Here is a 72089-nt window from a genome sequence, read left to right as displayed (position 1 = left end):
GCCACTAAGAGTCCCTGGGTTTTAGTAGCAGATGTAATATAACAAAACAACATCTCCCTATAGAACAGTGAAAATCCTTTTTATCATAGATGCTTCAGAATGAGCACAGGGCAAATAAAATAGGATGTCAAAACATTAATTCTCAAAATTACATTAATGGATTAAACTTTTAGTTAATCTACTTCTTAAGCTGGAAGTAAAGACAGTGACGTGTTTTACAGCAGAAGGTGATATATCCATAAGCGGCTTCCAAACTACAATTCTTCAATATGCAATTTTTGTTGATGCAATACACACATGCAGACAATCATTCTACCAGTAATAGGGTCCAATAGACTTACTTACAGTGGTTCTGAGCTACTGATTCACAGCTTCAGTGTGTCAGCATTGGGAAAATTAGACAAATATTAGAAAAAATATTTTTACCAAAAAGTAATTGGTGAACAAAATATAGATGAAGGAAAACTCGAAACATCATTCTCAAGTACTACAGTGTCAAATATCTGGATCTAATTTGCAAACAAAAAAGTTTCAAATATTTGATCAGTCTTCAATTTTGCTACTACAAATATGAATAATATGTTGAGTTTATTTACAATGGGGGAAGATCAGGTAGAGCGGGAGACCAGATGGAGTCAGTTCAACTTTATTAACCCCAAAATTTATGTTTGAATCTAAATGACTCAATATTTGGCAGGAACTTAATATTTTATCAAAGAGAAGTCAAAGATGGTTCAAATAATAAATTTAGGCTTCCATCCTATTCACTCCCATGTAAAAAGTGCACATGGTATTTACAGAATGAGTAAATGTGCACACACACAACTACTGCCTCAGAAATAATTTTAACAATAGACTTGGTTACCTACAAATTATCTATATGTTTTATTATCCTTATCCATTTTCATAATGTTTTAGAAAAATGGCTACCCTGTCACTGTTGTGATGCCAATGGTGTGATAGTAAAAATATTAATAATAACGGCTTACCATGAGCCGGGAACTGTATTATGGTATTTTTTCTTCTAATATCTCATTTTATTCAGAAAATAACCCTGTTATGTGGTTACAATTTTGCTCCAATTTTACAGATAATGAAAGCAAAATTTGAAAAGTTTACAGAATGGAGAGCCAGTATATAAAACCTGGTCTTCCAGTTTCTAGATGCAGGAATCTTAAATATTAAATCATGTGTTATCAATTTCTTTAGTTCGATTTTATTTTCTTCAACTTTTATTTTACATTCAGGGGTATATGTGCAGGATGTGCAGGTTTGTTACATAGGCAAACATGTGCCATGATAGTTTGCTGCACAGATCATCCCATCACCAAGTATTAAGCCAGCATTCGTTAGCTATTCTTCCTGATACCCTCACTACCCCAACCCCTCTGACAGGTAACAGTGTATGTTGTTTCCCCCCATGTATCCATGTGTTCTCATCATTCAGTTCCAACTTATAAGTTAGGCAGTGTTTCATTTTCTGTTCCTGCATTAATTTGCTAAGGATAATGGCGTATAACTCCATCCTTGTCTCTGCAAAAGAAATGACCTCGTTCTTTTTTTTTTTTTTGGCTACATAGTATTCCACTGTATACATGTGCCACGTTTCCTTTATCCAGTCTAATATTGATGGGCATTAAGGTTGATCCCATGTCTTTGCTATTTTGAACAGTGCTGCAATGAACATATGTGTGCATGTATCTTTATAATAGAATGATTTATATTCCTTTGGAGCATATGCCGAATAATTGGATTGCTGAGTCAAGTGGTATTTTTGCGTCTAGGTATTTGAGGAATTTCCACACTGTCTTCTGCAATGGTTGAACTAATTTACACTCCCACCAACAGTGTAAAAGCATTCCTTTTTCTGTGCAGCCTTGCCAACATCTGTTATTTTTTTGACTTTTAATAATCATCATTTTGATTATTAGGTGTGAGATGCTGTCTCATTGTGGTTTTGATTTTCATTTCTCTAACGATCAATGATATTGAGCTTTTCTTCATATGTTTGTTGGAAGCATGTATGTCTTCTTTTGAGAAGTGTCTGCTAATGTACTTTGCACAGTTGTTAATGAGGTTTTGTCTTTTCCTTGTGAATTTGCTTAAGTTCATTGTAGGCTCTAGATATAAGGCTTTGATCAGATGAATAGATTGAAAAAATTTTCCTCCATTCTGTAGGTTGTCTCTTCACTCTGATGATAGTGTCTTTTGCTGTGCAGAAGCTCTTTAGTTTAATTAGATCCAATTTGTCAATTTTTCTTTTGTTGCAATTGCTTTTGGAATTTCTTATATGAAACCTTTGCTCATGCCAATGCCATGAATTATATTACTTAAATTTTCTTCTAGAGTTTTTTTTAGTTATGAGTTGTACATTGAAATCTTTAATCCATCTTGAATTGATTTTTGTATATCCTGTAAGGAAGGGGTCCACTTTCAATCTTCTTCATATGGCAAGCCAGTTCTCTCATCGCCATTTACTAAGGAATCCTTTCCCTATTGCTTTTTTTTGTCAGGTTTGTCAAAGATCAGATAGTTGTAGGTGTGTGGTCTTATTTCTCAGTTCCCTATTCTGTTCCTTTGGTCTATGTGCCTGTTCTTGCTCCAGTACCATGCTGATTTGGTTTCTGTAGTCTTGTAGCATAGTTTGAACTTGGATACCGTCATGCTTCCAGCTTTGTTCTTTTTGGCTAGGATTGTCCTGTCTATTGGGGCTCTTTTTTGGTACTATATAAATTTAAAAATAGTTTTTTTCTAATTCTGTGAAGAATGTCAATGGTAGTTTAGTGGGAATAATATTGAATTTATAAATTACTTTGGGCAGTATGGCCATTTTCGTGATATTGATACCTTTTATCCATAAGCATGAATTGTTTCTCCATTTGTTTGTATCCTCTGTGGTTTATTTGAGCAGTGGTTTCTTTGACCTTGAAGTAAGAGGCCCTTCACTTTCCTTGCTAGCTGTATTCCTAGGTATTTTACTCTTTCTGAAGCAATTGTGAATGGAAGTTTATTCATGATTTGGCCTCTGCATGGGTTTTGTTGGTGTTTAGGAATGCTAGTGATTTTTGCACATTAATTTTGTATATTGAGACTTTGCTGGAGTTACTTATCAGCTTAAGAAGCTTTTGGGCTAGACAATGGGGTTTTCTAGATATAGGATCTTGTCATCTGCAAACAAAGATAATTTGACTTCCTCTCTTCCTGTTTTGATAACCCTTATTTCTTTCTCTTGCCTGATTGTTCTGGCCAGAGATTCTAATACTATGTTGAATCGGAGTCATGAGAGAGGATATCCTTGTCTTTTGCCAGTTTTCAAGGCGAATGCTTCCTGCTTTTGCCCATTCAGTATGATATTGGCTGTGAGTTTGTCATATATGGCTTTTATTATTTTGATGTATGTTGATCAATTTTAACCTTTTGGTCTGTTACCTTAAACGATCAGTTATGTGTTTTCCCCACCACTGTCACTATCTGTAATGTCACCTTCCTTTATACCTTCTCTACAATTATGTTTAAATTTTCCCTTTAAATAAAAACAAAAAGAAAATGAATGAGCAGGTCCAAGATGAGAGAAGCAGAAAAAGGAAGAGAATGTATTTCTTTTATATGTGTTTCTCTTTAACTTACTGATATATTTATTTTCTTACAGAAACATTTTAAGGAAGTAGACTTTTCTCATTGTCTCCACTTCTTTACCTATTATTTACTCTACAATCAATTGCAAATGTGTTTTAGTTCTAAGGTTTTTAAACTGCTCAGCAGAAAGACAGTTAATGACTTCCTACTTGTGAAATCCAGCAAGCATTTATCAAACTTCATTTTACTTATCAGTTAGATTTGACATTGTTGACATTTTCTTGACAATATCTCCCATTTTGGCTTCCAACACAACCATTTCATTCTCTCTCTAACCCTGCCTCTGTGGGCACTATGGCTTGGTATTTTTTGCCTCCGTGGATCATTTTCCCTCACTCTCCCTCCTTCTTACATATTGGTACATTATTCAAAGTCCTCTGTTCGTCTTCTCTGTTTGATTCTAGAGAGGTTCTCATTAATTCAACTATTTCAATTTTCATTACTTAATTTTTCACCTATATGTTACTTAGATCTCATTTTTATTTTAAAATCTAATACCACGTATCTTCCTAAACCACTATTTAATCTGTTTCCTTTACCACTATCTTAATTTTGTCTCATGATGTTTTACCTAGACTACTATAAACATTTCTTAACCAGGGTCTCTACCTACAATCTCATCTTCATCAATCTACTTTTGCACCGCAGTCTGCGATAACCTTCTAAAATACAAGTAAATTAATATCGCTCACATGCAAAAAATTATCCAGTGTATTCTGCCGCATATATGCCAAAATCTACACCCTCTGTTATGGCACTTTACAGTAATGGCAGCTTGGCCTCATTTATCTTTCTGGCCTAATTTATCAGAACTACCATACATATAAGCCATACTGCTGACACACTTCACCATTTACCAATGTTGAAATGCACTGCATTCTTGCATAGTTTTTAAACATTTCCCATTTTGAATTACTGTAATGTTATCCTCAATCATTCCATATGCATGTTACACACTTCTCATGCTTCGAGAACCACCTCAAATGTCACTTCTGTAAACCTTAACTAATTTTCTCCAGGTAAATATAAAATTGCACCTTTCTCTGAGTGTCCATATTATACTCACCCCTATTGTCATGTACACCATTTGTATTGTACTTTTTTGACATGCCAATCCCGTTCATTATTTTTGAGACCATTGAAGAAAAGGATTGTGTCATATTCATCACTACAATCCTAAACCTCTATAAATATTATGCATTTACTATGAACTGAATGTGTTTTCTCATATGCTGAAATCTTAATCCCCAATGTGATGGTATTAGGAAATGGGACCTTTGTGAGGCAATTAGAACATGAAGGTGAAACATTCATGATGAGATTAATGCCCTTATAAAAAGAGACTAAGTATTTGCTTCTTCTCTCTCTCCACCATGTGAGGATACAGCAAAAGTTTATCTATCTGCAAATCAGGGAGAGAGCCTTCACCAGGAACCATATTGCTGCCACGTTGATTTTAGACATCTCAGCATCCAGAACTATGAGAAATAAATTTCTGTTTTTTGAGCCGCACAATCTATGGCATTTTTGTGGTAGCAGCCCAACTGCTAACTAAGACAGCATTCAAGAAGAATATTCTGAATTAAGTAAAGAATGAATGGACACCAATTGTTTAGTTGGTACCTACAAAGCAATGAGAAAGATGCTACTATGATGTCTTCAGACAAATAGATCTCTACAATATTTACTTTCTTTGTTATGATCCAATCTGAATTACTTGTGGTTGTGAAGGAACTCATAATAAGCAAGAAATAGGTAACAAACACCTTCCCTATATTATAGTATTTGTTTAAATTATTTTGAAAGGATTTAAGGGAGAGTTTATAAAGGTCTCACCAAGAATATTATTACTGCTATCCATTAATCATTTTCTCATTGCTTGAAACACCCAGGAGATTTGTTTATTTACAGCCCATGGAGTGAAAAACTACTGGACTATAGAGATGAATAAACATGATTCTTGCTTTTAAATAGCTAAATATAATAGCAAGAAGATTTGAAATTATGTCTTTAGAAATAAAACAATATAAAATAGGCATTTGTATTATCTGTATTTTGATTAAATAATCTTTGCCATGTTAAAACCATTCATTCCTCCTTTTTTAAGCTTTTGTTTTAGATTCAGGGATACGTGTACAAGTTTGAGGGTAAACATGTGTCAGAACATGAACAGACACTTTTCAAAAGAAGGGATACATGCAGCCAACAAGCATGCGAAAAAAATGCTCAATACCATGAATTGTTCCTTCCCTACTACTCTGTTTAAGAAAATTATTATCTTGCCAATAGTGGAAATGAAATATTTACCAACAGTCTCTTAGCTTTCCTGTATAGTAATAACAGATGGGAGACCAGAGTGCCTGGAATATATGCAATAACAAAATATGTTCTGGGGTTAAGTATTATACCCCAAGTGTTATTAAAATTTTACTCTAATTCTAAGGTAAGTATTTTGAATTGATATGTTGATAAAAACAAAATTTTGAATTATCTGCACACAATTTACATTTTGATTTGGATGGTGTTCACACCTGATCAATAATTTTTTTTCTTACAGAATGTTCAGATATTTAAAGAAATACTAAAATGTTTTAGCATATTTTTCTATGTAGTCCTTTAAAAAGAAAAGCAAATCAATTTTACATCATATCTGTGAAATAATGAATTATGTTTTAAAATACAGATTAACCTAACTTTAAAAGTTTACCCTTGTGTCAGGCAAAATGTTTCCTTTATAGAATCCCATTTGCTTTTAGGACTCTTGCTTTGTATTTATGTACACTTGGAGCGTAGACAACTGCAATCACCTACTAAGTCATTTCTCTCTCTAGGCACTGACACACTTGTTTTCTTTCACACTACAGCCTGAACAGCACCTCCCTAAATAAAACCCTCCCTTGGCGCACCTGTGGCTCTAGGATGAATTCTTTAACCCTTTTCTGGTCATAATTATTCCCAGTCTAAATCTCCAGAACTGAATTGTAATTTCTTCCTCCATAGGTGCCCCTGCTACATAAAACTACTTACATTTCCTGACATTCAGCATGTTGTTTCACACTACTCAGCCTTTGCACATGTTGAATTCTGTGAATGGAATTCTTTAGTTTCTAGTATTATCCTTAACTCAGCAATATCCCCAGCTAAAATTTGGTTTGTATTTGATGCCTTTCTCAATTATCTCAGGCAAAATTAAATAATCCTCTAAGCTTCCAAAGCCAGTGTGACCTTTCAGTTACAACAGTTATCACAAATTAGTGAATTATTTACTAGTTAATAACATTCCAAGAATGTAAGTTTCTTGTGAGTCAAAACCATGACATCTGTTAACTTTCTGTTATCATATTCCCAATGCAATATTTGGCACATAGTAAATGCTCAATACATTTATATAGGTTGGGTGAATAAATTGTGCTATATTCTATTATAGATTCATTTATTCCACATATATTTATTAAATCCTTATTATATGTCCAGTATCCTGTAGATAATGGTATAAGATGATAAGCAAGATAGACACACTCTTGTCTTTATGAAAATGGAGACAAATAAGTAATAACAATATAATGCTATTCTCAGAGTAAAGATGTATGTTATATTTCTCTACTTCTCTCTTTTCCCTTGTCAGATGTTTTAGATTTTTATTATATGCATGGTCATCCAGTTAGTTTCACAACTAGGGAGTAAAGAGCAACCAAACATATGGAATAATTTTATCAAATAAAATATTACAGCCTATAATAAAATTATATCATTTTGTAATTCAAATGCTGTAAAGAATAAAACCATGTGTTTCTTTGTCTGTTTAAAAGGTTGTTTTAAAATCTTCAGTAAAATAAAATTCTTTACCCACAACTAAAAATAGAAGACATTTTGCCGGGCATGGTGGCTCATGCCCATAATCCCAGCACTTTGGGAGGCTGAAGCAGGCGGATCACAAGGTCAAGAGATCGAGACCATCCTGGCCAACATAGTGAAACCCCATCTCCACTAAAATATAAAAAAAAAAAAATTAGCTGGGCGTGGTAGTGCACATCTGTAGTCCCAGCTACTCGGGAGGCTGAGACAGAAGAATTGCTTGAAACTGGGAGGTTGAGGCTGCATTGAGCCGAGATCGCGCCACTGCACTCCAGCCTGGCGCCTGGTGACAAAACAAGACTCTGTCTCAAAAAAAAAAAAGAAAAAAGGGAAGAAGACATTTTAAATAAAAAAGTGTAACAGTAACTACAATCTCTGCAGGTGGTCTTTATAGATATATTTTCTTGTAATTTAAAAATATATATATGTATATATATATATATATACAGTCTGTATTCTGTATTTTTTTGTTTTAATTTTCATTCAAGCAATATATAAGCATGGTTTAAATATCAAATGATATATAAGAATGTTTAATACATTGCAACTATTCCATTTCCCACTACTTCGTATTCCCAGTTCCACTTCCTAGAGGTGACCATTTTTACTTATTTTGTAATCAGCTTAATCACGGTATAAAATATATTCACTAAATTCCTTTTCATTTGTACAATTTGATGAATTTTGACAAATGGATACAGCTGTATAACCAGCAGCTCATTTGAGATATGAAGTACATCCATCAGACACGTTAAGTTTCTTTCTTTCCCTTTGCAGTCAGTTTTCTTCCCTTAAAGCATAGCACTTGAAAATCAACAATTTATCTCTTTTTTTTAATCACTATAGATTTGTCTTTTCTGGAAATAAATTTAATTGGAAACATACAGCATGCAGTACATACTTTTTGGTGTTCAACGTTTTTACTTAATGTAATGTATGCTTTGTGATTCACCAATGCTATTGTATATATGAGTAGATCATTCATTCCTTTTTATTACCAAGCGATATTCTCAGGTAAACATTTGTAACTATGTCCTGTTTTTAGTTTACTTTTTTTTGTTTTACAGATTAAATTTTAAAATGCTTATATTGCTTATATTGATTTCTTGATTTAGCACATTGACCATTAATTTTCTACTTTGAGAGGCAAGGTTTGAAGTCACTGCCATTATCACAAACACTCTGTTACTCTTATACCTTTAAATGCTACTTAAGCTTTCTTTGTTTAAATAACTCTGCTTAGTCTATTGACTTCCCCACTACCTGCCTACCTGCCACTCCCCGTCTCTCCTTCTCTCTCTCCTAAAATGCTTCTTCAACTTTATCTTTCAAACTTCTATATAATTCTTAATTTAGGAATTTATACTTTATGATAATTTCTGTTTTTTACTGTGATGATTTTATTTTTCAATGAGTGAAATTCCTTTACAAATCCCTCTGCAAATGCAAATTAGAAGCCTCTAGAGTTCATTTTTTCTTTGCTGTTTTGTTTTCTGAAATATCTTTTAAGAATTGATCCCTGGAGTTGATACTTGTGCTTGTTCTCTTTGTTTTTTGTCTTTCATGCTGTTAATTTTTCTTCATTCTTTGATTTTTGTTTACATTTGAGAATAGACAGTTTAATTTTTCTAGGTAACTTGGTTTCTTCGTGGACCCTTTTCTGACTTGGGATTCTATGCATGTGGGTTGGTGTTATCCACTGATAGGTTCAATTTTAAAATAACCAGGCAGCCTACCAGCCTTTAGACAAGGATGCTCACAAATGGCAGAATGGTAAGAACTGTGCCTATGAACATGCAAGTTCACCCTGAGTACTAATTCTCCTCAAGTTGTTTGCTTGCATTTTTTTAGGAAACAGCCTTTTTGCATTCATGTTGGGCTGAAATACTTAGCTGTCTGAGTTCCGAGCACATAGGAAGAAGACAGAAATGTGGGAATTTATTTTAAGTGGACTAGGAATTAAGTTCTTCTAATTGGGAGTTCTTTTTATTTCTACCAATTTGGAACCTAGAATTTATCTTCTTCTGCTGTCCCTTGTGTGTATTTAGACTGCTTGTCCTTTCTTTTTTTATTTTTTGTCAAATGGCTTTTACCTTCTTTAATTTTCTCAGAATCACAGACTGTCTCCTTTTCCATTCTCTTCACTGCTGCAAGAATTTCTCTTTACCGTCATTGTTTACCAGTTTTCAGATAAATAGGTATAAAAGTGTAGCTTTAGCTTGCTCATCTAGAATGCAAACCTCTCTCCCTTTTAGATACTCCTGTAATTAGAGTTCAGATAAGATAACAAAAATTTACTGTCCTGATTAATTTGACATTATACATAGGATAAAAATATTAACACAAGGATTTAAAAAATGCCATTTGAAGATAACATTTTTTCAGTTAGAAGGACCATCTATGACCTATCTTCTACAGATGATACCCTGAAATTAATGTCACACATAAGGCTCCTCATTTGCAACTAGCAATTTGATGACATATTCCTAGTTAAAAGAGCCAATAGTACTAAAATATATTACTGTCTTCCATCTGCTTGCATCCTTATGGAGAGTTGTTTGTGCATATAACGTCAAGTTGTTAAAGGAGTAGGTCAAATGATATACAGACAGATAATGATAAGAGTTTTTTTAGGTAAGGAGAACAACTCTATTACACATTGTCTACTAGAATTTGCCCATGTTGTTCCTACTGATAAGAGGATGCAATATTTTTAACATCATTCTCTTATAAGAACTTTTAGTTTCACTTTCAAAACCATTTTAGTTCATAACATAGATACTTCCATTTTAGATCTATATTGGTGTACTGACAAACAAAATATATCTCTTCTTTCCCAGAAAATATGGGAAGTATAGCCTCTTATCATGATGGCAAATCACAGTGACCCAGCTTTATGTTTGCCCACCTCTTGAGAATATTGATTATAAAAGGGCTAAACAGGCTACTGTAGAAGGAAAACTAGCCATATTTTCTCAAGCTTTCAAAGAGTGTACTTGCTTACCTGTCAATCTGTGAGGATATATCTTTCTAAGTTGCTAAATATCCACGACACTAAAAGTATGTTTACTTGTGTTGAATCACAAATAAATAAAATAGATGACAATATCAAGCCCTAATTTCAAATTAATGACATTTCATTCTTCCTCTCTCTCCTACTCTCCCTCCCTGCCTTCCCTCTTTAAAAAGTACTGAGACTAGTTAAATTTAGCAAAATTTATTTGAGCATTAAAAAGATTCTAGAATCTGGCAGCATTCCACACCTAAGATACTTCAAAATGCCCCCACCTCCAGTGTCATAAACTCTATTTATAACTAGAAAACAGGAAATGACATACAGGGATTACGTGATTGGTGCAGTTCTGAGTTTGTCTGATTTGGGCATAATTTGGCAGCTTTCAGCCTGGGATTGGCTGAGAATTCAGCTGCTAAGATTGCCTGAGAGTCAATTACTTGGTTACAAGAGTATACATCTAGGTTCAGTTACACTTGCTTACACATCAAGTTGGGTTACAGTTTACCACGTACAGAGTCTATTTTCAACCAAACTTTTTCATCCAAGTATAGAGACAGATTTAGGTCTGACTTAATTCAATTCCCCCCTCCCTCCATTTTTCCTTCCTGCCATTCTTCCTTACTTTTCTCTCCACTGTGACTGTTTTATCTAGATAGCAAGTAGTCTACAGTGGGGAGAGAGTACAAGTCTACATTAATTTAATCCCTAAAGTAACACTAACAAATCATTTGACTGATTTTCCCAACTGAAAGAACAAATTGTTATTATGTATATATCATCATTTTTATTTATTTTTTTTAGGGTTTTATATCCAAAAGAAAAAACCCTATATTTTTTAGGGTTTTATTTTTATGAGCATTATATTGTGAAGATATTTCAATAAAATTAAATACTCCATATAATTTTTAATGACTGTATAATGCTCCATCATACTGTTGAATTGTAATTTATTCAAAGATTCCTCTGTTATTGGCAAGATAGGTGGTTCTAATTTTCTTTATTTTTATATGAAACACTGCAATTAACAACATAACACATAAACCTTTGCACTTGTATTTGCTTATGATAAAAGCAAACATTTATGCATCTGTATTTGCTTATGATAAATGAAATGATAGGGTCAAACTAAAGTTTCTCTCTGTGTACATACACACATTTTTATTCATTTTTTCTGCCTTGGATAATGATTGAAGAATTGTAAGATGAGATATCACATAGCTTTGTTATTAAAATTACTTGAAAGTCAATTAGATATAGGTTTAGTGAGCACCTATAAGACATTCTGAAAAGAGCTGACAAGGATACCAAGATGAAAACACATGCTCTCTCTTCACCATAAAAATCCCGAAACTTATAGGAATTTTTCCAACGCACACACATTGTTACAGTACAAACTCAACTGCTGCAAGTGTTACAGGATGTTTATCAAGAAGCACTCCAAAATTATTTTGGCCTGTCTCACCTACAGGACCTCATCTAATTAGGGTAAATTACTTTCTAATGAGTGACATTAATAGTTCTTCTAATTTTTTAATTGGTTGCCTTCCTCTGCTTAGTATATATATTCCAAAGTTCTGCCTTGGACCTTCTGTCTCACCCTATAAAAAGTATCTGATCTCAACAATTAATATTGTGTTCATTATGATTAGAGTGCCAATACATTTTAAAATGGTATCTTAATCTCGATTTCTGTCTTAAGTGCAGATTAAGTTATTTAGCCTTTTGCAGACATCTCCAGGTACATATTTTATAGATACCTCAATATCCGCATGTCTCAAAACTCAATTCATAGAATTCTAAAAATGAAAATTCATGTTCTCCTATTTTTCCTGTTCTTGTGATAACAGGGGCTTCACAACAGATTCCCCCAGTCTGTATATTTATTCTCTTCCCAAATGAGAATGCTTTTATTTCATATGACCCAACCATGTATCCTGGATATGTTTTCAAATGTGAATACTTCAGTTTTGACTATTGTTTTTCGTTAACACTGATACCACTCTACCTCAAGATATCAGCATCTACTCTGCATCACTGTGATACATTAATGACAAATATTCAGACTTCCATCTTTACCCTACTACACTTCATTCTCTGAAATGTAGCCAGGGTGTTATTTTTAAATGTAAATATGATTGAAGCATTCATCATATTCTATTACTCAAGTGAAAACTTAAAAACAATAAAAATACCCATGATCAGTAAGCCCATATGTGACCTGGCTTCTGTTTGACTTTTCAATTTTATCTGTTTCATTCTCTCCTTATGTCTCTGAAATCAAGTTACTGGTCCTCTTTTAATTTCTGGAATATGCCAAGCTTTCTCACATCAGGATCTTTTCAATGTTGCTCCATCTAGCTGGAATAGTTTTCCTTATTCTTTTCACTTTATTTCTATTCATGTTTTAAAGTTTCTCTTTAAATATCTCCTTTTTTTAAAAAAAAGACTTCCTTGACTCCTTCCCTGATCCAAAGTAGGTAAACGGAGGGTATTCATGGACATAAAAATGGCAAATATAGACACTGGAAACTACTAGAGGTGGGAGGTAGGGCAGGGGTTGAAGGGTTGAATAACTAACCATTGGGTACTATGCTTACTTTATGGGTAATGGGTTCAATCTGGGCTCTATCATATTCCAATCTTCAGCATCACGTAATATACCCATGTAACAAACCTGCACATATACCCCTTGGATTTAAAATAAATGCAGAAATTATTTAAAAAAATAAAAATAAATAAATAAGATCATTGTTAAACTCTCTAGTAACTACAGACACTAATATCTTCCCACATTCCCAGTGCTTTGCTAAGTGTTTGTCCTGAAAATATAGTTTTGACTTGATGATTTATGTATTTTAAATTTTTAGTTTGAATAGTTTGAGATTTAAATAGAAGTTGCAAAAATACCACAGTTATTTCTCTTGTACTCTTTACCAAACTTCCTACAGTGAAAAATTCTTACAAAATCATAATACAATTATCAAAACCTGGAGGAAATTTACATTGGTGAAAGACTGTTAAATAAATTATATACCTAATAAACATCTTGTAAGTTTTTGCATGCACACATTCTGCTGTTGCTGCTGTTATAGTTCTGTACAATTTGTAGCCTGTATAGTTTTATGTAATCATTACAACAATCATGATACTGAACTGTTCCATCAACCCAAATAAATAACCTCCTGCTACTATTTATATTAACATTTTCCCCAAAACCCTAACCCATGGAAAATATTAATCTTTTTCCCATAACCAAAATGTTGTTATTTAGAGAAGGTTTTAGAAATTTTATCACATAATAGGTAAGAAATATCAAATAGTAATTTGATTTTTTTAAAGTTAAGACTACTTTTGGGTAGATCACTAATATGATTTTAACAATATTGTGTTATAACAATTACAACAGTACAAGTAAAATAAATTGAATTACAAAGACAAAATCTTCCTTTAAGAGAAATTTAACACCTGTCTCTTTGGAGCAGAAGCCTGATGGATCACATAGTGAAGCTTACACCCTCCCATATGTTGCAAAAAGAAATGGTTATTTTTTTTAAGTAAAGCCTTTCAATTCCAACTGGCATTTCAGAGTATCTCATGGTGTCATGTTTCACATGAATACTTGTGTAAAAGTATTTTTTAAATTTTGAATATGTATTAATGTGGGACTTCACTCAGGATGGTGGCAAAATATTGAAGGAAAAATATTAAAGAAAGTTATAAAATATAGTCTCAAGCCCTTTTGGAAGGTCTAAGGTTTTTTCATAGTTTCAGAAGAAGTTTCAGCTGAAGGCAGAACATTTAGTTAATAAGTAAAGCAATAGCTGGGGTATGTGGGGGAGTTTCCCTAACTAACTTATTTGCTCGTGTGGTCTTTAAACTTTGGGCCAGATGGTTCTCTTGTGGGGAGATTGACCAGGAATATTATCCACTAATGTTTTCACTTTGGGTATTGGAACCTGTGCTTTAATCTTCAACCTCTAGTGGTGTTGACTCAAGCCTTTGTCAATTAAACTTTACTAAATAAATATGAGTTTCACTGGCTGGGGAGGGCAGGTGGTTGCAACTCCAGCGTGCCTGTAAGCCACGCGGTCACCCTCGGCGGAACTGGCAAAGCATAATATCTGTGTGTCAGTGTATGTTATTCATCCATTGCTGAGTCAGGGTCTGTAGGACAGACCCCCACAGGTGGTGATCCCGACAGTGGCACTCCCAATGTGGGGCAACCCCAAAAGAGTGGCAAAATTATTAAAGGAAAAATAGTAAAGAATGTTACAGAATATAGTCTCAACCCCTTTGAGAAGGCCTACGAGTTTTTTCACAGTTTCAGTAGAAGTTTCAGCTAATAGTAGCCTAAATCCCTCTTCATTTAGTTAATAAGTAAAGCAAATAGCTAAGGTATGTAGAGGAGTTTACCTAACTAACTTGTTTACTCATGTGGTCTTAAAACTAAACTTTGAGCCAGATAATGTCTCACATGAATACTTGTATAAAAGTGTTTTTTAAATTTTGAATATGTATCAATATTCTCTATAATATTGAATATAAATTGATAAAAAATTAAAATGTCCCTGCTAATGACTTACTTTTTGTCTTAATGTTTTTTCATCTACATCATTTCTTCTCTTCAATAACGCATTGTGTTGTTCTTATTTTATGTGACAGTTCATCTTTTCTCATTTTTACTTTCTACATTTTCAACTGATTTTGAATTTAACAACTGGGTCTCCATATATTGGTCTGGCTCCTTATTCCATGCTGTGCACTAAACTGTAAAGAGTTATTTGTTCTCTGTTAATCAATTAATGTTTTTCTAGATAGTTACCTCCAATTTACCAGTTTATCTGATGGATGCTACAGTGAGAATAAGGATTGGTTTACTATGCTTATCAGCTTCAAAATCTTTTAATATTGAGCTTATTCTATCAGTGTTTAAAAATACATACATTTTTCCTGCTTCTTCACACTCAAAACTGTAAAATCTTTACAAAAGCTGTAAAAACTGATTTTTAAGTATTTTTTTTTACTTTTTATTTGCTCTCACTTTGTTTTTCTTTATTGCTTTTCTTTATTTTTCTTTCTTTGTTACTCTGTGTGATAGACAGAATTCTAAGATAGTTTTCATGACTTTAGTACCCAAGTTGTTACTCTTATGATTATGTCATACTATGTGACAAAAGAGATTTTGCAGATGCAGTTAAGTGTACTTAGACCTAACTATAGGGAGATTATTTGGTTAGGCCTAACCTTTCACATTGCCCTTTAAAAACAGAGTAGGGGCCGGGCGTGGTGGCTCACGCCTATACTCCCAGCATTTTGGGAGGCCGAGGCGGGTGGATCATGAGGTCAAGAGATCGAGACCATCCTGGTCAACATCATGAAACCCCGTCTCTACTAAAAATACAAAAATTAGCTGGCATTGTGGTGCACGCCTGGAGTCCCAGCTACTCGGGAGGCTGAGGCGGGAGAATTGCTTGAACTCAGGAGACAGAGGTTGCAGTGAGCCGAGATTGTGCCATTGCACTCCAGCCTGGGTAACAAGAGCGAAACTCTGTCTCAAAGAAAAAATAAAAAATAAAATAAAAAAAATAAACTAAATAAAAAAATAAAAACAGAGTGTTATTTACACAATAGTAGAATACTAATTCAGAGTGATTGGAAACATAAGAGGGATTCAATATGAAGTTCTCTATTTAGTAGAAAGGGATCATGAGGCAAAGACCTGAGATTGCCCTCTGCTGGAGGAGAGTGGTCCCAGGCTGCCAGCTAGCAAGAGAATAGAGATTACATTAACTACAACTGCAAAGGCCTGAATTCACTCAACAATTTGTGTGATATTGTAGGTGGATTCTTCCACAGAACTTACAGGTAATAGCTCATCCAGCTAACAATTTGACTTTGGTCTTGTGAGACCCTAAGTAGAGAAACCAGGTGAGTGCACCTGAATTTATGACTCACAAAACTATGAGTGAATAAATGGGAATTATTTTAAACTACTCTGTGATTTTTTTTGCACAGTAATAGTAAACTAATACATTCCATAATCCTTTTGAGAGTCACACTAACCTTAGCTAACCTTAGTTATCAATTGGAACTTAGTTGTTATTTGGTCTCAGGAAAAAAAAAGTGATAGAATACTAGACCTAAATATTAAGTGAGAACATGGAATTTTTTTTTAAATCTTCTCATTGGATATCAACACTAGTCTTGGAAAAGCTACTTTTTTCTTTAACCTCTGTCTCCATGGAACTCTACATGTATGAGTTACATAACCAATATTTTCTTCTTTTTTGGTGAGTAAAAGGAGGCAATAGGCAGCTAGTCAATTGCTCAGTGAATCTACAATTTGAATCTTGTATCCATTGAATGTGGTTTATCTTTTAAAATAATGAAAAATTCTGATAGCAGGTGTTTCAACCTCTAGAGATTGACTTGTCCATAATGCATTAAAATCCATATCTAAAACACCAGAGAGAAATATGTGCTATAATTGTGATGGTGGTATTATAAAAAATGAAAGAAACATACTTTAGACTGAAAATAGAAAAAAAATATTTTTTCCTTTTTGTGGGCAGCAAGTTACAAAGCATCTAAGCTAACTACTCTATAATAGCTGCCTTTATAAACTCTCCCACGGCTTCCTTATGAATCCTGCTGACTTTATTGCAGATCACACTATGCCTTCCAATACTAATTTCTATTACTGGTTTTTCCAAGAGAGAAATACATGCCCTCTCAATGCAACACCATCAAAAGCTCAAATTGCTAGTATTACTACTTTCTGTCTTCTCTGATTTAGTTTTTATTGTTCACTTTTTGAATGAACACAATTACTTTTTAATTATACAAAGGAATATAGCCAACACAAATATGTACTAGATAAAAGGAAAATTGTGTGAACAATGACAGAGGGAATTTCCTCATTTATTTCTCCAGTTATATAAGAAGTTTTGGAAGACAGACATAAAATAAAACAGCGGGAGAGACTATGGTGATAAGCAAAGCAAAATTTAAGAAAGAAAAGAGAAGACATGGTGTAGTAGTCTCCTTAAGCTACCAACATTGTACCATAGACTGCATGGCTTCAGTAAAAGAAATTTATTTTCTCCCAGTTCTGGAGATTGGAAGTCCCAGATAAAGTTTAAGAAGAGTTCAATTTCTGGTGAGGGCTTTCTTCATGGCTAGCAGATGGGCACCTTCTCACTGTGTCTTCACAAGATCTTTTCCATGTGTATAGAAAGAGAAGGAAAACTCTCTGTTGTCTCTCCCTGCTCTTATAAGGACACACATACCATTTAATTAGGGCCCACATTTATGACCTCGTTGAACTGTAATCATCTCCTAAAGCCCTATCTTCAAAAAAGTCACATTAGGGGTAATGCCTTCAACATATGAATTATTTTTATAGCAGGGAAGGGGACTCAGTGCAGTCTAGAACACATGGAAAACTTCATATATCCAATAGAACATTTCAATAAAATTAAATCAAGAGTATACTTAAATTTTCTCTTTTCCTAAATATTATAATAAAGCAATATATCAGAAACTTTTAAGGAGAATTGTATACAAAGGCGGGGTTTGGAAATAAATTTAGAACAAATGATATAAAATTAATAACAGCAGAGTAGAATTACATCAGACTTAAAACTTCTATCTTTAAATTAGGATTATATAGTAATTTAAAGAAACGTACTTAACATACATTTTAATAACTTTTTAAAGGTTTGTTTTTAATTGATATGGAATAATTGTACCTGTTTATGGGGTACAGTGTGATGTATCAGCACACATATATATTGCATAATTATTAAGTCATGGTAATTCACTTACGCATAACCTCAAACACTTGACATTTCTTTGTAATATAAACATTCAAAATTCTCTTGTCTTGCTATTTTGAAATAGATGATATGTTATTATTAACTGTAGTCACCCTATTATGTAGGAGAATGCCAGAACATATCTATCCCATCTAGGTGTAACTTGGTGCTCATTGATCAAGCTCTATTCTATCTTCAATTCTATAGATCAACTTTATTTAGATTCTACATGTGGGTGAAATCATGCAGTGTTTGCACTTTGGTGCTTGGGTTAACCTAGAACAAAGTACTCTAGGTTCATCCATGTTGTCACAAATGACAGGATTCATTCTTTTTTACAGCTCAGTAGTATTCCATTGTGTATGTATATCGCATTTTAAAGAATTCTTTGTCTGTTGATGGGCACTTAGGTTGATTCCATATCTTGGTTATCGTGAAAAGTGCTTCAATAAATATGAGGATCCAGGTATATCTTTGACATATTGATTTTCTTTCATTTGGATACTGGGTCCCAATCCAGTATTGGGATTGTTGAATCATATTTTAGATATATTTTTAATATTTTGCTTATAATTATTTTATTAATCTGAATTCCCATCAATAGTGTATAAGAGTTCCCTTTTTTCTAAATTCTCTCCATCATTTCTTATTTTTTTGTCTTTTTGATAACACATTTATCCAAAATGGAGTTAAGTATATTAATGGAGTAATATCAGCTTTTTCTTTCATGATATGTTATTGATTTTATACTTAGAAGTTATTCTCTACTTCGTGATCAGATAGATGCTAATCCAGAGTTTTTCATGGTCCTTTTATGGTTTCCATTTTCTATATTTAATTATATACTCTATATAGACTATATTTTAGTATGTTGTATGGGGCAGATATCTGACTTTATTTTGTCCAAAGTTTTCATTAATACAGAAGCATTTTTCAAAAATGTCTTTTGTTTTCTGATTTGATATACTATTTTTATCATATTTCCAATTTTCATATTATTAACTAGACTCTATCTTTGGGATGGCTGTTTTGTTGCTTCTATAGATCTATGTATTTTTGAACAGCCCAATTCTACTTTAATTAATGTATTTTTGTCACTAAAATATATAAACATTAATGAGTTTATATCACTAAAGCAGAGTGACATAAAGAAAATCTATGTCTTCACTCTGGCTTTCAAATTTTATTTTTAACATTCTCATAATTTTCTTTGCACCATTCTGGGCTATTCTGTCAAGTGAATTTAGAATTATACTGATAAGTTCAAGAACCTTAAACCTGAACATTCATTTGAGTAAAATTGACATATTTATACAGGCAAATCTTCCTATCCAGGAGCATTGTATGGCTCTTACTTCAGATTTTTATGTCCCTAGTAAAGTTTTGTTGTTTCCTTTATTGTTTTTTAAGTTTTACACATTTCTTTGTAAGTCTTTTTTTTGCAATTATGAATTAGATAATTATCTCTTGTATTTTCTCACTTGTTATTGCTGGTATATAAGAGAACTAGTAATACATACGTATTGATTTTCTCTGTGGCCATGTTATTGATTTCTTTTTTCATTCTTAGTCGTTTTTCAGTTGATGGTATTCTTAGGTTATATAAACTTATAATGATAATTTCAGTAACAAATGATGTTTTACTACTTTTTTTCTGATATTAATTTGAATTTTACCTATGCCTCTTATTACTTTTTCAGTCTAGCAGCTTGCTTATTGTACTGGGTTTCAACTAATAGGTCATGTTCAAAATCACCTGCCCAGAGGAATCTGCTCAGATTTAAGTTTGGGAAAACTGTTTAATAATAGTGTTGAAAATGTATATTGTTGTTCCTGACATGCCTTTAATATAAATTTAGCTTTATGATTTCACCTGTTGGGTTTCTCATTTTTCTATCAGTATATTAATTTCTTTTTGATTTTACTTTCTTCATAAGTTAATCTTTAATTCCTTTATCCATAACTGAGACATCTCTTTCAAATGGGTCATCAATTTTCCCTTTCCTATAATACCTCAACACAGAATCAAGAATATATAATGATATTTTAAAATAGTTTAAGAAACATTTTCACACAGGTGTTCATATTAGGTATCACTATCTTTTCTTTAGAAACATATGTTAATAAGCTACTAATAAGCCTTGTGTAGGTAAGATAAGATCCCAAGTTCAATAGGGATGAGTGGCTGAGGCATCAATGAGAGTATGAAAGAAGTTTTCAGAATAAAAAAGAGGGAAAGGAGAAAGAAGTTCCTAGTGACAACACAGATGTGACTAAATACTAGAGAGAATAGTGACCAGTGAAATACCTGGCTGCAAAGTGGCCTAAGGCTTTTAAAAACAGATATACTATCCCAAATTTCCTGTGAATTTTACCTCACAAAAAGCCTTGCATGAGAGATTTAAAGGAGCTCAATGGAAAATAACATTTTTTGTGATGAGTAAGATTGTAGAAAACGTAAGATCATGAAAATGGTCATATATATTGGAATTTAGAAACTACAGATAAATAGAGAGTTGAGTCAAAGAAAATAAGACCTTGGGCTTTCTGTGTGCTATGGGGAAAAACATTTGACTTCCCCTAAGATGTACCTGAGCCCTGTAACCATTGCTTCGTTCGCGTGATCTTTCGCCTCAATGTGGTTTCCAATACCTTTAAAAATATTTATTTGTTGTCTACAACTTTTAGCTCAGTGCCTTGCAGTGAATAGGTTTAGGTTGTGTATTATTTCAGTTCTCTATAGAATCTAGTAAGAGTACTAGTAGAAAAATTCTTGTAATACTAAACTAAAGGTTAAACAATACACCAGGCAAAGTTCCTTGGATATTGAAAGAAGAGGGATATTTCATCTTACTTAGAAGCACTGAAAGGTTTCACAAATGACATTGAATGTAATGAGAATTTGAAATAAAGTTACATAGGTTTTGATAACCGTCAGTTGGATGGCAGTAAGTTTCTGGTGAAAAAAAACAATAGAAAGGAAAATATTTTAACAGAGGTAATTAAAGAGGCAGATGTTAAAGAAATAAACACCAATCTTACTTAGTGGAAATATAAGGTATGTTTAATGTTTTCTTCTGAAGGCAGACAGGTAGTGTAAATGTGAGAAAATGTGGTATATGTATACAATGGATTATCCAAGTTTTAAAAAGTAGAAAATTCTACCATTTGTGATAACACAGATAAAACTAAAGACATTATGCTAAGTGAAATAAGCCAAACACAGAAAGGCAAATACTGAATGATCTCAGTTATATATGGAATATATATTTTTTAAAGTTAAGTTCATAGCAACAGGGAATAAAATAATGGTTACTAGGTCCTGGAATAAGTGGCGAATAAATGGAAGTATTGGTCAAAAGGTAAAAAGCAACTTCATTCCTAAAAGAAATAGATACTGAGGATCTAATGTATAGCATGAAATAAAGTTACATAGGTTTTGATAACCGTCAGTTGGATGGCAGTAAGTTTCTGGTGGAACTTAGCCTGGTGACTCTAGTTGATAATCATATACTGTATACTTGAAATTTACTGAGTGTAGATCTTTTTTTTTTTTTTTTTTTCTTTTGAGTCGGAGTTTCGCTCTTGTTACCCAGGCTGGAGTGCAATAGCGCGATCTCAGCTCACGGCAACCTCCGCCTCCTGGGTTCAGGCAATTCTCCTGCCTCAGCCTCCTGAGTAGCTGGGATTACAGGCACATATTACTGTCTCTATAACATCTTAAATATATGTAGGTGTTTTCTATAACAGAGCATCTTATTGCCTTAAGCATATGATGTCTGTCTTCTCCACTACCTTTTATATTTTTTAAATGTTCTTGAGATGGAAAACAATAGAATTTTCAAATTGCTAATAGCTATAATATTTTTACTCTCATCCTGTGATTTTCTTATCTTATAAAGAGCTCTCAGATGCACACACATATTGTCTCCACTTCTGTAACATTTGTTAAATTAGTTAGAAGGTATACATACATGTTGTCTATGACCACTAATTAAGAGGAAATGTACACTCTTATGATTGTTCACATCTTTCATTTTCAACATTAAATGTAATTGAAGTACAATAAACTGCACATATTGAAGTAAGCAATTACATAAATGTGTGAAGTATATACACCTGTGAATCAGTCTCCCAAATCAAGATAACAAACTATCTCAAATCTTCTGTTTTCTCTTTGCAATTCATTCCTACATCCATCACTGTCTCCAGGCAACCACTATTCTCCCTTCATTCACCATTGACTAATTTTAATTTCCTAGAATTCTATATAAATTGAATCATATTGAATGCACAATTTTGATCTGGTATTTATTTCTCTCAATATGATAATTTTGTCATTCCTTCACATTGTTGTGTGTTTGAATAGTTCATTCATTTCATTGATGAGTAATATCCCATTGCTTTTGTATATAACAAAATTTGTTCATCTATTCATATGATGATGGACATCTGAGGTGTATTCAGGTTGTTAAAAAAGTTGCTAGTAACAATTGTGTATAAGTCTTTATGTGCACATATGTTTTTGTTTCTCCATTCCTAGGAATGGAATAATTGAGCCACATGAGACGTTTGCTTCAAACTTATTATGAAAGTGCCAAGTTGTTTTCCAAAATAGTTGTAAAATTTAAATATCTTCACTAGCATTGTGAGAAATGGACCACAGCCTTGCCAACTCTTGATATAGTTTTTATAAATTTTTCATTCTAATAAGTATGTAGTGGTATCTCATTGTGGTTTTAAATTTGCATTTCTTGAGAGAGTCATGTGTTTATTATCATTTCATGTGCTTATGGGAAATCCATATATGTTCTTTATTAAAGCATGTTTTAAATCTTTGGCCATTTTCTTATTACTGATATGTGAGAAAATATATACACATATATATTAGAGATGATATATAATATATATATGACATATGTACAATTTACTTATTGTGCCATTTATAATAAATTATATAAAATATATAAACATATAAACAATTAAAAATTATACACATGTATATTCTAAATACAAGACATTCGATTATTATTATTGCCTCACAGTCTTCACCTTATTTTTTTGTTTTGTTTTGTTTTATGATTCTACTTTGAAACTGAAAACCTCTGATTTATATGATTGCAAAATTTTTAATTTTTTTCCCCTTTATAGTTTGTATTTTATCAAAGGAAACATTTTCAATGTCTGTAAACATCTTTGACTATTTTGAGTGGAAGGGTGCTACTACCTTGTAGTAGTTGTAGTTGCTAATAGTTACTAGAGACCAGCGATAATTCTAAAAATCTTTCAATATACTGGACTGCCACCCTGTTTTAATCGCTTCCTATAGATGTGTGGTAGTATCTCGCTGTTGTTTTAATTTGCATTTCCCTAGTGACTCGTAATGTTGAGCATCTTTTCATGTGCTTATGGGCAATTCATATTTTTTAAATCATCTTTAGAATCTTTTTCCTATTTCCTTATTACTAGGCTGTGAGGACATATGGAGAGCCTCACCTCCTGTTTTAATCACCTGCTATATGCCCCGCTAAAGAAGGAGGAATTCCTGCTGTAGGATTATAGTAATGACAGAGCACATGGCACCCTACATTGCACAGATGAGACAGACAGCAGCTTATTAGTCACATATACTCAAAACTGAAGGGATAAATATATAACATCCCATCCAGGGCCACACAGGTTTTATACTCAAGAACAGAATGAACAACCAGGAACTGTGGGAATCAGGCTTTGCAAGATCAAGGGGACCAAATGTCTTCTTGTTCCCTTGGGAGGATGTGATTGGCTGTCTGGCAGATAACTGAAAACACTATTCATGAATAAGCAGAAACTGTGTATGTTCTTTGTTGTTGTTTTTTTGATAAGGAGGGTTGTTTCACTAGAGGACCCTATTTTCTAGAAGAGAGTGGGGAAGGGAATTTGTGGTTAGGCCTTTTAAGGCTCTCCTGATTTTACTAGATATCAAAGCAAATAACAAATATTGGGCCTTAATTTTAGGCCTTATACCTCAAAACAAATAATTATCCCTTTCAAAATATCTATTAATAGTGTTGCACTTGGAAAACACTAATCTAGAAATTTGTCAATTTTGGGGGGTCTTTTTATAGCTTTAGATTTTGTCATTATAAAATTTCTCTTTTCAAAGTATTTTTCATGCCACTGATAACTGCTCTAATCTTTACTATGTTCTTCCTTCTAATTTGGTGTATTTTGCTCTTATATTTAACTCCTGATTTGAGCCATAGATTATTGGCATCAGATTATTCTTCCTTACCAATAAAACAATTTAAAACTCAAATATTCTTTATTTATCTTTGTCAATTTTTCTCACGTTTTAAAATATTTATCTATTATATGAAATATTTAAAATATTTAAGAAAAATATCTTACAATATGTGAAACAAAATCCTTGTTTATTTAATATTGTTTTTCTGATCAATTTCTCCTTTTAGCATTATGCTGCAACAAACCTTTTTAAAACTCTAATAATATTATCTATCTTGATGTCTATTTTATCAAATATTAAACTAGCAACCCCGCCTTTGTTATTCTTACTATGTGATATAATTTTCAACCCATTTACTTTCAGTCTATGTTTTCTATACAAAAGAGGTAACTTGTAGACAGAATATAATAAAGTTTTGCTTTCCTATCTAATCTGTCCATCTCAACCTCTTATGATATTTGTATATCATGAATATTTAATGCAATAATTGATGTTTAGATTTCACTTTGTCATTTTATGATTTGTCATTTGTATGACATTTTATTTTAAACAATCACATTTGGCTTATCCTTTCTTATATTCCTTTAGATTATTAAACTATTTTCTCCACATGCCCCATTTAATCTAACAAGAAGGCAACATGCTGTTCTACTTAATCCTTAAATACTGTTAGAGAGCCTATTTTAAAACCACGAATATAGGTCAATCTCATTTTAACAATAATGTATATGTTTTTTTTCTACTACAAAAAGTTAGGTAACTTTAATTTCCCTTCTGGTAATGAGAAATGAGCTTATATAAACAAGATTTCTCCTGAAAAAAAGTAGAAAATGAGAAGAAAATAAAATACGGTAAGCTCTTTGTATCTGTGGGTTCAATAACCATGGGTCCCACATCCGTGGATTCAGTGCTACATGTTGAAAATATTCAAAAAAGATAATGCAATGAAAAATTATATAAATTTTCAAAATACTATAACATTTTATGAATTCAAAATAAAACATTTGAAATATTTCAAAATATAACGTTATATTTTGAAAATACTAATTTTCAAAATACTAATGTTCAAAATAGTATAACAACGATTAACATAGCATTTTCACTGTATGGTGAATTATAAGTAATCTAGAGATATGTAAAGTATACTGGGGGTGCACAGAAGTTATATGCAAATATGATATAATTTTACATAAGGGACTTGAGCATCTGTGGATTTTGATATCCACAAGGGTGCTGGAACTAAACCCTTATGGATAACATGTATGACTGCATATGTGTTTGAAGGCATAGAAAAGCTAACAACAACGAAAAATCAGTAAGTCAAGAACTAAGAAACAAATAAAATTCATGGAGGTCATCTTGAAATTTGGGAATTCTTTTTTTTTCCCCATGACCATTTTTTGATTCCAGAAATTCAGCTGGTATGCTCAGAGGAAAATATATTTTTTGGTAACCTGATCTGATTGATGCATCAAAAATCAAAGTCTTGTGTCAACTAAGAGCTGACCAGGTAAACCAACTGTTCTATTCCATGCATGTAAGATTGAAGAGCCCAGACACAAATTTTCTTAATCTTTACAATTAAATTAAGGAGATTGCTAGTGCCACAGGCTTCCTGCCAGAATTGAATGTTTATCATCTCTGGAGAAAAATAATATCATTCAAGCCTTCAAAATATTTTGACATTTATACATATAAAATAAATTCACTAAATCAAATTAACCAGACATATAAGCAGATAAGGAACTATGGACAATAATAAGAATAACATCAAAATGACACAAATGAAGCAGACCTACTGGGGCTATAGATAATGCAGGTATCACATTTTTAAATAATTTGTTCAAAGATAGAAAACTTTTGAACAAGCCTTGAAAGCTAAAAAAAAATGAAATGTAAAGCTGAGAGTATAGTAAATGATATTTAGAAATTAGTGGACTTCTAGCAGTAACTGCTTGAGCGGTCAAGGCAAAATGAATAAAAGTCAGAGTGGTGGTCAGGGTCCTGGAGGTAGCAAGAAGGATGACAAGGACAATAAAAAGAAATATGGTACCTCCTGTACCAACTTGAATGGGGAAAACAACAAGAAATCAAAGGGACCAGATCCTGCCAGCAAACTGCCACTGGTGATATCTCACACTCAGTGCCACCTAAAATTATTGAAGTTAGAGAGAATTAAAGAATATGTTCTCATAGAGGAAGAATTCATTAGAAATTAGGAACAAATGAAACCATTAGAAGAAAAGCAAGAGGAGAAAATATCTAAAGTGGATGATCTGAGGGCACCCTGATGTCAATAGGAATCTTGGAAGAGATCATTGATAACAATCACACTATTGTGTCTACACCTGTGGGTTCAGAACACTACGTCAGCATTCTTTCATTTGTAGACAGAGATCTGCTGGAATCTTGCTGCTTGGTCCTGCTCAACTACAAGGTGCATTCTGTAATAAGGGTGATGGTAGATGATATGGATTCCCTAGTCATAGTGATGAAGGTAAAAAATGCCTCCCATAAGACCTATGTTGATATTGAGGGGTTTGCCAACCAAATTCAGAAAATTAAGACATCTGTGGAGCTTCCTCTCACCAATCCTGAATATTATGAAGAGATGAATATAAAGGCATCACTCGCAATGGTCCACCTGACACAGGTAAAACCTTGTTAGTCAAAGCAGTAGCAAACTTAACCACCTTCTTGAAACGAGTGGGTTATTAACTTGTTCAGAAGTACCTATGTGATGGGCCCAAATTCATACGGGAATTGTTCCAAGTTACTAAAGAATATTCACCTTCTATTCTTTTTAATTGATGAAATTGACAACATTGGGACAAAACGATATGACTCAAATTCTGATGGTGAGAGATAGATTCAGCCAACAATATTGGAACTGTTGAACTAGTTGTGTTGATTTGATTCATGGGGAGATGTAAAAGTTATAATGGCCACAAACCGAATAGAAACTTTGTATCCAGCAGTTATCATACAAGGCCATATTGACGGAAAGATAGATCAAGTTCTCCCTACCTGATAAAAAGACTAAGAAGTACATATTTCATATTCACCCAAGGAGGATGATGCTCGCACTCTGGAGGACTTGATTATGGCTGAAGACAACCTCTTTGGTGCTGACATCAAGGCAATCTGAACAGAAACTGATCTGATGCCCTTAGTGGACTGTGTAAATTTATCTATCTACAGAATGAAGCCAGAGAGAGAAAACATGGATGAAAAATTTGTTAAAAGATGGCTGGATGTGGTGACTCATGCTTGTAATTCCAGAGCTTTGGAGTCCACAGCGGGGAGACTGCTTGAGACCAGGAACTTGAGACCAGCCTGGGCAACAGAGTGAGACATTCTCTCTACAAATATGTTTCTAAAAAATTTAGCTGGACATGATGGCATGCACCTGTAGTCATATATACTTAAGAGACTGAGGATCACTTCAGCACAGGAGTTTGAGGTTATCATGAGCTATGATCATAACACTGCACTCCAGCCTGGGCAACAAGGCAAGATCCTGTCTCTCTAAGTTAAAATATATCTACATAAAAGAGTAACAGAAGTATAGGACATACCGAAAAGCTCTTAGATGTAAGTCCAAGAAGGTTAAGTAGAATCTTGGGGGCAGAATATATATTTGACATAATAGATGAAAATTCCCTAAATTTAATGAAACCCATCAACTTGTAGATGAAATAATCCCTAAGATCCCTAAAAAGAATATATAAAAGGAAAATAACCTTAGGAAAATGAGCACAAAAACACTGTAAAACCAATGAGAGAAAAGTATTCTTGAAATCCTTAGGAATAAAAGCGATAATTTTCAGAGGAACAGCTACTACTCAGAAGTAATGAACATAAAATAGAATAGAATAAAATAATATTTCAATGTGTCTAAAGGACTTAATTATATACATAGAATTATATGCCAAAGAAGGATAGCTTTCAAGAATGAAATTGAAATAAATAGTTTCATTCAAACAAAAATTGTTAATTTAGTTAATAGCAAACTTTCATTAAGGAAACATTAAAGATTTCTTTCAGCAGAAATAAATGTTACCAGATAGCAACTTGGCAATTCAAGAAACAATAAACAGTGAAAAGGGTAAATAAGTTGGACAACATAAATGAGTATTGACTGTATGTATCAATAAATATATAGCTACCAAGTTAAGAGAAGGCAAACTGGAATCAGATTTTCTCAATAATTCTAAAATACTAAATAGAGTAAAATGGTCATCTAATAGGAATAAAACAAAAGGCCAAAAGTGAGATGGCATATTTAAACCCAAATATATCAGTGAATACACTAAATTTAAATAGACTAAGTGCTCCAATTAAAATATAAAATGATTATGAGAGTTGATATTAAAACTTGACTATGTAAGATTTGATTCAGCATCCCCTCTACTGGGTATCTACCCAAAGGAAAATAAATTATTATATCAAAAAATAACTGCACTCATATGTTTATCACAGCACTACTCACAAGACCAAAGATATGGACTTAACCTAAACCTCTATCAATGGATGATTGGATAGAAAATATAGTATGTCTATGCAATGGAATACTATTCACCCATAAAAAATAATGAAATCATGTCTTTTACAGCAATGTGAATGGAACTAGAGGTCATTATCTTAAGTGAAACAACTCAAAAAAAAAACAGTCAAATATCACATGTTCTTACTTATAAATGGGAGCTAAATAATGTGTGCTCATAGACATAGAGTGTGGATTGATAGACATTGGAGACTCAGCTGGAGAGGGCTGAAGGGTGGGATGGGTGATGAGAAACTACTTAATGTATACGACATACATTATTTATGTGATTGATACACTGAAAACCAAGATTGCATTTGTACTCTTAACAAATACAAATAAAATGTAATATGTGTGCAAATTATAAAGATATAGAAAGTTTTTAAGGCAATTATAGATAAAATACATTGTGAAATCAGTAACCAAAAGGAGAATGAAATCATTACATTAATGTGATGGAAAGTATATTTTTAAAATACAGTGTTCTAGAGAGAAAAAAGTCACCACACTAATAATAAGTTTCAAACCACTTTGGATATATGACAAATCTAAATTTGTAATCTCATAACAATATACTTTTAAAATTAAAAAGGGATAAAAGATAATACTATGTGATTAACTCTAAGAAAACCAGCTAAGGTACCTGATGAAATTTAACATATAATAATAATAAAACATTTTTTATTAACTGCTGATATATGGTACTTACTTAGTAGAAACTACAAACAAAAATTTACAGCAAACATCATACTTAATTGGAAATGTTTTAATTTTTTTCTTTAAGATGAGTGAAACAAAGTTGCCTCCTACCACTACTTCTACATCCTATCTAATTTTGTGGTGAGTTCATAACCAGTGAAAAAAATCAAGAAAAACAAATAAAATATATATAGGCATTATAATGAAAAAAACTCTTATTATCAACAGACAATATACTATGAATAAATTAGTTAAATTAATAAATAAATTCATCCGGGTAGGAGAATATGAGGACAATAAGCAAAAATCTGTATGCCAACTACAACTTAAACTATACCACTTAAAATAGAGGTTTATTCAAATATATGGAAAAAAACAATTAACAAAAATCATATATATATATAAAATTTATAAGGAGGCAGAGAAAATATTGGTTCTTTTATATATATATATGTATATATATACATATACATATGTATATATCTCAAACGTTAAGGAATAAGTGAATAGAAGATACAGAAAATCTCAACACAGAAAGCCATAAAACATTAATGAGAGAAATGTCTGTAGATCTAATAAGTGGAACATATACCATATTCATTTATTTGAATTTTTAAAGATATTAATTCTCCACAAATTTATCTATGTATTCAATACAATCAAAACAAACTTCTTTTTTAGAGTTTTAAATATTTTTTATGTTTAATTTTTGTGGGTATACAGAAGGTGTATATACTTACTGCTGGTGGGAATGTAAATCACTACAACCACTACAGAACAGTTTGTAGGTTCCTCAGTCACATGAATACAATGTATCTTTTGTGCAAACCAGCAAGCTTCTTTTTTAATATTTTAGGGTTATATTGAAGATAAAAAATATTGAAGTCACTCTTGAAGAAAAAATACATGATCGGGGAGGTAATTTACTGGTTATTAATGCTCACTATAAAGCTACAGTAATTAAGACAGTGTGGTTTCATATTGACTCAAGGATAGACAAATATAACTATATAATAGAATTGAGTCCAGAAACAAATGCACACATCCATGGACTTTGTTTTATTACAAGGCTGGCATAAAAGATAAGTCAGAAGATAAAAGACTTTTTGATAAATGGGGCTGGTTCAAATGGATATTTTATTAATGAAAATGAAACCAGACCTCCAACTCACACCATGTGCACACACACAGTTCACATATTTATAGATCTCAATGTAGCAACTAATAAACCACCTAGTATTAGTATAGAATATCTTCATAAATTTATTAGACTTTATTTTATGAAGAGAAATAACTTAATCTCTTCCTTTCAGGTCCAAGAGAGCAGTTATTCCCTTTCTTCGCTCACATCAGCTACCTTTCATTGTTTCATCACCTTTTTTAAGCTACCTCTCCTCGCTTGAAGCCTACATTGTAATTCAAGTGCACCTCAACCTTCTCATTCTCCACAATGGCATCACTCGTCCCAGGTCCCTTCCGATACTGTGTTTCTAATGATATTTTCTGCTACAGCAAAAGAAATCTGCTGTTTGCTGTAAATATTTGTTTTTAGTTTCTACTGATTTAGAAATTTCCATATATCAGCAGTTTATTAAAACATGTTTTATAATTTTTAGATGTGAAATTTCATTACATGCCCTTACTGGGTTTGATGGATTTCATCACATACTATTGATATGTTTTTTGACAGTCTCCTGTCAAAAGTTAAATCAATATTCACATGCATATCCCACATAACACCCTGGCACCACCACAACTTTTTAAATTTCTCTTCTCTGAAGATAGATAGTCATTTTTACTTCATTGCAGCCCTATTTTCCTGTGGCAACAATTATATCTTGTCCTAATCTGCAGCTCAAACTGAGATTCCTCTTCCAATCCATTACAACCTCCTGGTGTCCTTGACTCTCACTGCACCAAATCCATCATCTTTACACATTTTCCCTATTTTCTTAGCCTTTGGCATCCTTCTGATTTTACATCCTCCCTTCGTTGACTGGTTTCCTAACCTTGGTAAATTGGGGTATCCCTGTACTCAACAACACAGAAGTTTGGAACACTAGGGAAATTTGGACATCAAAGAACCTTTAGAGAACAAATCCGCATCAGCTTTCCTCACTCAAGTCCTTGATGCTGCTGTTCAATTGTTCTATTTAGATATTCTCTGATATTTTGAAATTTTCTTCCCTTTTTGTCCATTCTTTATTTTCTTCTTCACATACTTGTCTTCATCTTTTTATGTGCTTATTACTTCCAAATCCTCATGTTCAGGACTCCTTAATAATTACTTCAGTGCCACCATTTCAATGAAATTGCTACTGAAGGCAATCAAATTAACTACCTCTCTTGACTTACACTTCACATACTTCATTTTGAACCTAGTATTATTTTCTCGTATTCAGAGTAGCTATTTACATGTCTATATATCTCCCCTTCACCAAAATATATGTGCTTTAAAGACAAAGACCATGAATTTTCCATCTCTATGCTGATTTTGAGCACTGAATTTATCTCTTTTCCTATGGGAGACACTTTCTGAGACATATTTCGTTTCTGTCGATGTCAAATTTTAGCCCTATGCTATCATTATCATCATTATATGCAGAAAGCATATAAGTAAAAGGCCATTTTTGCTGTCTCATGAAGTTGCAGAGCTACCTTAATTCCTGTACCAAAAAATATTGTGGAAAAGAGATTCTCGCTTTGCATTCTGCTGCATCAATTCTATGCATTACGCTTTCCTAGGTTCTGACTTTTCTAAAAGGTATGCGTGCTTGCGTGTGTGTGTAAAATTATTCTATCAAGTTGCAAATGTCATTTCAAATGGTTAACTGGCAGAAGTCTCAGCGGTATTCTCTGTAACAGCTCACAGGACAAGAGGCCTGTTGGTATGGGAAATCACCGTTTTACTTAGTAGAACTTTGCCCAAGCAGTTCTATTACATCTGTGTATTTTTATATTTTAAGTTTCTATTTCTGAAAAAACTCAACTATACGTGGTGTACAGTTCTGATATAAAATGAAGATTGCAATTATGGTAGATACTTTCTCAACAATTCCAGAGAGTGAAATGCACTATCTCTTTTTATTAATTTTTATATCACTTTTTTTTCATTTAAAGAATTTCAAATGGAGTCAGAGAGGCAAATATGGGTGAGTTTTTCAGTTATATGATTTCAAGGGAACTTCTGTTATCTCGTTTTGTCTTCATGTGATGGCCCAAAAAGGATGCATAATTTAAAATTGGATCTTATTAAACAAACACATCTGATTAGCATGCCCCTACTTTAATATGTAGCTCCTCTTGATATATTCCTTTGCATTCTTTGTACTTTAAAAAAATAACAGCCTCAACACTAGCATATAACTACAGTTCAAAACCTACATTATGAATTAACAGTAGTCAGTGTCTTTTTACCCATGTCCTTTACTCAGCCCACATTAGTTTGTGCATAACTGGCAGGTAGGATAAAATGAAAAACTGAACTTGCTATAAGCTTTCTATTGAGTATCTCCTCAACCTCTAAAATGGCTTGTAGATTTCCTGATTTACATGTGCCCTCACCACAGACTAATTTTAAGACAAAACATATTATATTTCAATATCACAGTACTGCTTTCAATAAACAAAGCTAAAAGGTAATATTTTTATTTTAGAAATAATGTTTAGAGTTATTTGCATAGTTTCTTCATACTTGCTGGTCCACAAAATCTTAGTCATAACTTGCTACATGAAACTAAACAAGATATAAATAGTAAGTATTGTCATCCATTCATTGTTACCAACCTGCTCTTTAACTGGAAAATAATAAACAGGCAGTTTGTAAGATATCAGAGGCTTATTAGAAGAGAACTATACAGAGTCCAGGGCCTGTCATGTTCTCCTTACACAGTTACCAATACTGCCTAGGTTCCCCTAAGATGTCCAACATTTCACTGAGTACTATCAAAGCAATCTTGGGTAAAATTGAATTTCAGGAACCAAATCACTTCATATTAAAGTTGTCTTCTGTAGGGTGTATCTAAGATAAGTATTATGTTCTGAATTAAGGTTTCCTGCCTTTTCATTTTTTCATGCTGAAGTGTTTTCCCCTTTCTTTGATGATTTAATAAGAATGAAAAGGCTAAGACAAAAACTATCAATAGCATACAGAATCCCCAAAGAGAGGAAAATGAATCATTCAGGATATTTTAAATTAATCAAGTGGAGATTTAAACTGAAAAAACATTCAAATGTTTAGAAGTCTGTTTATTCACAGTCATAGCTCTATATTTAACCACTAGACACTTAAAGCTTTCTTTTCTATAACAGAAATGTGATATAGAAGTTGAGAGGTTGGTTGATAAAACATTTCATAGTTGTCAGGGAAAATGGGACATCTTTGCCTCAAAATAATCGATGACCAAGTGATATTTTTTCAAACCAGTTAGGTGGTCTATATAAATAATCATGTTAGATAAATGAACATTCAATATCTAGTTTTCAAAATATAAGCTTTATACAAAACCCAAATAACATACGTTTAAAATAAACAGGAGCTTTAATAGCAATGTTTTTCTGAAACATCTACAATTAAATAAATTATTATATAATTCATATCATATTATTTCATCATGTGATTATTACTTACTGTTTAAAATGGTAAATCCAATCATTCTAACATACCTCTTTCAAGATTCAAGGTATGGTATAATATTATTTTTAAGACTCTGAACACCTTTGACACACACTTCTTGGTTTAATAAATCTATTTTCCATAGTTTTCATCTTTCTAACTCACAAGTCCTAAGCCCGAGTACGAATGAATGTCTCTACAAACTTTTCATCATTTTAGTATCCCTTTATCCGTCCTTTTCCAGCTGATTTTCTCTGTGATCTGTTCTAGTGTTCCATTTTCCAAGTAGGTACTGCCAAACAGTCCACCAAAAAGCACTTATTTATTTATCAACTATTTATTTTAGCTCCTGCCAGGAATAACTGTGATTCATTATGTGTAATCATGATTACTGACTTGGCTTCTGTAGGTAAAGAGGAAGTATAAGAAACAATTTAACTCGTAGATGAGTATAACGTTACTTAGTGGATTTATGAGAAAATTGTATTTAAGGGTAAATGGTAGCATTAATGTTTAAAATAAAAATGTCTTAGATCATTTTCTTGAGCGGAAAGCATAAAACCCAAGCAACGTTTTAAAATTTTGGTACTAACTGATCAATCTTGTGCTGATCATAATTGGTAAAGCTACCTATAGTTACATATTTTTAATTTACAATATTTGGAATATTGAATTTCTATAACATTTAAAATTAGAGTCAAATAAAATGCAGACAGCATTTAGAAAATCAAATATAAGAGAAAAAGCAAGAATTTAGTTGGAACTGAGGCTCTTTTACTACTTACTTCGTTGCTAATTTGCTCCATGACCTTCAGTCAGTAACCTCATTGTGTCTCAGAGGATATAATAATCCTGACCTGCTTCACAGGGGCGTGCTGTACCTTAATTGATGTGTGTTAAGCGCCTGGAGGTACTTTAATGAAAGCCATTATTGAAATGCAATTATTAACATTTGGGATAATGAAGTTAGCTTAGACGGTTTAGCCTGGCCTGGTGTGAATATACTTTCTAAATTCAAGAGTACAAATTTTTGCTGTTTTAAAACTTAAAAAAGGTATGAAAAAGCAAAAACAGAAAATTAAACCATAACTGGCTTATTTGCTGACTTTAGCAGCATCAGTGCCTGCAGTTTATTGCTTTGTCTCTGATCAAGTGCATTGCAATCAATGCGAATTACGACAGAGATGGTAGGAGATAATTTTGCAAAAATGTCAAAAATGCAAAGTTTGTGAGATCTGGATGGACTAGAAATGACTATATTGATTTTATAAAGGTTGGTAAATTACTGCAATACCCCCTTACTTTAAGGTAGATTGCAAATCGTGCATTTTAAGCAAGATCAACTCTAATTTTAAACTTCAAGAAAAGTTTAGCGTATCACATGCATTATTTTAATCCATGAGAAATTTAGAAGTCATGTGCTTACCTAGTAGAATCTAGATGTGAAATTCCCAGTAGTACTAATCCTTCTGTTTTACAATTCCTACCTGTCTATGCATTTTAGCGAGTTTGTCTTTACATTCAGAAAGCAGTCAGACCAGAATAGAAATTAGTGAAATAAACTCCTATTATCAAAAAAGGGCAGATGAAAACAAACAAAACACATTTTTTGGAAAATGCTCTGAACAACAGCCATTCAATCTTACGTAATGTCACACTGCCATTTATCTTTTCTTATGAATTATATTTTTAATTGATGTCAATTACATTTAAATAGCCTATAGCATAGGGTCACACTCACTGAAAATTCAAGACTTAGTGGAGATTTCTCCAATGATATCTTAGTTTTCAGTCACTATGTGGAAAATTGCAGTGCTCCTAAAACTACATAATAAAATCATTGCTAGTGTTCATTTTTGTCTGTATATTCATTAAAAAATTCAGAAAATCTATGTTGAAAGCTGCAAGAAACACCTATAATATCATGTCACAGGATTAATCAAATTATTTTTATATTAATGAAAGCATTTTACATTTTGTGTTTTATGTTTTATATGTATTTAACATGAATATCTTTGCATAAACCTCATTGTTTTCTAACTTCAGTCTAGTTCTCCTCCTAATATTATCAGACAATACCACTCATGAATATTTTTATACTTATGATTTGATATTTTATAATATACTATATATTTGTGTTTATTAGTGAACAGTATATACTACTGGGTTTTTGTATTTATATGTTTTAATTATACATTAATGGTATTAACCATTGTACAAGTTACTTTTTCACTTCATATTTTGTTTTTTGTATGTATTCATCTTGGTAAATGTAAACCTATTCCACTAATTTTAACATGTTCAATAGTATGCCATTGTAGTCATATACCATAATACACTTATATTTACCTCTACTAATGGGCATTTTAATATTTTACACAGTGTTCTTATAAATTTTTATATATATGCCTCCTATAAATATCTATAAATATGCATGTGTGTATGTGTGTTTATGTATGTATGCACACACATTAGTTGGCTTGGGCTGCCAAAAGAAAATTCCACAGACTGGATGGCTTAAACAATAGAAATATATTTTCTCACAGTTCTGTAGGCTTTAACTCCAAAATCTAGGTGTCTGGTTTGGTTTCTTCTGAAACTTCTCTCCCTGGCTTTTAGATAGTTTCCTTTTTACTGTTTTCTCACATGGCCTTTGTCTGTTTGGATGCACACCTGCTGTCTCTTTGTGTGTTTACATTTCCTTCTCTAATAAGGATGCTAATCAAAGTTTATTAAGTCCCACTTACATCCTTTATTTAACTAATTACCATGTTAAAGTCCTCCAAATACTGTCACATTTTAGCTACTGAGGACAAAAACTGCTATGCATGAATTTTTGGGGATCACAATTCAGCCCACAATATTCTATAAACATGCAATTTGGATACATTATTTGTTGAAATATTGATTTAGTAAGTAGTGGACAAAGGGAATTGCTATTCTTAAGCATGTATAAAAAATTACTTAGCTAATTAATTAATGACAGAGCCAGTGGGATACACAGCAAGATCAAAAAGAACTCAAGCTTCAAACATTTATTGTCAGAAAGGAATGCTAAAATAAATTTGCAAATGGAAATTTGCTCAATATACACAGAGCTGTAATCGATTATATTTCAGTGACACATTTTGCATTTCTGTGGTCAGAAATTATTTGTATTACTCTCCATTTTCTACAAGTTTTTACAAGTTAAAGCTTCTATCTCTACAGTTATAAAATAGCCTATTTAAAGAATAAAAAAATGGGAAAAATCTAATGTATCAGATTACATCAGTCAGTTGTAAAGATATCATATAATCTTTTTTTGACAGGTAATTTAGATCTTTATGAAAAGACAATTGAAATTCTGACTATTTATTATATATATACATATATATTTGACACATAATAATTGTATATATTTATGAGGTATAGTGTGATATTTCAGTACATGAATACAGTATGTAATGATCAAATCAGGGTCATTAGCATATATATCACTTCAAATATTTATTATTCCTTTGTGATGGAAGCATTCAAAGTTTTTTAGGTATTTGAAAATATACCATAAATTATTTCTTACTGTAGTCACCATATAGTGTTATAAACACTGGAACTCATTACTCCCAGGTAGATGTAATTTGTAATTTTGTGTTTGTTAACCAACCTCTCCCTATTCTTTCTCCTTCTACTCTTGCTAGCCTCTAGTAATCACTATTCTATTTTCTACTTCCATGACATATACCCTTTTAGCTTCCACATATGAATGACAGCATGAAGTATTTATTTTTCTGTACCTAACTTATTTTACCTAACAAAATGCCCTCCAGGCTCTTTCATATTATGGTGAATGAAAGAATTTTATTCTTTTTTATGGCTAAAAAGCATTTCATCGTGTTTATGTACCACATTTTCTTTGTGCATTCATCTGTTGATGGACATTTAGGTTGATTCTATTTATTGACTATTGTGAATAGTACTACAAAAAACATGGGAATGAAAATGACTTTTCAGCATATTGATGTCCTTTCCTTCAATTCTAAATCCAGTAGCAAAATTGCTAGAACACATGGTAGTTCTATTTTTAGTTTATTGAGAAACTTCCATACTGTTTTTCTAATAACATACTAATTTATAATTTTTACCAACCATATATAATTGTTTCTTTGTCTTGCATTTTTGCCAGGATTTACTATAGTTTGTTTTTTGATGGTAGCCATTCTAACTGGGGTGAGATAGTAACTCAATGGGGTTTTGACTTTCATTTTCTTTATGATGAATGATGGTGAATAAATTTTGATATATTTGTTGGTCATTTATATATCTCCTTTTGAGAATTTTCTATTCAAGTTTTTCTTATGTTAAAATTGTTATTATTATTATTTGTTATTTGTTGTTTGAATTCCTCGCCTATTTTGAATTTAATCTCTTATCAGATGACTAGTTTACAAATATGTTCTCCCATTTTTCTGCTTGTCTCTTCACTCCATTGATTATTTTCTTTCCTGTGCAGAAGCTTTATAGTTTGATATTAACCCATTTGTCTATATTTGCTTTTGTTGCCAGTATATTTGAGGACTTAATCCTAAAATATTTGCCCAGACAAATATACTTAAGCATTTCCTCTAAGTTTTCTGCTAGTAGGACTACAGATTCTGGTTTTACATTTAATTTTTTAATTCGTTCTGAGTATATTTTTGTACATGGTGAGAAATTGGCATCTGGTTTCATTCATCTGCATATGGATGTCCAGTTTTTCCAGCACCACTTATTGAAGAGACTGTCCTTTTTTCACTCTAGGGTCTTGGCATCATTGTTGAAAATCATTTGGATATATATAAGATGACTTATTTATTAGTTCTCTATTCTGTCCCATTGGTCTATGTATTTGCTTTTATGCAAGTACCATGCTGCTGTTTTGGTTTCTATAAATTTGTAGTTTATTTTGAATCCAGGTATTTTGATGCTTCCATCTTTTTTCCTTTTTCATCACGATTGCTTTAGATATTCGGGCTCTTTGTATTTCATACAAATTTTTGGAATTGTTTTCTATTTTTGTGTATAATGTCATTGTTATTTTGATAGTGCTTGCATTGAATCTGTACATTGTTTGGAGAGTATGAACATTTTAAGAATATTAATTCTTCTAATATGTGTGCATGGGATATCTTTTCATTTGATGTTTCCTCTTTGATTTATTTTATCAGTGTTTATAGTTTTCATGGTAGACTTTTTCAACTCATTGTTTAAATTTAATCATACGTATTTTCTTATGTTTTGTACCTACAGTATATGAAATTGCTTTAATGATAACTTTTGGGTAGTTTATTATTTATGTATATCAGTGCTACCAATTTTGTATGTTGATTTTTTATTCTGCAAATTTGCTGAGTTGATTAATCATTTCTAAGAATTTTTCTTGTGAAGCCTTTAGATCTTTCTATATGAAAATAACAGCACTTGCAAACAGGAATTACTTGATTTCCTCAATGCCAATTTGAATATGTTTTATTTCTTTCTCTTGTGTGATTGCTCTGACTAGGACTTCTAGTGCTCTGTTGAAACAGAAGTGGTGAAAGTAAGCATACTTCTATTTTTCCAGTTCTGAAAGAAAAGGCTTTCAGTTTTTTTTCCCATTTGCTCTGATGTTACCTGTGAATTTGTCATACATGGTCTTTATTATGTTGTGGTATGTTCCTTCTATGCCTAGTTTTTAAAAGATTTTATCATAAAAAATGTTGAATTTTATCAAATGCTTCTGATAGCTTCATTGAGATGATCACATGATTTTGTTATTCATTCTGTTGATGTCGTATCACATTTTCTGATTTGCATATATTGAATCATCCTTACAACCCTGACATAAATCCAACCTGATCATTCTGTATTAACTTTTTGATGTACAATTTCATTTGCTTTGCAAGTATTTTGTTGAGGATTTTACATCGATATTTTTCAGAAATATTGGTCCACAGTTTTATTTTCTTGTAGTGCCCTTGTCTGGTTTTAGAGTCAAGGTAATGCCGGTCTCGTAGAATAAGTTTGGAAGAATTTAATCTTCAGTTTTTTTGGAATAGCTTTGAAATGATGGTGTTATTGATTTAAAATAGTGGTAAAATTCAACAAAGCCATCTTTTCTTGAGATTTTATTTGTTGGGAGATGTTTTGTTACAGATGCAGCCTTGTTACTCATTATTGGTCTGCTCAGGTAATTTATTGCTTCATGTTTCAATCATGGCAGGTTCTTTGTGTATATGAATTCATCCATTTCCTGTATGTTCTCCAATGTTTTGGTGATAGTTTTTCATAATAGTTTCTGATGGTCTTAAAAAAAATTGTGGTATCAGTTAAAATATCTCCTTCTACATTTCTGATTGTATTTCACTGGGTCTTATCTCTATTTTTTTCTTAACTAGTTCAGCTAATGGTTTGTTAACTTATATATTTTTTTTCTTTCTGCTAATTTTGGGTTGGGTTTGGTTTGCTTTTCTAATTCTCTGAGGTTAATCATATGTTTTTTCTTTTTATTTAAATCTCTCTACTTTTTGATGTAAATGCTTATTGCTATAAACTTACCTGGTAGTACTGCTTTTGCTCTGTTCCTTAGGTTTGGTATGTTATACTTCTCTTCTTATTTATTTCAAGAAATCTTTAAAATATTCCCTTCCTAATTTATTTATTGAGCAATTGGTGATTTAGGAGCATGATGTTTAGTTCCCATGTATTTTTACAGGTTTCAAAGTTCTTCTTGTTATTGATTTCTAGATTTTTTTAAAACTATAGTCTAATACCTATAGTATGTGATTTGATTTTAATTTTTATAAATTTGTCAGGGTTTGTTTTGAGGCCTAGCATACAATCTGTTCTGGACAATGTTTATGTGCTTATGAGAACAATGTGTATTCTGCGATTATTAAATGAAATGTTTCCTAAATGTCTGTTAAGTTCATAATGTAGTTTACTTTTTATTTTTATTTTTTTCTTTCAAATTTCTGTGGGTATTTAGTAGGTGAATATGTTTATAGGTTACATGTGATATATTGGTACAGGCATGCAATGCATTATAATCACATCGGGGTAAATGGCATATCCATCAATTCAAGTATTTATAGTTTGTGTTATACACAATCAAATTATACTCTTTTAGCTAACATATATAATTAAACAGTTTTTTGCTATAGTCACCCTGTTATGCTAAGAAATACCAGTTGTTATTTATTCTTTTTAACCATATTTTGTACCTGTTAACCATTCACACATCCATCCTCCCACTACTATTCTGTCTGTGTTAACCATCCTTCTACATTCTACCTCTATGAGTAAAATTATTCTAATATTTAGCACCCACAAGTAAGTAAGAACATGGGAACTTTTGTCTTTTTGGCCTGGTTTGTTTCACTTAACATAATGATCTCCATCCAGTTCCACCCACGTTGTTGCAAATGACAGGATCTCATTCTTTTATATGGCCGAGTAGTACTCCATTGTGTATATGTGCCACGTTTTATTTAACCATTCATTTGTTGATGGACACTTAGGTTGCTCCCAAATCTTGGCTATTGTGAATAGTGTTGCAATAAACATGAGAGTGTAGATATCTCTTTGATACATAGATTTCCTTTCATTGAGGAATACCCCTAACAGTGATTTTGCTGGATTGTATGGTAGGTATTTTTTAGTTTTCTGGGAAACTTCCAAAATGTTATTAATAGTGATTGTACTAACTGATATTCCTACCAAGAGGGTATGAATGTTCCCTTTTCTTCACATCTCATCAGTATTTGCTATTACCTGTCTTTGCATAAAAGCCATTTTAACTAGGGGTACATGATATCTCATTGTAGATTTGAATTGCATTTGTTGAGCACTTTTTCAAATACCTGTTTGCCATTTGTATGTCTTCTTTTGAGAAATATCTATGCAGATCTCTTGCCCATTTTTTAAATTAGCGTATTATGGTTTTTTTTCTATAGAGTTGTTTAAGCTCCACATATAATCTTTTTTTCATCTCTTGTCAGACGGCTCATTTGCTAATATTTTCTCCCATTCTAGGATTGCCTTTTCACTTGTAGAATGTTTCCTTTGCTGTGCAGAAGTTTTTAACCTGATTTGATCCCATTTGTCCATTTTTGCTTGGTTACTTGTACTTTGGGTTATTTTGGTACAAGTAACTAAAGCAAAAATGATCAGATGGGATCAAATTAAGTATGATCCCATTTTTTACTCCAAGAAATCTTTTCCCAGTCCAATGTCCTTGAGAGTTTCCCCAATTTTTTTTTACAGTACTTTCATAGTTTGAGGTCTTAGATCTATGTCCTTAATCTACTTTGTTTTAATTTTTGTGTATAATGAGAGATACAGGTCTAGTTTTACTTTTTTATCTATGGACATCCGAGTTTCATAGCACAATTTACTGAAGAGATTATCCTTTCCCCTATGTATATTGTATGTATGTTCTTGGTACCTTTGTCAAAAATGAGGTTATTGTAGACGTACAGATTTATCTCAATTCTCTATTCAGTTCTGCTGACTTATATATCTTTTTTAATGCCAGTAACCTGCTGTTTGGTTTATTAATGTTCTGTACTATAATTTTAAGTCAGGTAATGTGAGCCTTCAAGTTTTCTTCTATTTATTCAGTATTGCTTTGTCTATTATGGGTCTCTCTTGCATCCATATAAATTTTAGGATAGTTTATTTATTTATTTTTTTTATTTCTGTGATGAATGTCATTGGTATTTTGGTAGAGATTCCATTAAATCTGTAGGCTGCATTAAGTACTATGGATAATTTAACAGCTATGGAATCTTTCAATCCATAAACATGGCATATCTTGCCCATTTTTGTTTCTTCTTTAATTTCTTGCATCAATATTTTATGGTTTTTATTGTACAGACCTTTCATTTTTTTGCTCAGGTTAATTATTATATATTCTATTTTATTTGTAGCTATTGTAAATGAGATAATTTTCTTGACTTATTTTTCAGATTGTTTGCCGCGTTGAGATATAGAAATTCTACTAATATTTGTATGCTGGTTTTGTATCCTGCAACTTGAGTGAATGGGTTTATCAATTCTAATTTTTTTTTTGATGGACTCTAGGTTTTTCTAAATACAAAATTATGTTATCAGCAAACAAGAATACTTGATTCTTTCTTTTAAATTTGGATGACATTTAGTTCTGTCTCTTATCTCATTGGTCTAGTTAAGACATCTAGTACTGAGTTGAATAACAGTGGTGACAGTAGACATTCTTATGTTTCAGATCTCAGAGGAAAGACTTTCAGCTTTTCTCCCATTTAGAATGATTCTAGCTGTGAGTCTGTTGTATATGGCGTTTATTTTGTTGAGGCATGTTTCTTCTATTCCTAGTTTTTTGAGGATTGTCATGAAGGAATGATGAATTTTGTCAAATGCTTTTTCAGCATCAGTTGAAATTATCATATGGTTTTCTCCTTCATTCTGTTGATATAATGTATCACCCTAGTTGATTTGCGTACATTGTATCATCTTTGCATCCCAGGAATAAATCTCACTTAGTAATAACAAATGAACTTTTTACTGTGTTGTTTAATTCGGTTTGCTAGCATATTGTTGAAGATTCTGGCATCAGTATTCATCTGTACTATTGGCTTTTAGTTTCCTTTTTCGATGTGTCTTTGTCTGGTATTGGTATCAGAGTAATACTGGCCTTGTAGAATGAGTTTGGAAGTATTCTCTCCTACCAAATTTTGGGAATAGTTTGGGAAGGATTGGTATTAGTTCTTTATATATTTGCAAGAATTCAGCAATGAAGCCATCAGGTCCTGGGTTTTTTCTGCTAGGAAGCATTTTATTACTGCTTCATCTTGTTACTCGTTACTGGTCTTTTCATGTTTTGGATTTCTTCATGGTTCAATCTTGGTAGCTTGTATGTATCTAGGATTTTATCTAGGTTTTTCAAATTTATTTGCATCTTGTTGTTCATAGTAGCCACTAATAATCATCTGAATTTTTGCAGTGTCAGTTTTAATATCTTCTTTTTCATGTCTAATTTTATTCATTTGGGACAATTCTCTTTTTATTAGCCTGGGTAAAGGTTTGTCAGCTTTTTATCTTTACAAAAAAAAACAAAATTTTTTGATTGACCTTGTATTGCTTTATTTATTTCAAATTCATTTATATATGCTTTGATCTTTATTATGTATTTTATTCTAATAATTTTGGGTTTGATTTGCATTTGCCTTTCTGGTTCTTTAAGGTAAATCATTAGCTTATTTTGTGTTTTTGTTCTTTATTGATGTAGGCAGTTACAAGTATAAACTTTCCTGTTAGTACAATTTTTGCTCTATTCCACAGGTTTTGGTATGTTGTGTTTCATTATTATTTGTTTCAGAAAACTTTTCCATTTTCTTCTTCTTAATTTCTTCATTGACTCACTGGTCATTCAGGAGCATATTGTTTAATTTTCATGTGTGTCTATAGTCTAAAAGCCCTCTTGTCATTGTATTCTAGTTTTACTCTATTGAAGACAGAGAGGTGCTTGATATTAAGTATTTACAATTTTTTAATTTTTAAGTCTTGTTTTGTGACCTAACATATGGTTAAGTATTTCCAATTTTTTAATGTTTTAAGTCTTGTTTTGTGACCTAACCTATGGTCTATCCTTGAGAGTGATACATGTGCTAAGGAAAAGAAATGTGTATTCTGCAGCTCTTGAATGAAATAGTGTGTAAATATCTAATAGGTCTATTTGGATTATAGTACAGACTAAGTCCAAAGTTTCTTTGTTGATTTTCTTTCTGGAAGATCTATCTGTCCAATGCAGGTTGCCGAAGTCTCTAGCTATTGTCGTATTGGTGATATGCTTTTATATTTGTGTGCTCTAATATGAGGTTCATATATATTTCAATTGTCATATCCTCTTGCTGAATTGATATCTTTGTCAATACCTGGTGACCTTCTTTGTCTCTTCTAATAGATTTGGTTTTAAATTTTATTTTTCCAGATATAAGTATAGCTACTCCTGCACGTTTTTGGTTTCCATTTGGAATATCATGGAATATCATGATATCATGGAATATCTTTTTTTATTTGGTTATTTTCAGTCTGTGTGTGTCTTCATAGGTGAACAGTGCTTCTTGTAGGTGACAGATAACAGGGTACTGTTGTTTATTTAATCCATTCATCCACTTTGTCTTTTGATTGCAGAGTTTAATCCATTAACATTCAATGTTATTTTTGATAAGTAAGGACTTACCCCTACCAAATTGTTATTTGCTTTCTGTTTGTTTTGTCTCTTCTTGATTTCCTTCCTTCCTTCTTCCTTTTAGTGAAGGTGTTTTTCTCCAGCTGCATAAATTAATCTCTTGTTTTCTAGTTTTTGTGTATATATTGTATGTTTTTTTCTTTGTGGTTTCCAAGAGGCTTGAAAATACTATATTACAACCCATTATTTTAAGCCAATAACATTGTTTGCATTAACAAATAAATAAACAAGAAGAAAACTTATTAAAAACTCTCCACTTTAACTTCTTCCCCCCACTGTTTATTTTTTATCTCTATATCTTATTATACTGGCTATGTCTTGAAAAGTTGTTTTCTTTCTTTTTCATTGTTTCATATTTTAGTCTTTCACTTAAGAGTCGTTTACAAGCCAAAGTTACAGTGTTATAATATACTGTCTGTTTCTATGTGCTTACTCTTTCCATTGAGCTTTGTACTTCAGGTGATTTATTATTGCTCATTAACATATTTTTATTTCTGACTTAAGCACTCCCTATAGCATTTCTTGTAGGACAGGTCTGCTGTTGACGAAATCCCTCAGCTTTTGTTTTTCTGGAAAAATCTTCATTTCTCCTTTATGTTTGAAGGATAGTTTCACTGAAAATACTATCCTAGCGTAAAAGTTTGTTCTTTTTTCTAGTACTTTAGTGATGTTATTGCACACTCTCCTGCCCTCTAAGATTTCCACTGAAAAGTCTGTTGTCAGATGTATTGGAGCTCCATTGTATGTTATTCATTCATTTTATCTTGCAGCCCTTGAGGTAGTCTTCCTTGGATTAAATTTGCTTGGTGTTCTATAACCTCATAGTTGAATGTTAATATCTTTCTCTAGGTTTGGGAATTTCTCTGTTGTTATCCTTTTTAATGAATTTTCTATTGCTTTCTCTTTCTCTACATCATGTTTCAGGTGAATAACTCTTAGATTTGCCCTTTTGGAGCTATTTTCTAGATCATGTAGATGTGCCTCATTATTTTTAGTTTCTTTCCTTTTTTGTCCTCTGAGTGTATTTTCAAATAGTCTGTCTTCAAAGTCACCCATTCTTTTTTTCTGCTTTATCAATTCTGCTATTAAGAGACTCTGATTCATTCTTCAGTGTGTCAATTGCATTTTTCAACTCTAGAATTTGTTTAATTTTTAAAAATTATTTAAATACCTTTTCAAATGTATTTGATAGCATTCTGATTTTCTTCTCCTGTTATTGTAATTCCTTTGAGTTTTCTCAAAACAGATATTTCTAATTATCTGTCTGAAATTCACCTATCTATATTTCTCCAGGATTTGTCCCTGATGCCTTATTAGTTTTTTTGATGAAGGTGTGTTTCCCTGAATGGTCTTGAGCTTGTGGATATTCATATTTCTCTGATCAATGAAGATTTAGTTTTGTTTTTTTTTTCCTGTAGTCTTCATAGTCTGGACTTGTTTATACTCATTCTCTTTGGGATGGCTTTACAGGATGTCAAAAGGACTTGAGTGTTGTGATCTAAGCTGTGTATGCATTAGTGGGCACACCAAGCCCAGTAACACTGATTCTCAAAGACATGTAGAGGTACCGCTTTGATTGTTTGGAAAATATTTTAAAGAATTATCTGGATTGGGGAGGATCCATGATGGCTGAATAGGAACAGCTCTAGAGTGCAGTTCCTAGCAAGAATAATGCAGAGGGTGAGTGCTCACCTCATTTCCAAACAAATTTTCACTGCCCAAAGAGCAGGAGATTCCTAAGCCAAAAAGCACCAACAGTTTTCAGCATGGCAGTTTCAGCTGGTGCTGAGTTGGCACACAGAAACTCACACAAATCTGGGCAGTCATTTCAACTAGCACCTGGAATGCCTGGGAGACAGAGCCACCCAGTCAACTGAAAGGGACAGGCAGATGCCTTTCAAACAGTAAGGCGATATGGCTCAGCAGATACCACCCCCACAAAACAAGCAATCTGAAATGCTGTGGATTGAGAGTTTCGCAGCAAGTGCTGCTGGACCCAGGACAATCCAGCTCAGCGGGGGGAAGGGCGACAACCACTACCGAGGCAGTTCACACAGCAGCTGGGCAGAGCCTGCGGTAGGTCAGCAACACTTGTGCTGGCAGTCTGTGACTAGACTACTCTGTGTGGGGCAGGGCATCAATGAAAAAAGGCAGCAGCATGACAGGAACTTATAAATAAATCTGACCTTACTAGGACAGAGCACCTGGGAAAAGAGGTGGTTATGAGTTCCGCAGCAGCAGACTCAAAAGTACTTGCCCAGCAGCTCTGCACGGAACAACGGAGCTCCCAGCACAGCACTTGAGCTCCTATAAGGGACAGACTGTCTCCTCAAGCAGTTCCCTGACCCCCATATACCCAAAGAGGCACCTCATAAAGGAGAGCTCAGGCTGACATCTGGCAGGTACCCTTCTGGGATGAAGATAACAGAAGAAGAAACTGGCAGCAACCCTTACTGTTCTGCAGCCCTGCAGGTTATCACCAGGCAAACAGGGTCTGGAGTGGACCTCCAGCAGTCCTGCAGCAGAGGGGCCTGACTGTTAGAAGGAAAACTAAGAAACAGAAAGAAATAACTTCATCATCAACAAAAAGGACACCCACTTAGAGACCCCATCCAAAAGTCAATTACAAAGACCACAGGTAGATAAAGCCATGAAGATGGGAAGAAACCAGCACAAAAAGGATGAAAACACCAAAAGCCAGAACACCTCTCTTCCTCCAAAGGACAACAATTCCTCACCAGCTAGGGATCAGAGATGGATGGAGAATGAATCTGGTGAATTGACAGAAACAGGTTTCAGAAGGTGGGTAATAACAAACTTTTCAGAGCTAAAAGAACATGTGCTAACCCAATGCAAACAAACTAAGAACTTAGAAAAAAGGTTAGATGAGATGCTAACTAGAATAAACAGCTTAGAAAAGAATATAAATGAATATAAAAGAATATAAATGAATTGACGGAGCTGAAAAACACAGCGTAAGAACTTCACAAAGCATACACAAGTTTCAATAGCCAAATCAACCAAGCAGAAGAAAGGATATCAGAGATTGAAGATCAACTCAATGAAATAAAACGAGAAGGGAAGAATGGAGAAAAAAGTGAAAGGAAATGAACAAAGCCTCCAAAATATATGGGATTATGTGAAAAGACCTAATCTATGTTTGATACGTGTGACAGAGAGCATGAATCCAGGCTGGAAAACACTCTTCATGATATTATCCAGGAGAATGTTCCCAACTTAGCAAGCCAGGCCACCATTATAGTCCAGGAAATACAGAGAACACCACGAACATATTCCTCAAGAAGAGCAACCCCAAGGCACATAATCGTCAGATTCACCAGGGTTGAAATGAAGGAAAACATGCTAAGGGCAGCCAGAGAGAAAGGTCGGGTCACCCACAAAGGGAAACCCATCAGACTCACAGCAGATCTCTCAGCAGAAACCCTACAAGCCAGAAGAGAGTGGGGACCAATATTCAACATCCTTAAAGAAAAGAACTTTCAACCTAGAATTTCATGTCCAGCTTCATGAACTAAGCTTCAGAAGCAAAGGAGAAAGGAAATCCTTTATGGACAAGCAATTGCTGAGAGATTTCAACACCACCAGGCCTGCCTTACAAGAGCTCCTGAAAGAAACACTAAATAAGGAAAGGAACAACCAGTACCAGCCACTCCAAAAGTGTACCAAATGGTAAAGACCATCGACACAATGAAAAAAAAGTGTCAACTAATGGGCAAAACATCCAGCTAGCATCAAAATGGCAGAATCAAATTCACACATAACAATATTAACCTTAAATGTAAATAGGCTAAATGCCCCAATCAAAAGACACAGACTGGCAAGTTGGATAAAAGTTCAAGACCCATTGGTGTGCTGTATCCAGGAAATCCACGTCATGTGCAAGGAAACACATAGGCTCAAAATAAAGGGATGGAGGAAGGTTTACCAAGCAAATTGAGAGCAAAAAAAAAAAAAAAGCAGGAGTTGCAATCCTAGTCTCTGATAAAATGGACTTTAAACCACCAAAGATTGAAAGAGATAAAGAAGGGCATTATGTAATGGTAAAAGGATCAATGCATTAAGAAGAGCTAACGATCCTAAATATATATGCACCCAATACATGAGTACCCAGGTACATAAAGCAAGTTCTTAATGACCTACAAAGGGACTTATACTCTCACACAATAATAGTGGGAGACTTTAACATTCCACTGTCAATATTAGACAGATCAACGAGACAGAAAATTAACAAGGACATCCAGGACTTGAACTCAGATCTGGACCAAGGGGACCTAATAGACAGCAACAGAAATCCACAGAATATACATTCTTCTCAGCACTGCATTGCACCTATTGTAAAATTGACCACATAATTGGAAGTAAATCACTCCTCAGCAAATGCAAAAGAATGAAAATCATAACAAACAGTATCTCAGACCATAGGGTAATGAAATTAGAACTCAGAATTAAGAAACTAACTCAGAGCTGCACAGCTTCATGGTAACTGAACAACTGGCTCCTGAATGTTGACTGGATAAACAATGAAATGAAGGCAGAAATAAAGATGTTCTTTGAAACCAATGAGAACGAAGATACAGCATACCAGAATCTCTGGGACACATTTAAAGCAGTGGCTAGAGGGAAATTTGTAGCAATAAATGCCCACATGAGAATCAAGGAAAGATCTAAAATCGACACTCTATCATCAAAATTGAAAGAGCTAGAGGAGCAAGATAAAAAAACTCAAAACCTAGCAGAAGACAAGAAATCACTAAGATCAGCAGAATTGAAGGAGATAGAGACACAAAAAACCCTTCAAAAAATCAATAAATCCAGGAGCTGTTTTTTTTTAAAAAGATCAATAAAATAGACCACTAGCCAGATTAATTAAAAAGAAAAGGGAGAAGAATCAAATAGATGCGATAAAAAATGATAAAGGGGGTATCACCACCAATTCCACAGAAATACAAACTACAATCAGAGATTATTACAAACAACTCTATGCACATAAACCAGAAAACCTGGAAGAAATGGACAAATTCCTGGACACTTGCACCCTCCCAAGCCTAAACCAGGAAGAAGTTGAAACCTTGAATAGACCAATAACAAGGGCTAAAATTGAGGCAGCAATTACACTGTTGGTGGGATTGTAAACTAGTTCAACCATTGTGGAAGACAGTGTGGTGCTTCCTCAAGGACCTAGAAGTAGAAATTCCATTTGACCCAGCAATCCCATCACTGAGATTTATAGTCCCAAAGGACTATAAATCATTCTATTATAAAGACACATGCACACATATGTTCATAGCGGCACTGTTTACAATAGCAAAGACCTGGAACCAACACAAATGTCCATTGACAGTAGACTGTACAAGGAAAATGTGGCACATATACACCATGGAATACTATGCAGCCATAAAAAATGATGACTTTTTGTCCTTTGTAGGGACATGGATGAATCTGGAAACCATCATTCTCAGCAAACTGGCACAAGAACAGAAAACCAAACACCGCATGTTCTCACTTATAGGCTGGTGTTGAACAATGAGAACACATGGACACAGGGAGGGGAGCATCACACACTGGAGTCTGTTTGGGGGGGCCAAGGGAGGGACAGCGGGGGGTGGGGAGGTTGGGCAGGGATAATATGGGGAGAAATGCCAGATATAGGTGATGGGGGGATGGAGACAGCAAACCACATTGCCATGTGTGTAACTGTGCAACAATCCTTCATGATCTGCACGTGTACCCCAGAACCTAAAGTACAATTAAAAAAAAATTAGAAAAAGAATTATCTATATTACCAGGTAGATGCTCTTTTTCTTTTCCATTAATTTTCCCAAATAAATGGAGTCTCTTTGTCTGTTCTGATCCACCTATAGCTTGGGGTGGGACGACACAAGCACCCCTTTGGTCACCACCACTGGGGCTGTGATGGGTCAGACCTGAAACAAGCACAGCACTGGGTCTCATCTAAGGCCCGTTTTAAACCCTACCAGGCTACTGCCTATGTTTGCTGAAGGCCCTGGGGCTATGCAATCAATCAGCAGGTAGTGAAACCAGTTGGGGTTCTGTCCTACCCTTCAGAGCCACGCGTTCCCCCAGGCCCTGAGTGGGTTCAGTGGTGTTGTCTGGGAGCCAGGAACGACCTCAAAACCTTAGAAGTCTACCTGGTGTTCTGTCATGTAGTGACTGAGCTATACTATCGGAAGCAATCCGTCCTACTCTTCCCTCCTTTTCCCACAGGTAGAGTCTTACCCCATTACCACTACCAGCAAGGCCCATAGAAAGTACTGTCAGCCTTTTGCTGATATTCCCTTAAAGCCTAAGGGTTCTTCAATCAGCTTGTGGTTAATGCTGCCTGACATAAGACTCATACTTCAGGGCATTGGGCTCCTTTCAGGCTCATGCAGGTGCAGAAAAACCTTCCAGGAGCCACGTCCTCTAGTCAGGAACCACAAAAGCCTGCTTTGTGCTTCACCCCTCTGTGGCCCAGCTGGTACCTCAGGTGTAAGACAAAGTCTCCTTTACTTTCCCTTTACTCTTCTCAAGCAGAAGGTCTCTCACCATAGCCACCATAGCTGGAAATGTGCCGAGTCTCATCTGAAGCCAGCTAGTCTCACAGCCTCATTCAGGTCTCATGGAGTACCTGGCTATCACTGCTAGTTATTCACAATTCGAGGGCTCTAGCTGTGTCTAGATATGCTGTCCAGGAGCTAGGGCCTGGAAAGTGAGCTTCATTACTCTGAATTGTGTTCTATCTTGCTGCGGCTGAACTAGTATCCAAGATGCAAGAAAAAATAATCTTTCCTCTCCTCTCCTTAATTGGATGAAAGGGATCTATTTTGGAGCAGTGAACCGTGCAGCCTGGGGTTAGGAATGGGGTTGGCACAAGCACTCTCTTAGCTTCCCCAGCTAATTTCTTAGTAAGTCACATGCCCTCTAGGTACACTGGTTCTGAACTGAGTTTGGCACCAAAACTTTGCTAGGTTTTGCTGTCCTTGTGGTCTAGACTGCCTTTCAAATTTATTTTGGGCCCAGGAGAACTTTATCCCACATTGACTAGGCTTGTGAGAATTCAAGCGATTCAGCCGCTGTATGGGCAGTTCCCCTCTGTCTAGGACTGGTTTAAATATTCCCTCCCTGAGCAGGAATAAGCTGAATTCAATCTTGTCTTGCTTTCTGCTGTGACAGGGTAGCACTAAGTTCAATGTAATGTCCAACAATCCCTGTGCTGTCCCTCTGACAATCACACAGGTACACAGGTTCTTTCTACACTACATGATCAATGTTTACAGATTGGGTATGGGGGTTGTTGACAATTCAAAAGCATCATTTTCACCCTCTTCCAGTGCCTCTTTCAGCAATATGAAGTTAAAGCTAGGGACTGTGAGTCCTTACTTGATTTTTAGTTTCTTATGAATATCATTTTTTTTTTTTTGCTTGTGTATAGTTGTTAAATTGGTGTTCTCATGGGGGCACTGTCAGTGGATCTTGTATTTGTCCATCTTGTTCTCCTCCTCCTCTATAGTGCACTTTAGATTTGATATTTGTTGATTTTGTCTAGAGAATATGTCCAATGATAAAAGTAGAGTGTTAAAGTTTCCATCAATTAATTGTACTGGAGCCTATCTCTTGAAATCTAATAATATTTGCTTTATATATCTTTGATGTTGGGTACATAATATATTTACAATTGTTATATCCCCTTGATGAATTGATCCCTTTATCATTGTGTTGTAATCTGTTTTGTTTCTCTTTTGTTTTTGCTTTAGAGACTATTTTATCTAATATTAGTATAGCTACTCTTGCTTGTTTTGCATTTCCATTTGCAGGAAATGTGTTGGTGTGACTTTACAGGTGAAGTGATTTTCCTGTAGGTAGCATATAGTTGAATTTTGTTTTCTATTTATTCAACCAGACTATATCTTGTAGATGACAACTTTATCTGTTTACATTCAAGGTTATTATTGGTAAGTTATGAATTATGTCATTTTGTTGTTTTCTGGTTATTTTGCCTATCCTTTGTTTTTTGGTTTTTGTATTGCTTATTTGTACTTTGGTGGTATTCTGTAGCGATAGGGTCTGATTTCGCTCTCTTTCTCATTTTTGCATCTGCTCTATCAGTTGTATACTTTTGTATGTTTTAAAGATGGTGGTTATAATTATTTTGCTTCCAGATATAGGAACCCCTTAAGCATTTTTCAAAAGCCTAATCTAGTGGTAATGAATTCCCTCAGTTTTTGCTTGTCTAGGAACTACTACATTTCTCCTTCATTTTTGAAGGATAGCTTTCCTCGCTGGGTATAGTATTTTGGCTATTTTAAATTTTTTTCCAGCACTTTGAATATACCATCTCATTCTCTCTTGGCCTGTAAAGATTCTACTGAGAAATCTGCTGTTAGCCTAATGGAGATCCTCTTATATGATAATTTACACAGGTTTTTTTTTTAAGTTCTTTTTGTGTTTGACATTTGATATGCTATTATGTGTCTGTGAGAAGGCATTTTTGAGTTAAATACATAGAGGCTTTTTAGGTTCCTGAATCCCTATGACCATATCTCTCCCAAGACTTAGGAATTCTCAGCTTTTATTTCATTAAATAGGTTTTCTCTGCCTTTTAAAATCTCTTCTCCTTCTGGAGTACTCATAATGTGAATATGTGTTTGTGTAATGATGTCTCATACATCTTAGGGTTTTTTTTTTTGTCTGACTGGATTATTTCATTTCAATAAACAAGTCTTCAGGTTTAGAGATTCTTTCTTATTCTAGATTTATCCTGTTATGGAATCTCTTCATTGTATTTTTCAATTTTGTCCACTAAATTCTTCAGCTCTAAAATGTCTGCTTTTTCTTATGATATATACTTCTTTAATATCTCATTAAGATTATGATTTTTCCCCTGGTTTAACTGAATTATCTATCTATTCTCCTGTGTTTCACTGAATTTCCGAAGATAATTATTTTGAAACACTCTTTAGACAATTTATAAATGTTGATTATTTTGGTGTTGGTTACTGAATAATTATTGTGCTTCTTTCGTGGTGTCATGTTTTCTTGCATTTCCCTATATCTTGTATCCTTGCATTGATATCTGTACACTAGTGGAAGAGATACCTCTTCTAATCATGTATTGTGACATTGATGGGGAAAGAAAATCATCTGTAGATGTATCCTAGAGTATTGGTTGGGTAGTGTACATTGGCTTTGTTCTGGATGGGTGCACTAGTATATTCTTCATGGAGATTTTTTTAGCTATTGCCAATAACAGCAAAACCTGCAAGTGTCTCAGTGGCTTAAGCTGCAGAGGTTTTTTATGTGGCTAGACTGCCTACTTGGGCTCTTCTCCCATGGATATGGGGCATTGGACTGATCTCTTTCCCAGGCAACCGCAGTTCTGGTAGCCTGGACATTTGGGTGCAGCACTACTCCCCTAGGGCTAGGGCATCAGGTTGATTTGTGCTGGGGAAAGATCAAAGCTGACTTGGTGGAAGCTCTGTTTGGGCGCTGCTTCCCTTGTGGCAGGACACTGGGCTAGTCTGCACTCTGGGGAGGCACAAGGCTGGTTGATCTGCAGCTCAGTTCAAGTACTGCATCCCTTAGGATATAATGACAGGTTGATTCATATTCAAGAAAAGTGTGAAGCTGGTCAGGCAATGACTTGGCTTAGGTGTCACTCTCCTGGAGGTAGTGTGCCAAATTGGTCCTTGCTCAGAGGAAGCTCCCCTATGGGCTGGGCACTGAGCTCGTTCATGCTCTGGAGAGAAGCAGAACTGGTGGGCTGGTGGCTTGGCTTGGGAATTTTATTTTTTATGAACTTTAAATTCTTGCTTTAAAAATTAGATCAGAGAGGAAATACCAGAAATTATTTTTCTGAGAATGTGCCTGTCTCTGCCTTTTAAATATTTAATTTTTTATTGAGAAACTCTGGTTGTGTACATTTATGGGATACAATGTTATGTTTTTATATATGTTTATATTATGGAATGATTAAATCAACTAATTAATATATTACTCACCTCAAATACTTTTCAATTTTTTGTGCTGAATGCATTTGTGAATCTTCTTTTGTGTTTAAACTCACCCATCATAATTATTTCCAAAGAATTCATGAATCTGTTACATTTAAAACTGAAGGGCTAGCCTGTAAGGCTGAGGCAGGAGAATAGTTTAAACCCAGGAGATGGAGGTTGCAGTGAGCCAAGACAGTGCCACTGTACTCCAGCCTGGAAAACACAGTGAGACTAAGTCTCAGCAAACAAACAAAAACTGAAAGGCTCTTAGCAGAATTTCAGAAAAATAATGCTTATGAAAAAAATAAAACAGCTTTATAAACCCAGTTGGATATCAGAGTTTTAAGTCCTAGGTAAGAAGAATGATTAAATATCTCCAATGAGATAGTTGATATGAAATGCTTTGAAATGTATATAATACATAATGTGTTATTATACTACTGGGCAATAAATTGAGGCACTCCACATGCAAGTGACACAAATCTAGAGGATGATACTGTTGAGTAGAAAACTTAGAGATATTTTTCAAAAATGCAACTTTTGCTTGTTTTCCTGGGTATTCCAAGTAATATCCATTGAAGATCTAGGAGTCACAGAAATATTAGAAAGGCTTTTCTAGATTACAATTATGTCTCACTTTGCTGTAAATTTTCTCAATTAAAAAAGCTTAGTCACGGAGCTTGAGATCCTCAGAAACAAAGCCTTTGCCTTATCAAGCATACATTGACTGTATTTTTGTTTGGTTCTCTACCTCAGTTCCAATTTTGCTTAATGTCACTTGTGATGCTGCTTTGTAATTCGGTAACACATTGTGAGTTTGTTTTCTTTTTAACTCTTTTTATTATTTCCAGAAATAACAAAACCAAAATTTCAAATGTCACATATATAAAAATAAATGTGTCACAAATTCCAGGTTTGCAATGACAGCTATGGCAAATTACCTCTCATTTGATTTCAAAATGTCACCTGCTATGGCACTTTTCTGAGGGAATGCAAAGTATAAAGCCCTTAAATTATCAATGATATTATTCCTATGGAAATACAGTTTTATGTTTGAAACATTTCTTGTTTAAAAAACATGCAGTAGTGTAATCAACTTAATATTTCCAATTAGGGTATGATAAATACAAAACAAACTTCTTTCCCTGTTCTATGTATAAGGGGTAATAATAAAACTAAAGTTACACTCAGTACAACAATATTCTTCACTAAGGAGAGATTTGTAGATCTGAATAACACTTTCAGAAATGAAACATATTTGACCAATAAAATGAGTTTATAAAAAGACCATTACTCAAGAAATTTGAACTTCTGTGTACATAAGAGTGTCCTACATATAGTCAACATGTTTCAAACCCAAGATATTTTGTTGCTAAAATACTCATCTCTTATTCTAAAGATATAAATACCTTTATTTACTAGTCTTATTAAACTCAATAAGAATCAGTCTTCTAGTTTGGATAACAGGAATTACATTTGGTAAAATTATTTGATTAGAGAGTAATGATCATAATTAGGCTAAATTAAATTACAATTATTAAAATTACAGATAATTATAATATAGCTTATTTTCAAAGCTAAATTAATCCTTCAAAAGACCTGTATTTTATCCATGTGCTTAATATATGCCTGTATATCTATTAATACAATGCATAATAATGGCTTTGATCATTTGAAAGCTAAAAGTATGTAATTGAACAATTATTACAGCCACACTGCCTGAAGGCACTATTTGTCAAGAGAGTTATATGATGGCCAATTATATCCACTCAACCTTGAAGGATAATTCTGTCTTCAGATGGGAACAAATTACCATTATACTTCTTTCCTCCCTCCTCCAAAGTTTAACTATTGGGTTTTACAATGTAAATTTTCTGAAATGAACACTTTTTAGTGCCAGACTTGCTTTGATTTAAATAAAACTATGTACTATGCACATTTTTCAGAATATTTCTGATAAATATTCAAACAAAAGTAAAATGAAATCTCAGTCCTCAAGAACATGGACACAATTTAAGAAAGAGGGGTAATATTTGAGTTACTATTGTAGTTGTCATAAAACCCTAACCTGGAACTACGCATTTTTTTTCAATGACAGGCATAATGATATTACTTTAACATACAATCTGGTCATTTAATTTTCTAGCTCTGAAGTGATCATAAGTAACAAAATAGAAAGAGTCCAGATAAATTTTTTAAGGCAGGTTTATAATGACAACAAGAGAAGTAAAACTCAAAATGTGATGCCAACAAAAGAAACAAAATAACTAAAAAATAGTTCTGAACTCAATTCTTACAAAGACAGTATAATAGATGAGGCTCTTCATGTTTATTCCAAGTTATAAAATAATCAAATTCTGTTTGGTTTCCTTTTTGAAATATCAGGGAATAGAATATACATTAGAAAGGCTTCTATCATAAAGGGCTATTTTTAATTTTTGTTGTTGTTGTTGTTATCTTCAAATTTAGTAATAAGTCTTCAATGAGCCCAAGTAAACATTATTCTATAAATTTATGTGATTTAAAATAGGATTTCATACTCTAAAAAGAATCATGCCTTCTTGAGATATTATTGAGTTACAACTTTCTTGGCTAGGCATTTTATTTTTAAAATGAATGAACTTAAAACTTCAAATATTTGAAGGAATTGTTTAATAATTTGTGATTTATAAATATTTTCTGTATGTTGGAACCTCTTTGCTGGTCTCTTTGAAAATTTAGGCCAGTATTTACAAATAGATTTTATATCAATAATTGTTTTGATTTGTGTTATTTTGGTCCTATTGATGCCAGGAGTGAACATTAGAGACATATCTTCCTCCTTTGGACTGTGTGTCAATGGGTGGGAAACCCTGAACTAGTCTTTTTAAAAATGGTAAGTTCAATGACCGATTAAAGCAAAAATAAAAACTAACACAAAATAAACAAAGCTAAAGGAAATAAAATCCACACATCAGTTCATAGGATTTTTCATTACTAGAGATAAGTTTTTAAACCTTAAGGTTTTTGTGTCTTCTTTCCTATAAGGTTACAATATTATGAAAAGATAAATAATATTAGACTGATAAAAATAAATCAGAATATATGTGTACCTTTTTCAACTGGAGGTGGATATGCTTAGCCTTTCTCCGTGAGTATATGCTTTTTTCAAAAACCCTCAATCCATTTTCTATCAGCCTAAATCTAGTTTATTCAGCTTCAACCATCCATTTGTGCCTGTCACAATAATTTCCATCTAGTCCCTTCTCTCTAATAATACTTTTGGTTCTACTTTCCTCAATCCTTCTTTTTAGCTGCTTCTTTTCACTCAACTCTACTTTGGATTCCCATGGGAAGCTGCAAATGAAGGGTGAACTCCTGTTTGAGAAACTGTTTGTCACCCCAGCATAGCAGGTTAACCAGAGATAATCTTCTGTAGGCTTGAAGAAGATTGTAATTTTAACATCTTTTGTGTAGCTAAACACAAAGAAAACACATGATACAGATTAATGAAAAATCCTGGACTATAAATCTGAATGCCTAACTAGCTACATATTGTTTTGGCAAATTTCTTAATCTCTGGATATAAGCTATTTTGAATGTACATTGGGAATTGAGGTGGATGCCTCCTTTTACATTCTGTAACACTGTGAATATGGTGGCAAATTATGGGTTTCTGTATTTCCCTAGGTTACTCATTTAATTTTCATTAATCACTTGCTATCATTCAACACATATAATGGCTAAATACCAAATTAGTTTTTACCGTAAAAAAAAAAGAATAATAATCTAGCCACAGAAAACATATGCCTTCAGCTTTTCAGTCAAATATTCTTCTCACTCAATAATTTTTAGGACATCTAAATGTTAACACCCATTCTGAAAACGTCAGTCCTACTCACCGTTTAACATTTTCTAATGCAGCTACATTGTGCAAAAGGGTCGAATTTTGGCTTAATAAATACCTGTAGTCACACTTGAGAAGATCCATTCTGCGTTGTGAGATTAATTCCTAACCCCCCTTTTTTCAACATTTATTATATTATTTATTGTAAGTTTATTGTAGGTATCCAATATCTCCTTCTAGTTTGCTTAGTTTCTTTTTAAATGGATATAGAATTTTTATCAAATGCATTTTATTTTTTTATTATTATACTTTAAGTTCTGGGGTACATGTGCAGATTATGCAGGTTACACAGGTATACTTGTGCCATGGTGGTTTGCTGCACCCATCAACCCGTCATCTACATTAGGTATTTCTCCTAATGCTATGCCTCCCCTAGTACCCCACCCCACAACAGACCCTGGTGTGTGATATTTCCCTGGTGTAGTGATGTCTACAAATGGTAGAATAGGAGGCCCCTGAATATTTCTCTATTCGTGGATAAACTGACTAAAAATATCTACACACAGATGGATTCTCTTCAAAAGAAAGCCAGACTCTATTTGGAAGACTCTAACACACTGAATAACTAAGAAAATATACACATCAAAACATGTAGAAAAAGCAGAAATATACTCTAGTACCAAGTTTACCCTGAGCATAGCACCTCACAAAAAGATTTGCCAACTTTCAGCTTCTTCCTGAGGGTTGAGAGGCTTGTACCACAAATATATCATCCCAACGTTTATGGCCCCTGCCAGAAGGCTTGGCCCTTAAATCATCTTGATTGAGTAGTAGCAGAGACTAGGCACCAGCGTATCTTCCCAAAACAAAATGAACAAAGTTGGGAGAAGGAGTGTTCAACATTGTGAGCACTTCCAGATGCTGACACCCCTGGAATCAGTCCAACTTCCCACTTCACCCTGGAAACAATTTGGCTGCATACTTTTTCAGTAGGTTCCTGTAGTTCTGGTTTCTAAAAAGCTAGTATCGAGGAGCTTTTGTAATAAGTAAAGAATAAACCTTCTGCAGCCTAAACAGAGAAATTACATGCCCCAAATCTTCTTTCCCAGCTTGCACCAACAATAAAACCAAGCCTACAGGCTCTCCCTGGATAGAGGTTAGAGGCCACTGGGAGCAAGAACATGGGGGACAGCACTCCCTGTGTCTCCTTCCCTGGCTTGCTCTACCCCATAAATCTCAGCAATCTATCACTGGAAGGAGGCTTAGAGATCCTGATGTTCCTGAACAGGAGAGTGACCACGAGGTTAAGTGCAACATTGGGAGATGTTAGTCAAGGGGAAGATCTAAGTCTCACCACACACGGAGAAAACGTTTAACTCTATGAGGTCATGGATATGCTAATTTCCTTAATTGTGATTGTTTCATGAGATAATCAGGTTGTACACATTAAATATATACAAAGAGAAAATGAGCTTTGTTACAAACAGAAAATATAAATCACAAAATAGATATAAACATACCTATTTTTCTAATAAATATTTTCTAATATCTAGTACAAAATTTCTAATTTGTACTATATTTTCTAATAAATATATATTTATTATATATGTTTTATATTTTTTCTAATAAATATTAAATACAAATAATAAATTTAATACAAATAAGGTGTAACAATTCTAATCATACAAAGAATACATGTGAGATGGACAAGAGAATGAATCAGGGGAACTTTCAAGTTTACTCTTCTATTGAATTTCTGCAATGAACTAAAACTTTATACTTATTTCTCTCTGTGTGTATGTGTATATAAATCTTGAAAAGATATATTCTTTCTCCTATTTTTTATCATCACAAAGACTTTTGAACATGAGTATTTTTTATTTAAAGTAGCATTTTATACAAAATTTGAAAGACAAAAATAAAAATGTTATCCATAATTCCAGAAACCTGACACAATCATCTGTTGCCTTACTTTATATAATGTAATGGGAATAGAAGAACAAACTATAGTCCACCACTTGCTTTTGTAAGTAAAGTTTCACTAAAACACTAACACAATCATTTGTTTATACATAGTCTATGACTGCTATCATGTCTCATTGAAGAGTCAAGTAGTAGCAATAGGAATTATGTGGCTCACAAAATATAAACTATTTATTTTCTGTCCCTTTTAAGAAAAAAAATTGCTGATGCATTGAGTAGAACATATATTACAACAATATATTTGACAAGGTTGTAACTAGTGTCAGTACAATTTTGTACCCATTCCCACTTAATATTGTAGCAAATGCATTTTTCAATTTCTGTTTTCATGAGCATAGTCTTTAAAGATTTTTTAGTGACTCATCTATCAGATAGGACTTTACTTACTAGAACATTTCCTTATTGTTGAACATTTAGATTCTAATTTTATAGTACTATAATTATAAAAAGAATAACTTTAATGAATATTTTTGGCATATTTTGGATAATTCCCTATGGTAGATATCAAGAAAATGAATTAGTAGGTCTAAAGATATGAATACTGTAGAGTTTTTATAAAAATTATCATATGGATTTTTAAAAGATTTGTTCCAATTGATAACGGCAACAGGTATGCATGTTGTTAATTAATTTGACAATTCCAGGAAAGGTTATGGAGGATAATATTTATAAAAATAATTATATAATTGAGAGAAAAGTTTGTACTTTACTCATTAATAATTTGTATTTGTTTGATTATTACTGAGGTTGTACAGTTTTCCTTTTTAAACTTTTGGATAGTATCTGATCTTATCATTTATTCATATGTTTGGAAACTTCAATTTATTCATGCTGTCAATTCTATGATTTTTATGTAGAAAAAAATTTATCTGACATTCTTGATTAAATATCTTGAAGTGTCAATCTGTTGTATCTGGCTATTTAAACCAGTATTATCTGTCTTTAATCCCTCTCTGTTCTACTGAAATGTAAAAATTTGTACTAATGATCTGCTTTTAAATGTTTATCATTTCTTACCCAATTGTGGCTTTTGAGCCTGATGACTCTTGTCATTTTAAAATTCTTCTTTCTTATTTTTACATTTATTTTCTCATGTTTCTTCACTCCTATCTTTCAGTTTTCTTTTTTATATTATCTTCTTATTCTCATATTTCAAACATTGATGGTCTTCTGGTTCCATCAAAGCCTTTCTTTCTTATGACTAACTGCACTTCCGTGGGCATTTTCAAACTCTCAAAAGTCTCTGTTTTCTGCTATGCTTTCCATATCGTCATTACATATTTTCCTCTAAGCTCCATTTATAAATTTTCAAATTCTTACTAAACGTCTCTACCTCAATGTCTGACAGGTTTAAAAAAATAATTAACCTTTCAATCTCCTAGAAGTAGCTTCTCTACATATAGTACGTTGCTCATTTAGTGACACTGTCTTTTGTCCATTTTCTCTAGCAAAAGTCTTGGAGTGCCCTCTTATATTTACCTTCTCCTCACACTCTTAATTCACTAAGTCTCCAGGTATTGACAATTCTAACTTTTAAATATCTTATTTTGCTAAGCCATCCCTACTGCCAAGGATGAGGCATTCACCACCTTTTTTGATTATTTTCTTACTGGTTTCTCACATTTGACGTTTTCTATCTTGTTCTATGCTATCTAGTTCTGGAAATTCTCCCACTCCCACTGTATTATAATTATTTGATTAGTTTTGAATTCTCCATTGGTTCCTAAACTCCTAACACTATCATATTATTCTCTGCATTCCCAGTTTTTAGAACAAAGCAAATGCCCACGCTGATCAGTAAAGAAATATTTGAGTATCAAACATTCCTATGTTAAAAGCAAAAGACATTATATTAGTTTACTAAGGCATCTGGCCTTCTGTTTTGTTAGGAAAAAGACAAAAGTGAAGTATGTTGAAGATGTTTTAAATGTCAGCAAGCAGGTTTAGATGAATCTTCTTGACACAAAAAGTCCAATACACAAGCAATAATAAGTAAATAATATAAAATTTCCAAATAGATTCATGCCAAAATAGTTCCTTAAATACCAGATTAGTTATTTATTACATGTGTTAGAATACTTGTGAAGCTACTTTAACAGAGCTTTATTTACAGAGGCTTAAGAAAGATAAATGATGTGTCTCTTTCTTAAGTAGTTAGATGACCTGGGCATAAAAGGGATTTGTTCTCTAAGGTTAGAAAAGTATTATTTTTTTCCACGTTGTTGCCATTTTATCAATATCTAAGATTTGTCCTTGGTCAAAATTGCATTACCATCACCACGTCCAAAAGAAGGTAGGTTTGGAGGAGTGGAGAGCAAGCGACTTCCTTTTAGGGATATGACCTAAAAGTTGCAAGAGTCACTTCAAGGAAGACTAGGGGATGTAATACTTAGGGGGAAAGCTGTCTTAAGCCAAGTTTCTTTGGAATTGGACTTCAAATTAGATATTTGCCTGCAGGAATTAAATGGGATGGGTGTTACCAAGAGCAATATCTGTAAAGAAATATTACAATCAGGATTCATTAAAATAGAATTAAGCTATAATTTGTTTGCAACATATGGCCACAGTGAATCCCTCAGAAATCACTGAAATAGTGCTGACCCTTCAGAAATGTTCTAGAATTTTGGCAGTCCTAGACTAACAAGTTCAGAACAGAAAGTGTCTCAGAAGAGGAAGAGGCATGACTTTAGATAAGCAACTTCCCATTGTCCGAGGGTAATTCCTAAGGAGGAAGACATCAACAGACACCACCATTAGCATCTGGGAACTTAAGTAGCTTGTTCCAGAAGGGGAACCCTGTGACTTACAGCATTCTTAGAGGTTATTTTACAAAAAGGAGAAATGGAGGGATGACTACATTAGTCATGCATACAATATACTTCGGGGAGAAAGGAAACCATTTATTTATCAGCAAAGGTAGTAGGGACTGAAGCAGTGCTTTCTTAAAAACAAATTAAGTCAAACCTAATTGGACTCTTCCAATAGCGCATCTTTTTTTATATATATATATTTATTTTATTGCATTTTACATTTTGGGGTACATGTGAAGAATATGCAAGATCATTGCATAGGTACACACATGGCAGTGTGATTTGCTGCCTTCCTCCCCATCACCTATATCTGGCATTTCTCCCCATGCTATCTCTCCCCAACTCCTAGATCATTAAAAAATCTAGAAACAACAGATGCTGGAGAGGATGTGGAGAAATAGGAACACTTTTACACTGTTGGTGGGCGTGTAAATTAGTTCAACCATTGCGGAAGACAGTGTGGCGATTCCTCAAGGACCTAGAAATAGAAATTCCATTTGACCCAGCAATCCCATTACAGGGTATATATCCAAAGGATTATAAATTGTTCTATTATAAGGACACGTGCACATGAATGTTCATTGCAGCACTGTTTACAATAGCAAAGACCTGGAATCAACCCAAATGCCCATCGAGGATAGACTGGATAGGGAAAATGTGGCACATATACACCATGGAATATTATGCAGCCATCAAAAACCATGAATTTGTGTCCTTTGTAGGGACATGGATGAACCTGGAAAGCATCATTTTCAACAAACTGACACAAGAGCAGAAGATCAAACACCACATGTTCACACCAATAGCACATCTTTAGAGTTTATGTGAGCATCAGTGCTCACTGTTTGACAATGCAAATTCACAATGAAAGGGACAACTGTAAAGCACTATTCTTTGCCTTTGACCAGAAGTTAGATTGGATAGTTTTTAGTAGCAATAAAAATACCTAATAATGTATGTGTTTGAAGGGATTTTTATTTAAAATATTATTTTCAATAATCGCCATTCTAACTGGCCTGAGATGGTATCTCAATGTGGTTTTGATTTGTATTTGTCTAATGACCAGTGATGATGAGCATTTTTTCATATGTTTGTTAGTGTTGTATATGGCTTCTTTTGAAAAGTGTCTGTTCATATCCTTCGCTTACTTTTTAATAGGTTTGTTTGTCTTTTTCTTGTAAATTTGTTTTAGTTCTTTGTAAATTCTGGATATTAGCCCTTTGCCAGATGGGTAGCTTGCAAAAATTTCTTCCCATTCTGTTGGTTGCCATTTCACTGGAGTGATTGTTTCTTTTGCTGTGCAGAAACTCTTAAGTTTAATTAGATCCCATTTGTCTATCTTGGCTTTTGTTGCCATTGTTTTTGGTGTTTTAGCCTATGCCTATGTCCTGAATGGTACTGCCTAGGTTTTCTTCTAGGGTTTTTATGGTGTTAGGTCTTATGTTTAAATCTTTAATCCATCTGGAGTGATTTTTAGTATAAGGTGTCAGGAAGGGGTCCAGTTTCAGCTTTCTGCACATGGCTAGCCAGTTTTCCCAACACCATTTATTAAACAGGGAATCCTTTCCCCATTGCTTGTTTTTGTCTGGTTTGTCAAAGATCAGATGGTTGTAGATAGGTGGTGTTGCTTTCGAGGCCTCTGTTCTGTTCCATTGGTCTATATCTCTGTTTTGGTACCATGCTGTTTTGATTACTATAATGGTGAGCATTAAAAAATCTGAAGACAACAGATGCTGGAGAGTCTTTGGAGAACTAGGAATACTTTTACATTGTTGGTGGGAGTGTAAATTAGTTCAACCATTGTGATTTGGCGATTCCTCAAGCATCTAGAAATAGAAAATCCATTTGACCCAGCAATCCCATTACTGGGTATATACCCAAAGGATTATAAGTGGTTCTATTATAAAGACATATGCACACGTATGTTCCCTGCAGCACTGTTTACAATAGCAAAGACCTGGAAGCAATTCACATGCCCATCAATGATAGGCTGGACAAAGAAAATGTGACACATATACACCATGGAATACTATGCAGCCATAAAAAACGATAAGTTTGTGTCCTTTGTAGGGACATGGATGAATCTGGAAACCATCTTTCTCAACCAACTGACACAAGAACAGAAAACCAAACACCACATGTTCTCACTCATAGGTGGCTGTTGAACAATGAGAACACATGGGCACAGGGAGGGGAGCATCACACACTGGGGTATGTTTAGGGTTGGGTGGCTAGGGGAGGGACTGTGGGGAGTAGGGAGGTTGGGGAAGGGTAACACTGGGAGAAATGTTTGTTGTAGGTGACAGAGGGATGGAGACAGCAAACCACCATGGCATGTGTGTACCTATGCAACAATCCTGTAAGACCTGCACATGGACCCCAGAACTTAAAGTACAATTAAAAAAATAAAATAAAATAAATAAATAAAATATTATTTTCAGATTAATCACATATGAGAGTATATTGTTTTTTCTTGTTTAGAGAACATGGCATTAATTTTCTAACTTGACAGGTAATTTTAGAGAGAACATATTTAATACAAAATGGAAGATCAAAGAATTGACTTTACTCATGCATTCATTGGTGAAGTTTAAATTACATGTTACTATGTGTTTGGCATAATGAAGTCACCAAGTAATTTGAAATTTCTGATCACTTGGGTGTGCTTGGTTAAAGTTAGTCTTTCCTTTTTATTTAAAAAATAACTTGCTATTTTCATCAAAATCAAGTGTAAGTAAAGAAAGGGCTTCCCATATTTAAGAGTAAAGGCCAAGAACCTCCTATTTTAGAAGTAACATTTACAGATAACCTTTGTCTGTACTAATGAAAAAAAACCTCATAGTATAATAAGTGAATTTATATTTTTTAATAAGGCCTTGGAGAATATATAGGATCAAAATAATTCCACTTTTGGACAGAGAATGAAATGGGTACATCAGTGTGATGAAACAGTATCGAGTAGGCTTTAGATGGAAAAAGTCCCATATGAGAAACCCATTCTGACTATTCTATTTCCTAATAGTGCTTTAGGAAGCTACTCCCAAGTAATAAGAGTTTGCATTACTGATAAAAACTATATTCCATACTTAGATTAGGGACAGAAATGCATATCACATATTCTTGGGAGGATAATTGCTCAGCTGAGCTATAGGAGAGGTTTCACGTAAGGGATATGTATGATGAAATAGGCAAAACCACATTTAGATACCATCTCATGCCAGTTAGAATGGCGATCATTAAAAATTCTGGAGACAACAGATGCTGGAGAGAATGTGGAGAAATAGGAACACACTTACACTGTTGGTAGGTGTGTAAATTAGTTCAACCATTGTGGAATACAGTGTGGCGATTCCTCAAGGATCTAGAAATAGAAATTCCATTTGACCCAGCAATCCCATTACTGGTTATATATGCAAAGGATTATAATTCATTCTATTATAAAGACACATGCACACGTATATTCCTTGAGGCACTGTCTACAATAGCAAAGACCTGGAACCAACCCAAATGCCCATCGAAGATAGACTGGACAAGGAAAATGTGGCACATATATACCATGGAATACTATGCAGCCATAAAATAGGATGAGTTCATGTCCTTTGCAGGGACATGGATGAAGCTGGAAACCATCATTCTCAGCAAACTGACACAAGAACAGAAAAACAAACACTGCATGTTCTCACTCATAAGTGGGTATTTAACAATAAGAACACATGGACACAGGGAAGGGAGCATCACACACCACGGCCTGTTGGGAGGTTGAGGAGCTAGGGGAGAGACAGCAGGGGATGGTGGAGTTGGGAGGGATAACATTGGAAGAAATACCTAATATGGATGATGGGAGATGGATGCAGCAAACCACCACCATGGCACATGTATACCTGTGTTAACAATCCTGCACCATCTGCACATGTAACCCAGAACTTAAAGTAAAAAAAAAAAAAAAGAAAGAAAGAAATAGGTAAAAACCAAATTATGTAGAGCTTTGAAAGGCAAGTGTTGAAGAATCTGTACTCTTATCCTGTAGCACCTCAGTTCTCAACCTGTTTTTGCCAGTATATCTGATGGATGGCATTCAAATAACAATGCATTCTCATGGGCATAACTGGATATATGTGCAGCTCTCAGAGTAGGAGATCTATCCTCACCTCTTTCACTCTCAAATCAGAAAGTGTCTCTGAATATGTGTGAGAATGTTTTCACAGAGATAATTATGAATTCAGTCAAATTTGTTATTTAAATCTTGTGTTTATGGTACTTTACATTTAGTAAATAATTATTTACGATACATCTCATGATTAATTATAGTGTAAAAAGTGCCAAAGTTGTTTTGATGTTTGTGGAGAAGAAAGTCATATGCAAATCACTGTGTATATGCATTTGCTCATCAGAGTATCTAGGCAGCAAATCAATTAAGACCAACTCTAGAATTGCAGAATTGAGGTGCTTTGGTATCATCTAGACTAAGATAATATGGTAAACGTGGAAGGATAGTACAGTTAGACATGTGTTATGAAGAAAAAAATCAATAGGTTTTATTCACATTTCTTAGCTTGCCATTGCAAATAAAGAATGAAGATGCATTGTATTGAGAGTTTGTGTAAGCAATATTTTAAAGTTTGACAATCGAATTTAAATTCAGGTTCATTTTGGTATCAATCCGGTCCAAAAACATAACCTATTTAACTATGATAAACCAAATGAAATTGCCAATTCTTGACCATTTTGACCTACAAAAATAATAATTCCATATAGTTCAATCTAAAATAATCCCCATTTCTATGGCAGACGCAGACTTATTTCTGGGGTAAAATATGGGCTTTGATCAAGTAAAGTCTGAGTAAGTAGATGACACTTTTTGTGAAAGAAAAAATGGAAAATTAGACCAAATAAAATATTTGAAATGTAAAAAAATAACTAACTTATCTATACAAGACGTTTGGAATTCTCAAGGAGAAAATGATTTAAAAGGCATAACAAAAAGGAGTATTAAGTATCAACTATATTTATAGCTATATGACACCAAACAATAGATAAAAGTTGAACATCCAGTTATGCTGAATTTCCAAGTACCAAATAGATAAAATATTCAGATAAATAAATGCACCTTTATGTTTTATTTAGATGTCTAGATATATTCAATTTAAGATGAGATTTCAGAAAGTAAAAACCACTTCCATATAATCACACTAAACAGAATCACATGATCCTTTTATATTTTCTTCTCACCTACAGGAGAGGAGTACAAACAAGATTAATGTAGCATTCAGCAAACAGATTTTTTTAAAAATTAGGGTGACTAGCCCTCCCTTATGCTTAAATGCTAAGAAGCGACAGCTGGTCTATATATAGGCTAGGTAAAGAGGACAGAGCATAAAGTACAATATTTCAAGCACTGCAACAGGAAGATAAGGCATGTACACAAAGCACAGTAATGTAGTGTAGTGTATGGTGTAAGAGATTAAAACATTTTATGGGGATTCAGAGGAGGGAGAGAGGATTTATGGCTAGGAGAGAATAGAGAAGTTTAGAGAGCAGGAGAATGCCCTGGTCTTAGTTATTTTTGATGAAGCTTAAACTAGTCACAGTGTAAAGTGGTTTGGAGAGTGAAGCACTTGAATGCAGGGGATATTAGATAGTAGGCTGTGTAACATATAATGTTTTGATATTACAATAACATGTAATGTTATGACCATTATAACATATAATGATTTATATGGCATATATTTAAAACCAAATATACAGTTGTGGCTGTTTCAATCAGAACTAGATTACAAGGCGGGAAAGGCATTGCAAAGGTTAAAAAAGCATATTCTAGGCCGGGCGCGGTGGCTCAAGCCTGTAATCCCAGCACTTTGGGAGGCCAAGGCGGGTGGATCACGAGGTCAAGAGATCGAGACCATCCTGGTCAACATGGTGAAACCCCGTCTCTACTAAAAATACAAAAAACATTAGCTGGGCATGGTGGCGCGTGCCTGTAATCCCAGCTACTCAGGAGGTTGACGCAGGAGAATTGCCTGAACTCAGGAGGCGGAGGTTGCGGTGAGCCGAGATCGCGCCATTGCACTCCAGCCTGGGTAAGAAGAGTGAAACTCCGTCTCAAAAAAAAAAAAAAAAAAGCATATTCTAGTGAAAAGAGAGAAGACTTAAAGACAACTTAGTGTATTTAGTAAGCTATGCCAATATTTACCAAAAAAAAAAAAATTGAAAACATTGGTATGGGAAATATGATGAATTTGATGAATGCTGCAATTACATTTGTAAATAGTTAAACATAGGCTTCTGTCAAAAAGGTTCACCTGAATCCCCAGTTTTCTTAACATTAAATTAATGAGGCTTTTTCCTCATTTTACCCCAATTTGCTGTTAAAGTGAATAGTGAGACAAATAACCCATGAAGGAAAAAAATTACAATTAAAAATATCATTCAAGTACAGAGGAGAAAAACGATCTCTCCACATCTCTATTAGACTTTTGGGTTTGTAAGGCAAGAAATTTTGATTTACAATATTTATAGGCACATACCAGTGTTTGGTATGTAAGAAGAATATACCATTCTTGCTTATTTGCACTGTATACATAATACAAGCTGAGAGATAGGGAATATTAGGAAAGTGAGTAAACTCTAAGAGAATTTTCATAGATTTTTAGTCTGGTAGTTTTTCAGTTCTCTCCTCTGTCCAGACTCACGTGGACAGAATCTATTCTTTACAAAATTGAGAGAAATTAAGGTCATGTTCACTTACTGTTAACTTAGCATTTTCTGATTATCTATGACGATGTACCAGTTATCACAATAGAAACTAGATTTTGAAAATTAATATTTAAAAAGATAAATAATAAAAATAAAAGTTAATTGATGAAACTTTTCTATAAGAATCAAGAACACAATGCATTTGTAACATCTAAATAAAATTAAATAGAAAACCTATGTTGTGATACTGAGCAATACCTTTGTAAAGAAAGAATGGGAAAAATTATCAGTGAAATTCAAGATATGTTGGTTCAAAAAGTACTGGTTAAATAATATCATTTATAATTCATATGAGAAAAGTAGACCTAATTTGGATTTTTTTTTTCTATTTGACTGCCAGATATAACTGACCTTTATATTAAATTTGCTGGTGTCAGTTTTACATTAATATTGAATGTTCCAAACCAGCTTGCAAGTAGACTTTCTCAACTTCTGATTTTGGATGCCATTTGTTTTTGATTATATGCCATTTCTTATTTAACCTTCACATAAAGAACACATTCACATTAATATCATTACTAAATTTCAATGTAAAATTGTTTTGATTTAAACTTGAGTTTGACACATCTCTGAAAACAAGTTTTTTAAAAGCCTCTATCATTTCTCGGTATTAACGTCTGTAATTCTCATAGTTTGTCTATCAGTTATGAAATCCATGTGGTACTTATATCCCTAAAAAGTGTCTCACATATAATGAATAAAACTGTTTAGATAAAGTTTCTGCGAGTTGTTTTATATTTGTCAGTTGAATCAGAATTTACTTGCTTAAAAGTAAACTATCTGTTTTAAAAACACTGGGTCAAGTCACTGCTTTTGAATGCATTCCTTGCAAAATTTCGGCTGTTGTTCTGATGGATGGAGTTATATTTGAGAATTAAGAAATTCTTGAAAGCCATAAAGTACAGAGGTAGGAGTAGGACCTTAGGTTAGGTATCAGAAAGCACGTATTGATGCCCAACTGTACCACTATCAGATTTCAGAATTTGGAAGGCCTGTCTTTACACTAGGATAAGTTTTATGTGAAAAAAACATGACATGATTGCCCAAAATTCCAGTATGTTAGTGTC

The 72089-nt window shown here is 33.6% G+C and overlaps 1 pseudogene; it reads left to right on the top strand.

Annotated features, from left to right (window-relative positions):
- The first annotated feature begins 26523 nt into the window (after window positions 1-26523).
- LOC116540876 lies at window positions 26524-35608 on the top strand (annotated as a pseudogene).
- The last annotated feature ends 36481 nt before the right edge of the window (window positions 35609-72089 follow it).

Source organism: Sapajus apella, unplaced genomic scaffold (assembly GCF_009761245.1).
Source record: "Sapajus apella isolate SASKATOON/1434 unplaced genomic scaffold, GSC_monkey_1.0 scaffold145, whole genome shotgun sequence".
NCBI classification, from domain to species: domain Eukaryota; kingdom Metazoa; phylum Chordata; class Mammalia; order Primates; family Cebidae; genus Sapajus; species Sapajus apella.
Note: the sequence above shows the minus strand (reverse complement) of the source record. Positions and strands in the feature narration are given on the sequence as shown.